Source organism: Microtus oregoni, unplaced genomic scaffold (assembly GCF_018167655.1).
Source record: "Microtus oregoni isolate MIOR12 unplaced genomic scaffold, Mior012 000002F_ref0000024, whole genome shotgun sequence".
Classification (NCBI taxonomy): Eukaryota; Metazoa; Chordata; class Mammalia; order Rodentia; family Cricetidae; genus Microtus; species Microtus oregoni.
The window spans coordinates 86972995-87045083 of record NW_024543061.1 but is presented as its reverse complement, the minus strand read 5'-3'; the positions used below and the strand labels follow the sequence as shown (position 1 = coordinate 87045083).

The 72089-nt window shown below is 44.7% G+C and overlaps 1 protein-coding gene across 2 annotated transcripts; it reads left to right on the top strand.

Moving 5' to 3' along the window:
- The first annotated feature begins 37473 nt into the window (after positions 1-37473).
- On the top strand, positions 37474-47635 carry Pthlh (parathyroid hormone like hormone). 2 transcript variants are annotated; one of them, XM_041642076.1, is made up of 4 exons: positions 37474-37754; positions 38278-38402; positions 44003-44419; positions 47166-47635. In XM_041642076.1, exons 2-4 carry the CDS (start codon positions 38302-38304, stop codon positions 47173-47175), a joined length of 528 nt encoding a protein of 175 aa, XP_041498010.1. In that variant the 5' UTR covers positions 37474-37754; positions 38278-38301; the 3' UTR covers positions 47176-47635. The 2 variants fall into 2 exon arrangements, with proteins under 2 accessions (XP_041498010.1, XP_041498002.1); XM_041642068.1 differs by having other exon boundaries at positions 37481-38088.
- The last annotated feature ends 24454 nt before the right edge of the window (positions 47636-72089 follow it).

Here is a 72089-nt window from a genome sequence, read left to right as displayed (position 1 = left end):
GTTCAGAATTCTAAGTTATTAGTGGCACCCTTATCTTTTCATCACAGCACTCCTGGCATCCTTACCACCAATCATTGTTGGAAATAAGTTTCTCTCTAGACATTGGCCAAGATGGACAATGTAGCAAACAGATGGAGAATATGTTTGGTTCTCTAAGTAGGGTCCAAGTAGCTCAGTGGGCAGATGAACCATGTTTCATGTACACGGTCATTTGGGATCAGTATTTCTTTGTCATGGTCACTAAATGTGAGTTGCTACAGGGCCATCCTTGCTCTGGAAGATTCCACCAAAGGTTATTCCACAGGAAGAATCGGGTCTGTTGTGAGAGAACAAGCTCAAACGTCATCAGGATCAGTTAGAAGTCAGTTCCGGATCCACCCCTTGCCTAAAGTATAATGGTCTAGCCTTCCGGTTAGGCTGAGGAATGCCCAGGAAGAGCCACGGTGAGAATGGCTTTGTGGGAGGCTAGCTCATGAGTAGGGAACTCAGAGCTGAAATGTAAGTCACAATTTACAGGAACACACAACTCTCACAACAGGTAAACTATGCCTAAAGACAGACTAAATTCAAACTCTCTTAACACCAGCCTGCTCAAATCTAGTATGGAGCACACGGCTGTACATGGACTCATGAGCTCCCAGGTAAAGCTCACTGGCTTTCTAGAAATGAGCCTGCTTCGCTGATCTGCACACTCCCTGATAAAACCACCACACAGTTAACCCACTTCATAAAGCCTCCAGGTCTCTTTTCTTGGTTTCCTTTGCGTTCTGAGAGACTGATCTTTTAAATATGTGTGTATGTGTGCTTGTGAGTGTAGGGTCTGCGGTGGCCAGAAGAGCACATTAGATACTCTGGCCCTGGAGTTAAAGGTAACTGAGCTGCCCATTGTGGTCATCCTTCCTTGTCTGTTCATTGGGAACAGCAATGCACACGAGAAAAGAGCAAGAATCACGCTTCTGCACTGAGTCATCTCACTGGCCCCTTCATTTTCTTTCCTGAGGTGTCTCAGTGTTGAGTGAACCTTCCCTGGGGAGAGAAGCGAACATCTACTTACCCGACAGAATGACAGTAGAAACCCAAGAAAAGATTCCACCCAAGTATAGCCTGATGAACCAATAAGTTTAATTGGAGCTACTTAAAGGAACTGGCCAAGGAGTTACTCACAGGAGCATGGGTGCCTCACAGGCAGCTCTACCACTGAGGAAAAACGTGTCTCTATCCCAGAAGACTTTAACTGCCCCATTTCCTTGGGAGAGGGGAAAGGCCCCCTCACAGTTCGAGAGTCCATGGCCAAGTCGTGCATAGAATCATCTGCACATCACACTCCTTCCTTCATGTGCATTTTTCACCCCACAACAAGAAATGGAGCCTAACTCTGTCTGGCTAAGCTGCAGTACTTCAGTCAGTGACCTGGGCACCCATGTGCAACGCGACAGGCATGGGCTAGAGCTCACAGGCTGAACTCGAGGAACAAGCAGCCTCGGTTCGGATCTCCATGTGCTCCTCACTAGCTGGGGACCACCGGCCAGGTTACTTAACGCCTCTCTGCCTCAGCTTCCTGGCCTGTTCACTGGGAACAACAATCCACACTAGAAAAGTTTGCTGCTAAGATCAAATGAGTATTTCCATGACTTACAGACAATGCTGTAATTTAACAAACTGCCATCACCAACAAAAACAAATGACCACTTTGGAAACAGGAATGGGTCCCTTGGAGTAATTGTTCTAGGAAGAGGGGAAAATAATCCTAGAAAAACAAAGATCTGAATGAAACAGAAAGGGTAGACATTACCCCTGGGATGTCACTGTAGCCTGGCAGGGTTCCCATAATGGACCATGTGGCAGATGTTTTTCCTTCCTGCCCAAAGACCACTCTTCTCCTCCTCTCGTCTCCCTTTCACACACACCTCCGACTGAGAGAACTTTCTGTTCATGTCTCAGACTTCCTCAGAGGAGGGTAAAAGATGCCAAGTTCTGGCCAAGAGAAAACAAAACATCGAGAGAGCTCATGGGAGCCTCTTCCCAGATAAAAAGATGAGTCCTTCACTCTTCATGTTGCCTTGAACGTGAATATGATGCCCCGGGCCATGTTGGCTTTATGCAAACATGAAGTTAGAGGTAAAAGGAAGAAAGCAGGCCTCTGAGGATGGAGAAGATAAAGGAGGAGCAAACGCGGTTCCCCATGGCTCTGTGGTTGAACCGATGCCAGCAACACCCAAGACAGGCTTCTTGTTATGCAAGGCAAAAAAGCCCCTATTGTTTAATCTGCCATCCATCAGACTTTTCGTTATTGTTGTTGCTTGCCTCCAAAGCACCTCCATCAGATACGGCGTCTTCTTCACAGGCAGCATGCAGGTGGATGCGGAGTACACACATCCCTGTTCACTGTGTTTCCCAGCTGTCCTGATAATGAGATCTTCACACTCTAGAGCTGCACAGAGTTGGATATTATCAGGAGCTCTCGGGGGCCTCTAAAGCAGGGAAATGACTGAGATGTACGTGCAGAAACGTTGCTTCAGCTGATGGAAAACACAACCTCATGGTTGGAAAGCGATGCCAGCATCTGCGCAAACCATAAAGAAGCTGACATACGTATTGTGGCCAACATTCATCTTCCTAGGCAATGTCCTCCATCCACGGCAACGAATTTCAGCCAGATGGAAAAGCAACATGTATTTTAGAACTATACTTCTTAAGCTGGGGTCTACAGAGCCCTCCCCCAAAATGACTGGAACAAAATTTGAGGTTGGAACACAAGGATGAGTACTTTAAGTAGATACTAAGTAGATACTCTGAGTCCCCGCTCAAGACTTCTTTATTGACTGCCCTTCCTTTCTTCATAATAGTCAGTGATTCTCCACGTCTGCCAGAGACTTTTAGACACTGGGCTGTGAACATGATAAGCCAGGCCAATACTCTCATGTGGTCTCCTTAAAACACACACAAGTTAAGTAGTAAAATGTTAATAATAAACAGGAATTTTAAACAATAAGTTTTTGGAGAAAATAAACCCTGCTGGCACGATGTGATAGAGTCCACATTTGGGGTGGAGTGAAGAGAAGCAGGGATGGCCCGCCTGCGTTTAAGCTCAGTTTTGAAAGAGAGGAAAGAGCCACCTCCCAGAAGACTGTAAGTCAAAGACATGGGCAGGAGTGAGTCAGCATCTGTGAGGAGAGAAGTGTGGAAGGAGATGAGGCTGAAGCGGACACAGGTCTCCTGGGGCAGTGTGAACTCTGAGAGCCAGGTGCTGATCCCAGCACTCCAGGTGTGACGCCACAGGTGTAATCCCAGCAGTCCAGGTGTGACACACAGATGTAATACTAGCACTCCAGGTGTGACGCCACAGGTGTAATCCCAGAACGCTAGGTATTGTGCCACAGGTGTAATCCCAGCATCCCAGGTGTGGTGACACAGGTATAATCCCAGCACCCCAGGTGTGGTGACACAGGTATAATCCCAGCACCCCAGGTGTGGTGACACAGGTATAATTCCAGCACTTCAGGTGTGGTGCCACAGGTACAAATACCGCACTCCAGGTCTGGTGACCCAGCACTCCAGGTATTGTGCCTCAAGTGTAAATCCTGCACTCCAGGTGTGGTGCCACAGGTGTAATCCCAGCACTCCAGGTGTGGTGACACAGGTGTAATCCCAGCACTGCAGGTGGGGTGACACAGGTATAATCCCAGCACTCCAGGTGTGGTGCCACAGGTATAATCCCAGCACTCCAGGTGTGGTGCCACAGGTATAATCCCCATACTCCAGGTGGGGTGCCAAAGGTTTAATCCCAGCACTGCAGGTGGGGTGACACAGGTATAATCCCAGCACTCCAGGTGTGGTGCCACAGGTATAATCCCCATACTTCAGGTGGGGTGCCAAAGATTTAATCCCAGCACTCCAGGTGGGGTGCCACAGGTGTAATCCCCATACTCCAGGTGGGGTGACACAGGTGTAATCCCAGCACTCCAGGTGTGGTGACACAGGTGTAATCCCAGCACTGCAGGTGGGGTGACACAGGTATAATCCCAGCACTCCAGGTGTGGTGCCACAGGTATAATCCCCATACTCCAGGTGGGGTGCCAAAGGTTTAATCCCAGCACTGCAGGTGGGGTGACACAGGTATAATCCCAGCACTCCAGGTGTGGTGCCACAGGTATAATCCCCATACTCCAGGTGGGGTGCCAAAGATTTAATCCCAGCACTCCAGGTGGGGTGCCAAATATTTAATCCCAGCACTCCAGGTGGGGTGCCACAGGTGTAATCCCCATACTCCAGGTGGGGTGCCACAGGTATAATCCCCATACTCTAGGTACATTTTCTTTATCCATTCTTCAGTTTAGGGGCATTTAGGCTGTTTCCAGGTTCTGGCTATTATGAATAACACTACTATGAACATAGTTGAACAAGTGTCCTGGTGGTATAATTGAGCATCTTTTGGATACATGCCCAAGAGTGTTATTACTGGGTCTTGAGATAGGTTGATTCCCAATTTTCTGAGAAACCACCATACTGATTTCCAAAGTGGCTGTATAAGTTTGCACTCCCACCAGCAATGGAGGAGTGTTCCCCTTACTCTGAGGTGGGATTCCCCACTGTATGTTGTGAATATCAATCTGGGGTTGATCTTTGCACATTCTATAGGCTATTGGGTTTTTTTGTTGTTGTTGTTGTTTTGTTTTGTTTGTTTTATCTTGGTGACTGTGTTCTTTGCCTTACAGAAACTTCTCTGTTTCAGGAGGTCCCATTTATTGATTGTTACTCTCAGTGTCTGTGTTATATTTAGGAAGTGGTCTCCTGTGCCAATGCTTTCAAGGCTACTTCCCACTTTCTCTTCTTTCAAGTTCAGTGGAACTAGATATATACTGAAGTCTTCGATCCACTTGAACTTGTTTTATGCAGGGTGATAGATATGGATCTATTTCATTCTTTTACATGCTGATATTCAGTCATGCCAGCACCATTTGTCAAGGATGCTTCTGTTGCCATTGTACAGCATTGGCTTCCTCATCAAAGATCAGGTGCTCATAGGTCTGTGGATTAATGTCATTCAATTCAATTCCATTGGTCCATGTGTCGGTTTTTATGCCAATACCAGGATGTTTTTATTACTATAGCTCTATAGTATAGCTTGAGGTCAGGAATGATGATGCCTCCAGAAGTTCCTTTATTGTACAGGATTGTTTTTGCTATCTTGAGTTTTTTTGTTTTTTTCATATAAAGTTGAGTATTTTTTTTTAGGTCAGTGAAGATTGTGTTAGGTTTTTGATGGTATTGCCTTAATCTGTAGATTAATTTTGGTTAAGACTGCCATTTTATTATGTTGATCCTACCTATCCAGGAGCATGGGAGATCTTTCCATTTTCTAATATCTCCATTAATTACTTTCTTCAAAGACTTAAAGTTCTTTCCATACAGGTTTTACACTTTTTTGGTTAGGCTTAAACAAAGACATATTATTTGTGGCTACTGTAAAGGGTGATATTTCTCTGTTTTCTTTCTTGGTCCACTTATCATTTGGATATAGGAGAGGTACTGATTTTTTTTTTTTTTAGTTAATCTTGTATCCTGACACATTTCTGAAGGTGTTTATCAGCTGTAAGAATTCCCTGGAAGAATTTGGGGGATCACTTACATATACTATCATATCATTTGCAAATAGCAAAAGTTTGACTTCTTCCTTTCCAATTTGCATTCCCTTGATCTCCTTTTGTTGTCTTATTGCTCTAGCTAGAACTTCAAGTACTGTATTGAATAAATATGGAAAGAGTGGACAGCCTTGTCTTGTTCCTGAATCACTTTGAGTTTCTCTACATTTAATTTGGTGTTGCCTGTTGGCTTGCTGTAAATTGCCTTTATTATGTTTAAATATGTCCCTTCGATCTCTGATCTCACTAGAACCTTTATCATGAATGAGGGTTGAATTTTGTAGGTTTTTTTCAGCATCTAATGAGTTGATCATTTTTTCATCAGTTTCTTTATATGGTGGATTATGTTGACAGATTTCTGTATGTTCAACCATCTCTGTATCTCTGGGATGAAGCCAACATGATCATAGTGGATGATTTTTTTAATGTGTTTTTCGATTCAATTTGCTAGTATTTTGCATCAATGTTCATGAGGGAGATTGGTCTGTAATTCTCTTTCTTTGTTATATCTTTGTGTGGTTTGGGTATCAGAGTAACTATAGCCTTATAAAAAGAGTTTGGCAATGTTCCTTCTGTTTCTATTGTGTAGAACAATTTGAGGAATATTGGTATCAGATTTTCCTTGAAATTTTGGTAGAATTCTATGTTGAAATCATCCAGTCATGGGATTTTTGGGGGTGGGAGACTTTTAATAAATGCTTCTATCTCCTTAGGAGGTTATAGGTTTATTTAAATTATTTACCTAGTCTCAATTTAATTTTGGTGTATGGTACCTATCCAGAAAATTGTCCATTTCCTTTAGATTTTCTAATTTTGTGGAGTGCAGGTTTTGAAGTATGACCTGATGATTCTCTGGATTTCCTTTTTTTAATTGGTTAATTTAGATATTCTTCTCTGCCTTTTGGTTAGTTTGGAGAAGGGTTTGTCTATTGTCTTGATTTTCTCGAAGAACCAACTCTTTGTTATATTAATTCTCTGTATTGTTGTCTTTGTTTCTATTTTGTTGATTTCAGCCCTTAATTTGATTATTTCCTGTCATCTATTCCTCCTGGGTGAGTTGACTTCTTTTTGTCCTAGAACTTTCAGATGTGCTGTTAAGTCGCTAGTGTGAGATTTCTCCAAATTCTTTCTGTAGGCATTTAGTGCTGTGAACTTTCCTCTTGGCACTGATTTCAGTGTCCCATAAGTTTGGGTCTGTTGTACACTCATTTTAGTTGAATTATAGGAAATCTTTAATTTCTTTCTTTACTTCTTCCTTGATTCAATGGTGATTCAGTTGAGCATTATCCAATTTCCATGAGTTTGTAGGCTTTCTGTAATTTGTGTTATTGTTGAGTTCTAACTTAAAGTCATGATTATCTGACAACTTATAGGGGTTGATACAATTAGTTTTGCATCTGTTTAGGTTTGTTTTGTGACCAAGGATATAATCGATTTTAGAGAAGGTTCCGTGGGGTGCTGAGAAGAAAGAATATTCTTTGGTGTTTAGGGAGAATGTTCTATAGATGTTTGTTGGGTCCATTTGAGTCATAACATCTGTTAATTCCCTTATTTCTCTGTTAATTTTCTGTCTGACAGACCTGTTTACTGGTGAGAGTGGTGTGTGGGGTTTGATGTGTGATTTAAGCTTCAGTAGTGTTTCTTTTACACATGTGGATGCACTTATATTTAGAGCATAAATGTTCAGAATTGACACTTCATCCTTAAGGATTTTCATGTGATACATATGAAATGTCCTTCTCAATCTCTTTTGATTAATTTTAATTTGAAGTCTGTTTTGTTAGGTATTAGGATATCTACTTAGGTTTATTTGATTGGAAAACCTTTTTCCCAATCTTTTACTCTGAGGCTGTGTCTGTCTTTGAAGTTAGGGGGTGTTTCATGTATGCAACAGAAAGTTGGCTCTGTTTTCATATCCATTATGTTAATCTATCTTTTTATATGCAAATTCAGTCCATTGACGTTAAGGGATATTAATGACCATTGGTTGCTAATTCCTGGTTGGGTTTTTTGTTTTTTTGGTTTTTTTTTTTTTTTTTTGGTTTTGATGGCAGCAGTAGTAGTGTATATGTGTTTCTCTTCTCTAGGGTTTGCTGGTATGAGAATATTTATTGCCTGTATTTTTGTGGGTGTAACTAACTTCCTTGGGTTGGAGTTTTCCTTCTAGGACTTTCTGCAGAGTTGGATTTGTGGATAGGTATTGTTTAAATTTGTTTTGTTATGGAATATCTTGTTTACTTCATCTATGAGGGTTGAAAGTTTTGCTGGGTATAGTAGTCTGGACTGGCATCTGTAGTCTCTTAGTGTCTGCATAATGTCTGTCCAGGACCTTCTGGCTTTCAGTCTCCATTGAGAAGTCAGATGTAATTCTGATGGGTCTGTCTTTATATGTTATTTGGCCTTTTTCCTTTGTCATTCTTAATATTCTCTTTGTTCTGTATGTTTAGTGTTTTGATTATTATGTGGTGAGAGGACTTTTTGGGTCCAGTTTATTTGGTGTTCTGTAAATTTCTTGTATCTTCATGGGCATTTCCATTTTTAGGTTGGGAAAGTTTTCTTCTATGACTTTTTTAAATATATTTTCTGTGCCTTTGAGCTGGTATCCTTCTCCTTCTATTCCTATTATTCTTAGATTTGATCTTTTCATGGCATCCAGAATTCCCTCAGCTTGTGTTTTCTTTACTGTCTCTATTTCAATTTTCAAGTCTTGAACTATTTCCTTTACCGGTTTAATTGTTTTTCCCCCTTGGCTTTCTTTGTTTTCTTTAAGGGATTTATTGATTTCTTCCTATTCTTTTGTTTGTCTTTCTCTCTATTTCTTTAAGGGAATTTTTTAATTTTTTCTTTAAGGGCCTCTATCATTTTTGTATTATTTTAAGGCCATTTTCTTCTGTGTTGGGATGTTCAGGTCTTGCTGTAGGTTCTGGCAGTGCCATGTTGCTATTTACATTGATGAACATGTTCTTGCACTGCTGTCTACCCATCTCTTTCTCCAGCTGGTGCAGGTGAAGCATGTGCCTTTGGGGGCCACTGATGCCTCAATGGATGGTTGGGTTTGTGGGCTGGAGCAGAACTTGTTGATTACAGGGTCCACTATGGGGGCAGCCTGCCAGCAGGAATCTCACCTGCTGACTGACTAGTGGAGAGCTATGATATGTGGGGGAGGGGACAGAATGTGCCCCAGGGCCTAGGGCTTACAACAGATGGGACTGTCAGCTGAAAGACCAGTCACTCACCTCCTTGTCCAGTCAGCAGGCAGTGTCTGTCTAAGTCTTTTATTTAAGGATTAAAACTTCAAAAACAGTTCTGCAAGTCTCAGTCATCCACGTTGACTCTGCATTGGGAGGCCCAATGCCTGGGTATCAAATCCAGAGGTCAGGCTTGTCTTTGAGCAGGGGACCAGGTGCCCATTGAACATTAAACACCATGAGATCACTAGGCACCATAATCCCACCAAGCAATGAGCACCATAGGCTACCAAGCATGGTAAATTGATAAGCATTAAGTGCTATAAGTTCATGAAACACAAAACATATAATGAACAAAATCACCTGGGAACCTGTATAAACATATGTTCTTAAATAACTGCCCTCTCCCCCCCACACACACACCAAGACTCTTGCACTAGAGACTTGTATTTGGTCTCCGGGACTCACATGTTTCCTTTTTAATGAATCATTTTTTAAAAATGTATGTGTACATGTCTCTGTGTGTGCATGAACCACATGTGTGGGTGTCCATAGAGGCCAGAGAGGGTGTTGGATGACCTGGAATTGGAGTTACAGGCAGTTATGAGCCAGTCCTTGTGAGCGCTGAGAACTGAACTCAGACCCTCTAGAAGGACAGCAAATACTCCTGACTGCTGAGCCATCTTTCCAGCCCCAGCAACCCACAGTTTTAATCAACACCTTCAGAATGGCGTGGGCTGACCACAGACCACTGGGTTAAGGAACTGTTGAGGGGAGGAAGGTCTGAAATAAGGATGCCAATTAATTAATTTGGCTGCTGATTGATGGGTATCACTGTTTAGTCTGCCTGCTAACTGCCTCTTTAGAAAGCATAGCAGAGATGCCAATCTCCTGCCAGGAGCTATGCTGGCTGCAAAATGCTACAGGCGTCATGCAACCTGACCAGGGCCAAGGCCATAAGCAAGCCAGCACCCAGAAGATGGCACACACAGGGAAACTTCTTTTCAGGCTACAAAAGGAACCATGCTTAGAAACTACACACACTCTGAGAACTGATAAAGATGGCCCCTATTATTTGGGGAGGACCTACATGGCAACTGCTCCAAGCCACCACAGAATGGCCACATAAAATACAGCCACTTTCTCCTCTGGCTGGCCAACACTTGTGATCCTCCAAGGACACATTTGCCAGGAAGACCCTGTGTAACACACACACACAGAGCAGAGCCTTCCTCATCCTCAAGTGCCAGGCAAGCCCTGAGACCCAGGCTTTGTTTGGCATAGCGCTGTTTCGTTCAGAGGCACGTGGCCTGCCTCCTTTCCCAAGTAGGTTATTCAGCTGCTAAGAGACAGAATGCATCTATCAATGTATTTGTTTCCCACGGTGTCTAGAATACTGATGGACAAACAGAAGCTTAGCAAATAGTTGTTTGATTGAATAATGGCAATAAACACTTTATACTGTCTTCCTGACTGGTTACATCATGCTGACTGATCCTCAGCATGGCAAGGACTTGACCATCCCCAGGAGATTGTGAAATACAATGTACGTTGTCCATCAGGAGAAGACAGAATGAAAAGAGCAACAATAATAGAGTCATTTCATGGCACGGATTAGTTTTCAAAGATTTTATGAGAGTTATGTCATTGGATTCCCATGACAACCTTAAGAGTAAGGTGTGAAAAGAGTGTCTTCTGTCATTTTATTATTATTTTGTTATTATCATTATTGCAAGAATACTTCTCAAGATGTACTGGACTGATAAATTTTCAAGTGCACAAAACAGGGTTAGCTCCAAGCTCTGGACTGCATGGAAGCCCGCTAGAACACACTCATCTTGCACAGCCCAGACTATACCCTCAAGGAACAACTCCCTGCTTCCACTGGCATCCAGCGCCTGCCTCTCCCCACCTGTGAGTCTGGGTGTTTAAGTAAATTGGGAGCATTTGACTTCTTGGATCTGGCATATTTCACTTGCCACAATGCCTTCTGGGTCCCCTCATGTTGTCAAATACAACACTATATTCTTCCCTTTGGGAAAGACTCTTTCATCTGTTCATCAGCAGTGGCCTTCAGTTCGCTTCCTCTCCCTGCTATTGGGAATAAAGCTGCACCTGGGGGCGAATGTCTCCTGGAGACCCTGATATTGAATCCCTCTGCTATACCAGGGATGGGATGGCTGTCTCATACATCCGTCTTTTTTAAATTTTTGTGGAATCTGCATATTCATACTGCTTTTCTAAGTAACTAAACCTTCCCATTTTCCGTCCCAACCTCTCCAAGTTTTCACCAGCATTTATCTTTTACTCTTAGTGACAGACATCATCACAGGTACGGAGTCCGAGATCACTGTGCTTGTATTTTGCTTTTGTTGTTATTTGGTCACACGGAACATCTTGACATACTTCCGCTGGTCATCTATTTGTTTTCTTTGGGTGAGTGCCTATTCGGGTCCTTGGACCACCTCTAAAATTGTGTTTGTTTTGGTGCAATTGGGTTGTAAGAGAGTTCTTAAGTTTGGAAAGCAACCTCTTAGTCTTACAAATATCCTCTCTCTTCGGGTTGCACCCTGCTGCTTCCTCTGTGTGCCTGGCGCTTTTCACACGACACAACCTCACAGCTCTGCTTTCAGTATTACTCTGTGGGCTTTCTAGCTGATAGCCAAGAAATCGTCGCCAAGCAGCGTCATGACATTTTCTCATTCTGCCCCAGGTTTGCCACTTAAGCCTTTAATCCCCTCTGCCCAACAATGGTATATATGATACCAGGCCAATTACTGCTTATGGGCAATATGCAATCTGGCTTCCCAATACCCTCTGTTGAAGACTGTTGAACACCTTGTCAAAGGTCGCATGACAAAATGCATCGTTTGTTTCTGGGTGTTGTTCTTTCCTGCAGATCCATGTGTCTATTTAGTTCCAGCAGCCTGCCATTTTGATTACTACAGCTTTGTAATATATTTTGACATTCGGAAGTATAAGGGCTCCAGCGTGGTTTCTGTTAAAATCAGGCTAGCTGTTCTGAGCCTTTTGCAGTTCCATATAAACTTAGGATTCATTTTTCTGTTTCTGTAAAAAGGAATGCCTTTGGGATCGTTATGGTGACTGATGAATCTCTAGGTTTCTTTGGGGTCATTCATTTATTTTAATAATCTTTACCGGGGGTGAGTTTCTGGCCCACGGCGCCAGCCTGGGACGGGGAGCTCGGGGGTTTCTTGGCCCCCTGTCCTGCTTGGGCTCTCTGCAGGGCCTCTACTCCCCGGGTGCTGCCTCTTTCTTCCTGGCCCACCCAGCTTCCGTCCAGAGCCCTCCCCACTTCGCCCCCACTACCCTCTTTTGGCGCGTGGCATCGCCCAGCGCAGCCTATCTGGGCGCTGGGTCCGAGTACCCGGGGCTCCCGGGCGGGCAGCAGTTCCTTTGTTTCTGTGGCCTGCCTGCACCAAGCGGGGTAGGCGCTTTGTCTGCTAGCTGCCCATCCAGCACGGAGGCCTGATCTTTCGGCGCCAGGAGACCCAGCATTGGGGTGAGTTTCTGGCCCACGGCGCCAGCCTGGGACGGGGAGCTCGGGGGTTTCTTGGCCCCCTGTCCTGCTTGGGCTCTCTGCAGGGCCTCTACTCCCCGGGTGCTGCCTCTTTCTTCCTGGCCCACCCAGCTTCCGTCCAGAGCCCTCCCCACTTCACCCCCACTACCCTCTTTTGGCGCGTGGCATCGCCCAGCGCAGCCTATCTGGGCGCTGGGTCCGAGTACCCGGGGCTCCCGGGCGGGCAGCAGTTCCTTTGTCTCTGTGGCCTGCCTGCACCAAGCGGGGTAGGCGCTTTGTCTGCGAGCTGCCCAACCAGCACGGAGGCCTGATCTTTCGGCGCCAGGAGACCCAGCATTGGGAGAGCCAACATTGGGGAGAGACAGCGTTTGGTAGGCAAGGAGACCTAATCCGGTAAAAGAAGATCCATAGGGAGCATTTGGAAGAAGAGATGGGCCGACGTCAAGGCAAGAATTCGCCCAACAAGCTGAAAAGCAACATGAAGCTACCAGAAACAAGCGACCCCACAACGGGAGGACAAGAACCCCTTAATCAAGAGGAAGGAGAAAAGATTGACTTCATGAAAGTGATTGACACCCTTAAACAGCATGTAAAAAACGCCCTTATAGAAATGGATGAGAAATATAACAGAAAGTTTGAAGAATTGAATAAATCAGTGAATGATACCCTAGAAAACCAAGGAAAAACAATCAAACAGATAATGGAAACAGTTCAAGACCTGAAAACTGAAATGGAGGCAAAGAAGAAAACACAAACAGAGGGCCGTCTGGACATGGAAAATCTAGGTAAACGAATAGAGACTACAGAAACAAGCATAACCAGCAGAATACAAGAGATAGAAGAAAGACTCTCGGATTCTGAAGATACCATAGAGAAAATAAACACACTGATCAAAGAAAACAGCAAGTCCAACAAACTCTCATCACAAAACATTCAGGAAATATGGGACACAATAAAGAGACCAAACCTAAGAATAATAGGAGTAGAAGAAGGAGAAGAAGGGCAGCTCAATGGTCCAGAAAATCTATTTAATAAAATTATAGAAGAAAACTTTCCCAACCTAAGGAAAGATTTTCCTATGAAGGTGCAAGAAGCATACAGAACACCGAATAGGCTGGATCAAAAAAAAACATCCCCTCGCCATATAATTATCAAAACACAAAGCATACAGAATAAGGAAAGAATATTAAGAGCTGCAAAGGAAAAAGGCCAAATTACTTATAAAGGTAAACCTATCAGACTTACACCTGACTTCTCCATGGAAACCATGAAAGCCAGAAGGTCCTGGATAGATGTACTGCAGAAAATGAGAGACCATGGGTGCAAGCCCAGATTACTATACCCAGCCAAGCTTTCATTCACTATAAATGGAGAAAATAAAATTTTCCAGGATAAAAACAAATTTAAACAATACGCAGCCACAAATCCAGCCTTACAGAAAGTAATTGAAGGAAAATCACTAACCAAGGAGTCCAACAATGACCACAATAACTCAGACATCTAGAGACCCTTCACCAACACAAAACAAAGAAGGGTAACACACAAACTCTACGACTAAAAAAAAATGACCGGAGTTAACAACCACTGGTCATTAATATCACTTAATGTCAATGGACTCAACTCACCTATAAAAAGGCACAGTCTAAGAGATTGGATAAGAAAACAGGATCCAACATTCTGCTGTTTACAAGAAACACACCTCAACCACAAAGACAGGCACCTACTCAGAGTAAAGGGCTGGGAAAAGGCCTATCAAGCAAATGGACCTAAGAAACAGGCAGGTGTGGCCATACTAATCTCTAACAAAGTTGACTTTAAACTTAAATCAATCAGAAGAGATGGAGAGGGGCATTTTATACTCATAACAGGAACAGTTCATCAGGATGAAGTCTCAATCCTGAACATCTATGCCCCTAATATAAAAGCACCCACGTACATAAAAGAAACATTGCTAAAATTCAAGGCAGCCATCAAACCGCACACACTAATAGTAGGAGACTTCAACACTCCTCTCTCACCAATGGACAGGTCAATCAGACAGGAACCTAACAGAGAAATAAGAGAATTAGTGGAGGTAATGAATCAAATGGACTTAACAGACATCTATAGAACATTCCATCCAAATAGGAAAGAATATACCTTCTTCTCTGCAGCTCATGGAACCTTCTCGAAAATCGACCACATAGTCGGTAACAAAGCAAACATCCACAGTTACAAAAAAATATTAGTAACCACCTGTGTCTTATCAGATCACCATGGATTAAAGTTAGAATTCAACAATAATGCTACCCCCAGAAAGCATACAAAGTCATGGAAACTGAACAGTCAACTATTGAACCATAGCTGGATTAAGGAAGAAATAAAGAAAGAAATTAAAGTCTTCCTGGAATTCAATGAAAATAAAGAAACAACATACTCAAACTTATGGGACACTATGAAAGCAGTCCTAAGAGGAAAGTTCATAGCACTAAGTGCCCACTTAAAGAAAACAGAGAAAGCTCACATTGGAGACTTAACAGCCCACCTGAAAGCTCTAGAAAAAAAAGAAGCAGACTCACCTAGGAGGAGTAGAAGACTGGAAATAATCAAAATGAGGGCTGAAATCAACAAAATAGAAACACAGAAAATAATACAAAAAATCAATGAAACAAAAAGCTGGTTCCTGGAGAAAATCAACAAGATTGACAAACCACTATCCAAGCTAATCAAACGGCAGAGAGAGAATTTGCAAATTAATATGATCAGAAATGAAAAGGGGGACATAACCACAGACACAGAGGAAATTCAGAGAATCATTAGATCTTACTACAAAAGCCTATATGCCACAAAATTGGAAAATGTAAAGGAAATGGATACTTTTTTAGATAAATATCATATACCAAAGTTAAATCAGGACCTGGTGAACAATCTAAATAGACCTGTTAGTCGCGAAGAATTAGAAGAGGTTATCAAAAACCTCCCTACCAAAAAAAGCCCAGGACCAGATGGTTTCAATGCGGAATTCTACCAGATCTTCCAAGAAGATCTAATACCTATACTCCTTAATGTATTCCACAAGATAGAAACAGAAGGGTCATTACCAAACTCCTTTTATGAAGCCACAATTACTCTGATACCAAAACCACTCAAAGACTCAACCAGGAAAGAGAACTACAGGCCAATCTCACTCATGAATATCGACGCAAAAATCCTCAACAAAATACTGGCAAATCGAATCCAAGAACACATCCGAAAAATTATCCATTATGATCAAGTAGGCTTCATTCCTGAGATGCAGGGCTGGTTCAACATACGAAAATCTATCAATGTAATCCAGCATATAAATAAACTGAAAGAAAAAAACCATATGATCATTTCATTAGATGCTGAAAAAGCATTTGACAAAATTCAACATCCATTTATGTTAAAAGTCTTGGAGAGATTAGGGATACAAGGGTCATACCTAAATATAATAAAAGCTATATACAGCAAGCCGACAGCTAACATCAAATTAAACGGAGAGAAACTCAAAGCCATCCCACATAACTCAGGAACACGACAAGGCTGTCCACTCTCCCCATACCTCTTCAATATAGTGCTTGAAGTTCTAGCAATAGCAATAAGACAACATAATGGAATCAAGGGGATTCGAATTGGAAAGGAAGAAGTTAAACTTTCGTTATTTGCAGATGATATGATAGTGTACATAAGCGACCCCAAAAACTCCACCAAAGAACTCCTACAGCTGATAAACAGCTTTAGTAATGTGGCAGGATACAAGATCAACTCCAAAAAATCAGTCGCCCTCTTATACACAAAGGATATGGAAGCAGAGAGGGAAATCAGAGAAGCTTCACCATTCACAATAGCCAAAAACAGCATAAAATATCTTGGGGTACATCTAACCAAGGAAGTGAAAGATCTATTTGACAAGAACTTTAAGGCATTGAAGAAAGAAATTGAAGAGGATACCAAAAAATGGATGGACCTCCCTTGCTCTTGGATTGGTAGGATCAACATAGTAAAAATGGCAATTCTACCAAAGGCTATTTATAGATTCAATGCAATCCCCATCAAGATCCCATCAAAATTCTTCACAGATCTGGAGAGGACAATAATCAACTTTATATGGAAAAACAAAAAACCCAGGATAGCCAAAACAATCCTATACAATAAAGGATCTTCTGGAGGCATTACCATCCCTGACTTCAAACTCTATTACAGAGCTACAGTAATGAAAACAGTGTGGTACTGGCATATAAACAGAGAAGTCGACCAATGGAATCGTATAGAAGACCCGGATTTTATCCCACAAACCTATGAACACCTGATTTTCGATAAAGGAGCTAAAAGTATAAAATGGAAGAAAGAAAGCATCTTCAACAAATGGTGCTGGCACAACTGGATGTCATCTTGTAGAAGAATGAAAATAGACCCTTATCTATCACCGTGCACAAAACTCAAGTCCAAATGGATTAAAGACCTCAATATCAGCCCGAACACACTGAACCTGATAGAAGAGAAAGTGGGAAGTACCCTACAGGAGCTGGACACAGGAGATCGCTTCCTATGTATAACCCCAGAAGCACAGACATTAAGGGCAACATTGAATAATTGGGACCTACTTAAACTGAGAAGCTTCTGTAAAGCAAAGGACATAGTCAATAAGACACAAAGGCAACCTACTGATTGGGAGAAGATCTTCACCAACCCCACAACAGACAAAGGTCTGATCTCCAAAATATATAAGGAACTCAAGAAACTAGACTTTAAAATGCTAATTAACCCAATTAAAAAATGGGGCACTGAACTGAACAGAGAATTCTCAGCAGAGGAAGTTCAAATGGCCAAAAGACACTTAAAGTCGTGCTCAACTTCCTTAGCAATCAGGGAAATGCAAATCAAAACAACTTTGAGATATCATCTTACACCTGTCAGAATGGCTAAAGTCAAAAACACCAAGGATAACCTTTGCTGGAGAGGCTGTGGAGGAACGGGTACCCTCATCCATTGCTGGTGGGAATGCCATCTTGTGCAACCACTGTGGAAGTCAGTGTTTCGGTTTCTCAGGAAATTCGGGATCAACTTACCCCTGGACCCAGCAATACCACTCCTGGGAATATACCCAAGAGATGCTCTATCATATGACAAAAGCATTTGTTCAACTATGTTCATAGCTGTATTATTTGTAAAAGCCAGAACCTGGAAACAACCTAGATGCCCTTCAATGGAAGAATGGATGAAGAAAGTATGGAATATATACACGCTAGAGTACTACGCTGCGGTAAAAAACAATGACTTCTCGAATTTTGCAGGCAAATGGATGGAAATAGAAAACACTATCCTGAGTGAGGTGTCCCAGACCCAAAAAGATGAACATGGGATGTACTCGCTCATAATTGGTTTCTAGCCATAAATTAGCGCCACGGAGTCTACAATAGGTGAACCTAAAGAAGCTAAGTAAGAAGGTGAACCCAAGGAAAAACATATAGTTATCCTCTTGGCTAAGAACCTTCATCTGGTGATGGATGGAGACAGAGACAGACCCACACTGGAGCACTGGACTGAGCTCCCAAGGTCCCAATGAGGAGCAGAAGGAGGGAGAACATGAGCAAAGAAGTCGGGACCACGAGGCGTGCACCCACCCACTGAGACAGTGGAGCTGATCTACTGGGAGCTCACCAAGGCCAGCTGGACTGTGACCGAAAAAGCATGGGATAAAACTGGACTCTCTGAACATGGCGAACAATGAGGGCTGATGAGACGCCAAGGACAAAGGCACGGGGGTTTGATCCTATGTAATGTGATGGCTTTGTGGGAGCCTAGCCAGTTTGGATGTTCACCTTCCTAGATATGGACGGAGGGGGGAGGACCTAGGACTTAACACAGGGCAGGGAACCTGGACTGCTCTGTGGACTGGAGAGGGAGGGGGAGAGGAGTGGGGGGAGGGGTAGAAGGGTGGGAGGAGGGGGAGAAGGGTGGGAGGAGGGGGAGGGAAATGGGAGGCTGGGAGGAGGTGGAAACTTGTTTTTTTTGTTTATGTTTTTTTTCTTCTTTTCTTAATAAAAAAAATTATTTAAAAAAAAAATAATAATAATCTTTACCTTCTAGCCCAGGAACACGCTTTATCTTTCCATCTGCCCGTCTCTCCATTGGTGTTTTACACTTTCAGTCCTGCCCCCCTCTCACCTTGTTCCTGATTGTTTTACACCTTTTGATCCTATTACAACTTAGTTTCTGTTGGGGTAGCTTCACATTAGTGTATACAGGCTGCCAACCCAGTAAGTCAGTCTCATGTCCTACGATCTTGCTAAACTCGTGTGTTAGCTTTAGCCAGGGTCGGGGAGGGTGGTCTGCGGAGTTTGCTACCTGTAAGGAGAACATCCGGCTTCCTTCCTTCTCACACTGAACTCTTATTTCCTTATCCTGTTTTTCCAGTACGATGTTGATTAGACATGTAAGAGTGGTCTTGTCGCTGATTCTGCGGAAAACCTTACAGGTTTTCTGTGTTGCATACTGTATTAGACACAGGCTTTTCTTAGATAGTCTTTATTATATTGAGATCAGTCCTTCTGTTCTCTGCAGTGTGTCTTTATTCATGAAAAAGTGTTGAATTCTGTGGTTTCCTCCTCAATTTGCAGTTGATGAAGGCGAGACTCGAAGAGCCTTTAAGTGTGATGTGCCTGCCTGGTCTCAAGGCCATAGGTGTGGGTTTTTAAGGTGGTTTTTCTGCTGCAGGTTACTTGATCTGCTGAGATGAGTACCCGGTTCCCCTAAGCCATGTGACTCTGTGCAGGAAGAAATAACTTCAAAAGCTATGCAGCTCTCTAACTGACAAAAGGCCCACTGACTATTGACACATCAAAATAAAAGCAAGTTTCCATCTGCTCCTTTCAGGGCCCATCCTCTGGGTCAAGATGCAGTTGTTTGAGTGTTAAGAGAAAAGTATGGTAGCTTGCTACCAAGCCCAACAAGCTGAGTTCAATTCATGGGCCACAACCCAGTAGAAAGTGAGAACCAATTTCCACAAGTTGCCCTTTGACCTCCACATTCAAACTGTGTGGTTTATGAGCCTACTCATAGACCAAATCAATAAATGCAGCAACACCTAAAAGAATCAGACAGTGTATCAGTCCCTTGTCATGTAACAGAATACCTGAAGACTACATGCTAAGGAAGGAAGGGTTCATTTGGACTCAGTTCGAAGGTGGAGTCCATCACATTGGGGAAGCCACGATTGCAGGATCTGGCGGCAGTTGGTCACAACAAATCTATGGCCAGGAAGCAGAGAGATGAATTCAAGTGTTAAACCTGCCCATCTTGTTATTCTGCTCAAGAATCCACTCCTAGAATTGTTCTAATCACAGTTACAATTGAACCTCCTGTGTCAGCTAATGTAGTCTAGACAATTCCTTAGAGGTGTGCCTGGGGCCATGGTCTTCTGGGCGATTTCAGATACCACGCTGACAGCATTAACTGTCACAGAAGGAAGGCAAAAAATAGCAATCTACAATCCCAGAGAACTGCACATACGCAAGACGAAGAGAAGGAAAACAGTACTCCATAACGTAGGCTGTGCCGTTGGAAAACAATGGAATACAAGTTGCAGAACCCTGACCCATGACCTGCTGTCAATCACTACAGCTCTGTCAATCACTCTGTTCCACTGGTCACTTTACTTTGAGAGAAAAATCACTGAGATTCAGCTTTTCCAGGGTTAGATATACCCCTCACTTAAATCCATTCCCATCAGAGGGGAACTCCACTCGCTTTTATAGCATGGAATAAGAATTAAGGTTTGAGGGCCAAGAGGGGAAAGACACACAGAGAAAGGGAAGAGAGTGTCATGGTAATGCTCACAGGATTGTTGGAAACCAGCAAGCTTTATCACGCTTTACAACCTTTCTCCTAAAAAACTTCCATTTTCTTAAATGGTAGAAGAGAGGAGGTGGGAAGGGCCAAAAAGACAGAGCCTAAACCCACATCAATCCAACTGCTATAAGAGATGGTGTGGAAGATGTCTGTCCATGGTGTCCCAAAGGCTGAGGCAGCTGACGAAGTATGTAGTCCTAAGTCTGGATCCCCAGAACTCACATAGACCTGGGCAAGGTAGTGAACACACATAATCCTCATAGCTGCAGCAGGGTGGGAAGTCAGGACTCAAGGCAGAAATCTGGAGGCAGGATCTGAAGCACAGGCCATGGAAGAACAAGCATTGCTTCCTGACTTACTCCCCATAGCTTGTCCCCACCCCCAGATCCTCCCATCCAGGAATGGCATTGTCCACAGTAGGCACAGACCTTCCACATTAACTGCCAATTAAAAAAAAATGCCTAATAGACATGCCCACGGTCCACTGCTACGGAGGCGACTTCCCAAGTGAGGTTCCTTATCCCGAGTGGCTCTACTTTGTGCCTCGTTGGCAACAGAACAATCAGGGCAAGACATTTATGATTTCAAAGCAGAAGTCCATCATCAGGTTACTCTGTGTGTCCCTTGAGTGACCTTGACTCTGCTTCTGTAAGATACTCGTAGATTTTTCCTCCTCAGTAAGCTTCGTGCGCGGCTGAGCGTGAGGCGGCTACCAGTGAACCTGGAAGCTGTGTGTGATACGGCAGTGTTAGAGCAGCAGTGTCGAGAGAAGAGCAGGTAACCTTCCACCATGCCCCAGTATCCATCACTCAAGACCATTCGTAGAATTAGATGTGATAGGGCAGTGTTAGAGCAGCAGTGTCGAGAGAAGAGCAGGTAACCTTCCACCATGCCCCAGTATCCATCACTCAAGACCATTCGTAGAATTAGATGTGATAGGGCAGTGTTAGAGCAGCAGTGTCGAGAGAAGAGCAGGTAACCTTCCACGATGCCCCAGTATCCATCACTCAAGACCATTCGTAGAATTAGATGTGATAGGGCAGTGTTAGAGCAGCAGTGTCGAGAGAAGAGCAGGTAACCTTCCACGATGCCCCAGCAGCCATCACTCAAGACCATTCGTAGAATTAGATGATATGTCTATGCCCACCTAGTCACTGACAGACTATGGATGGTTGAAACCTGCAAAGAGATGCCACGGGGCTGAGGTCAGGCTTGGAGCCTGCTTGCTCTGAAGAATGCAATTGTTTGCTTGGGTGGATATCTGAACAGACCAGAGTCTTATTAAAAATGAAGAAGGATGTGTGAGAAAAGCTATCAGATGGCCACAGGTACCTCCTAAGTAATCTCCCTGAAACATTAGTTTCTCCTAGTATATTCTAACTGATTGAAAGACAGAATGATGTATTCTTTAAGAATCTCCTATGGTGCTGTCCCTGGGAAATCAGGGGCCAACGCAAGCAGCAGGAGGCTTCTATAAGTGCTTCCTAACTGGAGAAATGGCGGCTCAAGATTGATTTTTTTTTCACTGTACTCTTCTGACTAGCAACGGGAAGTTTGATTATTTTTTTTAATAAGCTTAATGAGTCTCAAACACATAAAGCTGTGAATTCTCTCTCTAAAGTAAAAGAAAATGTCCTTTTTGTGTTTGTGCCTCCTGTGGAACTCAGTTCTAAAAACAGATGATGAGTTATGGACCTCATTAATTCCTTCCAGACCGGATATAAACTTTTATGGCAGCAAGAACTGAAGCTCCGGGCTAGAAACGGTCCATATCCGGGCAGCATCCATTAGCAAATGATACCTGCAAAGTCCCTGGGCTTTCGGATGCCTTCTTTTTTTTTTTTTTTTTTTTTAGATTTTTGAGACAGGGTTTCTCTGTAGCTTTTTTGGTTCCAGTCCTGGAACTAGCTCTTGTAGACCAGGCTGGCCTCGAACTCACAGAGATCCGCCTGCCTCTGCCTCCCGAGTGCTGGGATTAAAGGCGTGCGCCACCACCGCCCGGCTTTCGGATGCCTTCTTCACTGCAGTCAAGATCACAGACAGTGCCCAGTTTCAGGAACCCTCCAGCTGTGATTCTACCATGCTTTAATGTCTTGAGGTGAGCAGGCATGAGAGAAAACCACAGGCCCTGAGCCCAACAAGAATGGTCTAGAGAAAGCCCAGTCTTGACAAGATCTCTGCTTCTAGCTTCTCCCATCTAGATGGAGGGCATTCCTAAGAGTCAGCAGACCTAAGGACCCCATCAAAGAGAGTATCAAGAATTTGAACGTGTTCAGAACACGTGTACACCAGAGTTTATGTAAGGTTTTCGTGGGGTTTAAGAGTCTTCCTTCTTCTTACTGCCCTGTTCCCTCATTTCATCTCCCCTGTAAAAGTCGTGTGGCTCTTTCCCCTTCTGCTGGGGTAAACATTATTTGCGGAATGTCCTGATCCACGCTCTCTTCCACGTCCTTTTCGCTGCCCCTTCCCATCTCTGTGTTTCAACTCCAACCTCGAAGTTGGTTATTGTGCCGAAAAAGTCCTTAGTTACCACGGTTACACAGAGGGTCAGAGTGACACTCCCAAACTTCAATACTGCTGACGATTGGATACCACAGGAATTGTAACAGCCACAGCGGCAGTAGCTGTCCAAACAAAGACGTTCAGAAACTAGCAGCCATTGTGAAAGATAACACCCTGTTACAAATCAATTTGCTACCCCTCATTGAACGACACTCAGCCTGGTGTTCGCACGGGCTATCAGGTAGCTTGGAATTTCCTGGACAGACTTACATGTACTAATATTGACTTGTCACATAAAGTAAGGAAAAATACTGACAGAGTGAAAAGAAAAGCAAAAATTCTCGGACTTAAGATTCTTTCCATTGTCTAATTAGCTAAACGTGTTTCAAAATTCAATAGGAGGGCAGGTACAAGACTCTGCTGCCTGTGTCTATATCAGACAGTCAGTTGTAGTGCGTGACCTGAGTTAAACACTGTGGTGAACCTCACAGGCTGTGGAACATTTCTCTATGTGCTATTTTGTTTGGTCATTATCATAGCTCCAGGAGGTGTGTGCAAATGCATCTTCATTTTATGTGAGTAAATTTAGTTAGAGATGTTTTGTGTCATCTTTAGGTTTGTACAAATAGCTGATAGAAGAAAAAAAACAGCTCTAAACTCAAAATCACAACTCTCTCTGCTGCTTTTCTGTTGCTCTGACAAAATTCCATGCCCAAAAGTAACTGAAGAAAGATTTTGTTTTGACTTATGATTCTGGAGGGCTAGCGCCTGAGGATCAGGACAGGACGGGACAGCACGGTGGCTGGATTGGGAAGCTGCCTGAGTAGACTTTATCCACACACAGGAAACAAAGAAAGAGCAGGAAGTGAGGCCAGACCATAGACCATCAGAGCCTGCTCCCAGGGACCGTGACATGCTTCCTCCACAAGGTTCCACCTCCTAAAGTTTCCAGAGCCTTCTCAGACAACGCCACTACTGGGAACCAAGTATTCACACCCATGAGCAGATGAGGGCCGTTCCTACTTCGAGCCCAGCTCTGCCCAGAGCACCTAAAAAGACAGGCCTTGTCACCTAAAAATGTAGTAAAAAAAAAAAAAATGGATGCTAGTTGGTTGCAATTCATGTGCTGCTTCCTGTATGTGGAGCCTGTGGCTTTGCTTCTTGTCACGTCTCTTTGGCTCAGTATGAGATGACAGGCATGTTTCTTCACAGAAATCTTGGGACATTCTGAGGAACAAGCAAAAAAAATGTGCCTGGTGATACTTGAGAAAGCAGGGTACCCTGCTCGGCTGGCTGTGGGAGAAGAGGGAATGCTCTCTCTCTCTCTCTCTCTCTCTCTCTCTCTCTCTCTCCCCTCCTTCCTCGGGGTCCCCTCTCTGTCACATTTTATCCACCTATGGTGGCCCTCGTATTGAGAGTCAGCCTCTGCATGAAGAGCGTGGCCCCTTTAAACAAAGGCTGCTGTCCCTTTCAAGTGACTCCTAGGGTGCCCTGCTCTGCTGGGTTTGATTTGTAAGATGAAAGTACCCACTACCCTTGGTCCTTGGCCAATCTTTCTCCTTCCAGCGCTCCTGTTAGAGCTTGAGATAGGCCCCATTCAAACATTCTCTCTGCCAAGACCTCTGGGCCAAGATCTTGGATGACCAGGCAGGACGGCAACTCTGATTTTCAAGTCCTATCCAATGACACGTTTCTACCAGTAATAGTGGAGCCTGTGAGGCTAACTGATCGGCTGTGCAGGGAACCTCGTAGGCAGGGTGAAAGGGCCCCGGCAATCAAGTCTTGTGCATCCAGAGATGTCTTGGACCCCAAATGAAAGGTAATATATAGAATTGTAAACTGCAGGCTTTACAGCTCAGGTTTGTTTTTGGTTTCTGATATATGAGTCTTCATTCTTCCAAGGCAGTATAGCTCCATCCAGCAAATGACTCCATGGTGAAGTGAAGGGTGTTGCTTAGAGCTATTGTAAGAAAGACGTCGCCTTGAAACCACAGCTATGATGGGTTCTGCGAAGGGAAGCCGTGGTTTCGAACATGACTGAAACTGCATTGGTGAGCACTGTCATGGCACTGGATGTGGCAGTCGGAGAAAGGAGTGATGTTCTGACTCACGGATGATCCGATTCCACTCTGCGCAGCCCATTCACAAGACAACAGACGCTCCTCACTTACTGCAGGGGAGAAACGCTAACTCAGCGTGTAGACGGCTGCAGTTAATGCTTCCACTATGGCAGTTCTGCCTGAAAGACACTAGGTGGTTTTCCTAATTCCCAAGAATTAGAACGACTGAGGTGTGGAGCGACGACCCTCCACTGCAGCCACAGGGTCTGGTAACCGAACTGAGGCTAGCTGGGCTATGATTCAGGCCTTGCTTTGACGGCAAACACAGTTTATTCCTGAGCAAGTTTATTTCGTTGTCATAGAGAATATTTTTTACGAGCAACATATTTAACCTGCCATTATTGCTATTTTATCAATAATTCTTTAGTTTATTGACAAAAGATAATAATAAGGACACAGTAACCATGAAGGGTAAAAATATGTCTTATCAAAGAAATAGTGCGTGCACACTCACCAAGTGCGTGTTTAGAGGAAAGCCGGCACCACTTCACCTTCATGTGTTCTTGAATTCCGTGGGCTGTTTGCTCACTGGATGCCTGAGCTACAACAGCGTGGATAAAGCTCTTTGCCTTCTTGAGGAGCCTGTGTTTATTTTAGTGGGAAAAGATAGACAACAAAGTAATGTGACTGGAACATTATTATGTGATAGTCAGGATTTATACTTTTAAAATTTATCAGGTACATTAGAAAATGCAAACTTAAGAGCACACAGGTAGAAGGAGGCTGTCATTGGAACCCAACAGCTGACCACAGTGCCCAGACCCAAGACATGCAACAGACTCTTATGCATTTAACTTATTTATCCTTCTAGTGACCGAGTGGACAAGCTCCCAGACTTTTTATGATTTCTAAAGATAGCCTGACACTGTCTCTCAAGCCTGGTCTCCTTACCACACCTTCCTTTCTACATCTGCTTCCTCTGAAAAGGGATCTTATGATGTAGATGCTATAGAGAAGGCAGCCAAGCCACGAAGAAAGGATGCTGCTTTTGCATATGGCCTTTTCTTTCTCTTTAACATAGAATTTCACTGTGTGTCCTTGAATATGGGGGGGGGGGGGGGTGACAGGAAACAGAAATGTATTTTCTGAGAGAGGACTGATGTCAGCTCTCATTCAGTCCACTGAGGGCCCAGGGCCTGTATCAGGAACACCGGTGTTTCTTTAAAGTCCTGATAATGAGTCTTGGCATCAAATAAGTTCTAAGTGACTGCTGATGCAAGACCTTCAAAGTCAAGTTGACTCCGCCGACAGTTTCCACAGCGCGGTGACACGGCTGTGCACTCAGCAGGGACAGGGTCCTTGATGGAGTGTTCGGTGCAACATCTTCCAGCAGAAGAGCTCAACGGCTTCATCGAAGAATGGTGTAGTGGGCCTGGAGGGATGGCTCAGCCATTAAAGGCTAGGCTCACAACCAAAAATATAAGAATGGTGTAGCAGCATTTCATTTGTGGTTTAATAAATAAAACTTGCCTGTGCATCATAAAAGTGAAACAGCCCCACTGGCCAACCTTGCAGACCAGGCGGCATGACACACACCGTTAATCCCAGCAGCCACACTAGCTTGCCATAGAAACCAGGTGGTGCATGCCTTTTCTCCCAGCACTAGAGAGGATTATAAAAACAGTTTCCTTCTGAGATTCCTGGAGGGAGGATCGCCATTTCAGACTAAGGTAGAGCTAAGAGCCAGTGGCTGGCTGCTTTGCTTGTCTGGTCTTCAGGTTGAACCCCAGTATCTGTCTCTGAGTTTTTATTAATTGTGTTTCAGAATGGTTCTTTGTGACCACTTTGAACTAAGGGCTTAGCTTTCAGGAACCCACTGTGATGGAGGAGAGCAAATACCAAGTACTTACCCAACCAAATGAGCCAAAACAATGTCAACAAAACCTGCATTGTCCTCAACAGGCAATGCAAAGCCAGTGGTGGCGGCACACCCCTGTCGCTGCAGCCCTTGGGAGATGGGAACAGGTGGATCATGAGTTCCTAACAACCTGAGCTACAAGAAAAAAAAATGTATCAAACCAAACCGAACTCAGTTTCTCCCTTTAATCACCAGTTGTTTATCTGGAAAGCAAAGGATCGACCAATTCTGAATGAAGAAATACTATTGTCACCTAAGATCAGCAACATATGGAATATTTTAGATACTTGATGACTGGCTTATCAATAGGAAGACTTAGAAAAGCCAAGTATTGGACTAAAAATACAGATATCTGGAGCCTGGGGCATCATCTATAGAGGATATTAACCATTTGTATTATTTGTTTACTTATTCCTTTTTTGGGTTGAGGCAGGATTTCACTGTGTAGTCCAGGCTGGCCTCCAACTCCTGAGCCTCCTGTCCCAGCTTCCTGGTGGCTGAGATTCCAGACACTTGCCATCACATCTGCCTATAGGATCTTTCCCAGTGTGCTGGGAAATGGTTAGAGGCTGCTTACATGGAGAACAACTTTAAATTTCTAGATGGGGTCAGAAGACAGCTGATGGAGGCCTATGAGCTGGAGTCACATCTGTATCCATCCACATCAGCAAGCGCTCAGGTCCTGTGTCGTCATGCCTGGCCATGCCACACGTGAGAAGGAATTCCAGACTGTTTTCAGCCAGCAGCCCATACGACTTAAATCCTTTCCCTGAGTAGTGTGTGTGTGTGCTCACGCGCATGTGTGTGTGTGTATGTCTGTGTGTGTGTTCTTTCCCTGGGTAGGCTGATGTTACTGTGTGTGCATCTGTGTGTGTGCATCTGTGTGTATGTGTGAGTGTATGTGTGTGCATGTGTGCATGCATATGTGTGTGTGTGTTCTTTCCCTGAGTAGTCTGATGTTAGTGTGTGTGTGTGCATCTGTGTGTGTGCATGTGTGTATGTGTGCATGAGTACGTGTGTGTGTGTGCGTGTGTGTGTGTGTATGTGTGCATGAGTACGTGTGTGTGTGTGTGTGTGTGTGTGTGTGTGTGTGTGTGTGTAGGACTTTCCACTGGACAACAGAAACATGATGAAGAGAGCAGATGACTCCCTGTTGGCCAAAAGGTCCTTCCTTTACCTCCCTCCATCCCTTGCCTCTCTTCTTCCATCTCTCCTTCCTCTTCATGTTTCTTGTTTACTTCTTGCCATGTTTTAAAGACGTCTAAATGGGAGTGACTTCTATGCTCTTATCTGCCAGTGGCTTCTGTGAACCAGGTACTAGAGTACCAACACCACCTACGCTGCTTCCAGAATGCCTGGATCCGGTCTCATACAGTTCTTCTCATCTCTTGATGCAGAAAGTTGCAGCATTCCTAAGGAAATAAAAGTCTGTGGATCTGGCTGCAGAGATAGCTCGGCTATTAAAGGACAGGTTCACAACCAAACCATCAAAGCCCATGGGTCATCACAAACTCTCCCCGTCGGAGGACAGGAAACTGGACCTCCAATGGCTGTGAATGAACTGTCTAAGAGCCAAACGTGTCTCTCAGAAATAGGAACCAGATGTAAGCAATTGAAAATCCAGGGCACTATTCTGCCTCCGATTTATTTTTAGCAGAAATGTGACTGAGGCCTTTCAGTGCCGTAATTAACTCTCAAGGATTGCCATCAATCCCGTGGTACAAGACAGGGCAAAAAGAAAATCTGCAATCGCCTATAAGGTCAGAGCAGAAAGTCACGATTTTTTTATGAAGTTGAATAAAGGGTGTGTTCAATAGTTTTTCATTCTCTCAGTTTGCCCTGAGTAACAACTCAGTTCTCAAATGCAATCCGTCTCTAGATAATGGTGGCCGTTTACAGGCTGAGGATGTATCACGCTCCCCACAGTTGGACAGTATTACAGCCTAATATAATATTTGCCTTTCGTGTTTTGGGTGTGTAACAAGAGGACCTACGGTGTTGTTAGCTAAAATCAACCCAAAGTATTAGAGCTTGGACATGAATGTGGCCCGCTCATGCCAGCAGGACACAAGTACCTTCTTTCAGCCTCCAGATGAAATCATAAATTATGTCCGCAGTCCCAACGACAGACCTTGAGACACTTCGCACTACTTAGCAGACAGGCAACCTCTCAACTGTCTTGAAGGCTGGGGAGGATCTTAGAGATCTGCTTGGTCCTCTCCACACAAACCCTCCATCCTCTCCTGGTCCAGAGCCTCTCTGGTTTTTACCACACAGGGGTTGGAATGAGATGAGGGAAAATATGTGGCTCAGATGCCCAGCCCATGTATTAGAGACCAAAAAGCACATCCCGGTGTACTTGACAGTGAAACCCTTTTTGAGACATGGGGTTTTTGGAACCCGGTCAACCACACTGGAGTTCTTACTCTGTGTAAGGCTGTCACAGGCTTTTAAAGGCCAATTTAGCCACTACAGATTCACATCTTTGCCTTTCAAGAAAGCAGCTTTGCAACAAATGTGGCCATCTCTATAGGGCAAATAAAAGTTTCTTAAATCCTTTCAACACAAATAGTTTCTCTTTTAAAACCATAACATGTTCTTGGTGGACCTTTGTTAATTATTAGCACGGCAGCCTAAATGGTAGAAGCAGCGTGTGACAGAATTCTGCTAAGGCTGGTTGAAAATTTTAACATAAATATTCCTACCTAATAACTATTTTTGCTTTGCTTTTCTAAGGATCAAACCCAGAGCCTTGAACGAGCCAAGCAAACACTTTACCACTGAGCTACACCCTCAGCCCCATATTACCAACCCCAATATACGAGGAGACATCAAGAACTGACATAAATACTTCCCAGTTGCCTGTCTCCAGGGAGAGAAATGCCAATGAGATGGGAAGGGCATGGAACCCATGCACTGGCTTGTAGCACATGTGCATGCATGTTTATGTATGCACGCGTGTGAGGCCGACAGCTGCCTTTCTCTCTTCCTAACATATTTACAAAAGTAGAGCCTCTCAGTTGACACCAAAGATCACCAAGCCAGATGATCTAGCCAGCTTTCTCAGGGGATCCTGCCGCCTCCTTTCACACACTAACCTCCAGGTGGCAGGGGGGGGGGGCACTGTACCCAGAGGGCGATTACATAGGTAGTCAAGGTCTGAGCTGGTCTTCATGGTTGCTACTTATATGCCCAATGCTGTAGCCATGGAGACGTCTCCCCAACCCTTTGCCATAGGTTTAAAACAAATGCTTCTGAAAGCCTAACCAAAGTGGCTCAAAGAGCTTTGCCTATGAATTTTGGACAACATCTAAAATAATTTTAAGTGTGATTTTCATCTCTCAACAATGAGCAGGGTGATAACGCAGAACAGTGGGCCAATTCAATCCCACAAATACCCTCCGAGAACGTGAACTGACTAGAGCAGCGGGTATGCGGGAAGGTGAGTGGAACTCTGGAGACTGGGTATTTCCGTTCACACATTTGCTTTAGCCCATGGGAAATACAGTTGAGTGGTTTCTTTCCTCAAAGCAGGAGACACAAACAAGCTGCTGGTAGTGTGGAGTCAAACTGTCTAGTAAGTGAAGTTTTAATTTGATAGATAAAACAATGAGACCTCAAAACTAAATTAACAGCTTGTCAGGGAAACCCTGTTTTAAAAAGAAATGAAAAATCCACAAGCATATTGCAGTGGCAGGCGTGTTCTCAGCATAAACGAGACCGTGGGGTCCTGAGCTGCCAAAAAGACAGAAAGCAAAGGAATCAACAAAAATATAATGGACTTGGCATCATCCTAGGAGGAAGGAGGATGGAAAGTTTCCAATACAGGACGTAAACACAAAAATAGGTTCAGGGCCAGCCTGGTCTACAGGGTGAGTTCCAGGGCAGTTGAGGCAACACAGAGAAACACTGTCTCAAATGAAAGAAAGAAAGAAAGAAAGAAAGAAAGAAAGAAAGGAGAAGGAAGGAAGGAAGGAAGGAAGGAAGGAAGAAGCTGAGAAGATGGCTCAGTCAATAAGGTGTTTGCCATGTGGAATGATGAGGAGTCGTTCAGGTCCCCAGCACAGCACCCGCACAAAAAGCCAGCCACGCAAACCTCCTGTAAAGCCCAGGGAAACAGACAGACTGCTAGGGCTCCCTGACAGCCAGCCAGCATAATCTGCAAGTCACAAGCCTCTGTGAGGGATCCCATCTCCAAAATCAGGATGGATGGCTCCTGAGGAAAGGCACCTAAATGTAGACAGAAGTTTCTGTCCCACCCAGTCCCACAGCTGTTCAGTCCCAATTAAACACACAGAGGCTTATATTAATTATAAACTGTCCTATTAGCTCAGGCTTATTGTTAACTAGCTCTTAATCCTTAATTCTTGTCTATGGCTAGCCATGTGACTTGGTCCCTTTCTCAGTGAGGCATTTTCATTTTACTTCCTGTGCCTTGCTGGTGACTGCATCTCTGCCTTTCCTCTTCCCAGAATTCTGTTAGTCTGGTCATCCTGTCTACTTCCTGCCTGGCTACTAGCCAATCAGGTTTTATTAAACTAATACAAATAGTCTCCAGCTACACCTAAAGGTCACCATTGGTGTCTACATGCAGTGGCCACACATGTCATGTACACACACAGGTGCATGCACACACATTAAATTATATGAACAATAAAGCATAAGATAATGAAAGCCATTTATATCATCCGGTCTTCTGGGGGAAAGTGCCAAAGAATCCACAGAGCAGCAGGTGCTGGAGTCTTGACTCAGTCTGTAAAGTGTGAGCCTTGTAAGCATGGAGGTTTGGGCTCAATCCCCCAATACACACATGAAAAGCCAAGCATGGTGGGTATGTTAAATCATTGCACTGATCTTGCCTCTGTGTGATAATTCCTGTGCACACACCTACATAGAAAATAGAATTCAATCTGGAGAGATGGCTCAGTAAGTAAATCACTTGTGTAAAGATGAGAACCCAAGTCTGAATCTCAGAACCAATGGACATCTGGGCCAGCCAGCACCATTCTGCAATCCCAGGGTTCTGCAAAAGGATTAGGCTGCAGACAGGAAAGTCTCCAGAAGGTCATACATAGGCCAGGTAGTGCAGTGTGCACAGCACAACAGCAACCAACCAGGCCCTGAGTCAAGCAAGGTAGAAGGTGGAGACCAGCAACAAGACTGTGCTCTGACCACGCACATTCCCACACTCCCACAGACAAAAGTGTATTTACACAGTTATACAAATGCTCACAGAGACTTTAAAATTAAAATTCCTAGAATGAAAGTAACCTTCTAAATTGCAAAATAATAAATAATAAAATACCATGCTGTTTTGACTTTGTACTTAGTAGTAGGTCTAGGACATGGAACTGAGGTCCTCGGGTTGGCAGCAGGTGTTCTTAGCCACTGAGCCATCTCCCTGGTCCTGAGATCCTGACTAGGAAGGGGATAAAAGTATTAAAATTTATGCTCTGAGCTCATGTCTTGAATGGAAGGTCTCTCATGGGCTGAATTCTCATTTCTACAGCCCATAGATAAAAGTACAGGATACAAAGATGAGTCACCATTGTCTACAGTAGGGTTTTTTGTAATATATAACTTATTATTCAAATCAAAACAAATCTTAAATAGCAAGGAAAAAGAAGACAAAGAGTGAGATGTGAAGATAATTTAAAAGTCAAAATAGTCTTTGCCTTATTGTATATAAGAACTGAATTCAGGTTTGACTTAAGAGTCTCCTAGTACATGGTACAGAATGGCCCTACAGGCATTCTCCCGTGGTAAACGTGGTCCCTCTCCTGCTAAGAGAGGGAACCAGAGCTTTGGGGACTCTGGTGATTGAGGAAAATGACCCTCCGGTCAGTAATGCCTATACCATCCATCATCCCAGGAAATGACTGGACTGAAATCCCAGAGCTATTTGGCCAGCTCTGTGACTCAGTTTCCACACCGCTAAAAAAGAGCGTTGTGGACAAATCACACCACGCAAATGCAGTGATCGGGTGGTGGATGTCCACATAGGGCAAGATCATTGCAGAGGTTTCATTTCCCATCTAAGGGTGGATTAAAGAAGAAAGAAAGAGAGGGTGCTAAGATAACCAATGACGCCTAGAGATTGTGAAGTACTGCCTGGGAGGCAGGGAGCAGTCGACTTCCGGAAGGAAAGGAGAAGGACAGAGACTCCACAATTTGGGCTGGAGAAGTTTGGCTGTGTGCCCTAGGAATGGTGTCTGATCGAGCAATCGCGCAGAAGTTGTGCATACGCACAACACATGCAGCCAACGCAGGTGCTGGCATTGTCCCAAGCTGTGCTCCAGGGCTCAGGGCTGGCTGAAATCGCCCACATGCACGTCAAGGCGTCCTAACCACCATGGACAGCTCACTGCTGCCCCAGCCAGCTTTGCGCGGCTCACTAACTCGGAGAGATCCACCCGCAGGGTGGACTCCACGCCCCACCGAAAAGATCACCGCCAGACAAGTGGCATGCAAGTGGAGCATGGCAGCGGGCTGAATAACCCTCTCCTTGCCTGCCATATGATCTTTGCAGGAGCTACTGGGTTTCAAGCATCAGCCGGAGACCTCTGGCACAGAGAGCCTCCAAGTGCTCCTTCATTTCCTCTACTCTCCCTCGCAGCCCCTCACCCCGCCTTGGCTGTGCAGTGTGTGTTAAATGACATAAAGCAGGCAGCCCTAGACCTCTGGCAATACTGAACTTTAAGGAACTGGGGAGGGTAGTGGGGGCCCCTGAGCTGGAAGAAGGGGAGCACCCCACCCAGCCTTTTCTCAGCCTCAGCCAAACAGGAATTTATCCTCACCATCTCCCTGGGGTTTATCACACTTCTGACCTGGAGCAAGACAGCCCAGCTCAGAGGATTTGGAGACTATCCTGAGCCCGGTCCCTGGGTGACACTGTCCCCCAAGTCTTCTTTGGCAAGAACAGAGGGCTATTAGGCTAGGGACTCTGGAGGGACTGTGACATCACCAGGCACCCAGCATTCCCCACCCCTTTGCAAGATGGAGTGGAGAGAGAATGCCTCAGCCATTCTGCTCTGCACAAAACTTTGGTCATGGGGAACCTAGAAGCTTAGGAGGGATGACCAAGGAAGCCCAGGAACCTTGGGAAAATGAAGGCAAGGGAACCCAGTCCTGCAGCTTCCACCCAGTCTTCCGTTTAGTCCTTAAGGCCAAGCTGCCTCCTCCCTGGAAATGGAGGTGTAAGCTGTTACATTCTGCTGCTGTAACACCCCCACCCCTTCCCCACACACCTAAGATGCGTTCCCTAGGGCACTTGGCCTCTTCTTCCTATCTGCTCCACAAAGTCAGAGGAAGCCAGGGAGGAGGTCATGCTCTGTCATGGCCTTAGTCTGACGAACAATCCAGGAAAAGCAGACAGGCCCCAGAGCCATACACCCAGAGGCTAGAAGCAAAACAGGCGCAAGACCTCACCTACGTGCCTATATCTGGAAGTGCTCCTGCCTGAGATGGTAGACGCCTAACGCAGGGGCCGCCCCAAGGACAGACTGCAAGTTGGTTGGTTATACTAGGGGACATGAGGCCTTCTAGGCACCCCAGTGGGGCCGCTGGGTTCACATGGAAGCGGGCCATGACTAGAAGTTTCTAAAGGATGGCAACAGATGTTCTGATTGTGGGTTGTCCTTTAAAAAGGGGTGTCTTCGAAGCCTCTTTGTGGTCACAGGCAAGTCCAGAGCTGTCTGCTCAGGGGAACCAAGGACTTGACTCAGAAAAGGGCTTCCAGTGACTACAGCCCAAATGATCTCTCTCTCTCTCTCTCTCTCTCTCTCTCTCTCCCTCCCTCCCTCCCTCCCTCCCTCCCTCTCTCTCTCTCCCTCTCTCTCTCTCCCCCTCCCTCCCTCTCTCCCTCTCTCTCTCTCTCTCTCTTTCTCTCTCTCCATCCCTCCTCTCCTCTCCTCTCCTTCTTCCTCAAATACGTCTTGCTAGCCATGGGTGTGCAGGCACACAAGTGTGGACCTCAGGAGTCCATTTTCCTAAGACCTTTCCATCTCACATCTTCTTGGGCCCTACCTAGGAGTGTCTGGATGGGTCAGTGTCTCCCAGGTGGAGCAAACAGGTCATTGTCCAGGTGGGCCCCACTTTTCTAATAACAGGGGGATTGCAGCAACCTGGCACACAGATCAGCCCCTCCCAGGAGCAGCCTTCCAGGTATTAACGAGCCCCACCCACTACACACTGATCATGGGCCAGTGCCTTCCTCCTCTGTGGACACCCAAACCTCACATTCCTTTTCCTTTTGGCAACCTTGAGGTCAGCTGACCCTGCTTCCTCCTGTCCTCAGAGCAGAGATCCTGTGGGAACAAATGAGGACCCCGCTGAAGTGATAACTTCTCTTTATCATTAGAAAGTGGCCAGAGGAGAGAAAGGATGTGTTTGTTTGGTTTCATGGGTTTTAGAAGACCCTCCTTGGAGCTGCTGGCAGGCAGATGTGAAACCTTGTTGCTAATCCTAAATCCAAGTGCATGATTCAAACAGGTAAATCTAATGTTTATTTCTTTGCTTATTATTTGACCCAAAAAGGAAGACAGAGGAAGACAGAATGTGGCAACTTTTAGTTTTCTGTTTATTTCTTTCTGAAGAAGAAACATGCAGGTAACACCTGTAAACCGGTGGTAGCATGCAGTTAAGGGGTGTGGGACCGGCACTGACGCTGGAGGTGGAAAGGGAAGCGTAAAGACTGCTCTTGAGCTGAGGGTTGCCATACGTGTGGACCAGGAGAGACAGACCTTCAGGGCCTCCTGTTTGTCACACCGCGTTTGTGTGACAGGAAGTAACGTTCTTACCTGGTCAGACCCATGACCTGTTCATGAGCCTGCAGGCTGGGTTCCCACCATGCTTCCTGACTGCCCACGTCCTGAGCATGATTGGGAGTTAGACTATAATATCAGAAAAGACCCTTTGCAGTGTCAGATAAATGCTGAGGGGAGTTTACTCACGAAATTCAAATTCAGTTCAAAAACTTCAGCAAGAAATGAACAAGGGCCACCGGAGGGACAGCCTGCTTTCTAAAAGCTGAAAACACTGCACAGAGGAAGCTTTTAATTCATTAAAGACCTGATTTTACAGAACAAATATTTCTAAGAGGCCGACAGGCTCTCCCTTCTTCCGCTAGAACTTAAAGGAGGTTAAAACTCAAGGGAAAGGCTAGTGTTAGGAGAAGATAAGGTTACTTATTTGTCCTTTGTCTATATTTTCTCTATAGCTTCTTTCTTCGTGTGGAGTAGAGGAAATTCTTTAAAAATGGATGACGTTTTTCCATTAGCATCAGAAACATGAGTGGGCACAGAGTAGCGAAAGGAGGGAGGGAGAAGAGGGTCAATTTTCTCCAGTTAGAAAAAAAAATCACCATCAAGCAAAGCAGTGTACAGATCTCAGCTGCTAGCTCACAGTGTGCGCCTGCATGCAGGATGTATGTACAACCTAAGCCACTTAGTATTTTGAATCTAGATTTTGTTTCAACCTTTTATTGAGGGAGGATAGATTTTTTTTTTAAGTCAGAGTAATTTGAGACTTGGCAAAGTACCTTTGGATCTTTTTTTTCTCTTGGTGTGGAAGCAAATACTATCATTTTAATGTTAAAGAGTCTCAAGAACCTCATTTGTGAGCCCCTTCCTTTCCTCTCAGGGTCTCCCCCACTTCAGCTCTCAGAACTAGGGCTCCAACATCTTTGGGGGAGGGGGGTCTACCACGAAGTGCTCCAAGTTCAAAGGTTGTCTGTTCATGCCATACAAACAGGTCTAACAGTTACAAATTCTTAACCACTTAAAGGAAGTTCTGGAAATTCCCGGTTTTCTTTTTAAGGTGGGAGGAAGCCAATTTTTTTTTTTAACAAGTATGAAGTATAAAGGAACCGAGGGAGGGAGACAAGGGCTTCTGATGAGAGGGGACCCCACCCAAGACAGCTGAAAGTCTTAACTGCTGGCCTGCAGCAGTACCGCAGGGGAGGGGATGGGTGAGGAGTTCATGCCTCGCCCCACCTAGAAGTCTGTAGAGCGTTGGGGGGGGGGGGGGACGGACAGCTCAGGCCTGACAATGGTCAGCCTCCCAATCATCTTAAATGTCGGAATCACAGGAGCCTCCAAGAGGCACAGATGAAACCTACCAGCAGGCCTTTCTAGAAGGCAAAGTTCTTTTGAGTGGCTCCCGCATTCATTTTGCAGGATCTAGGACCTGGGGGAACCGGTATCCACACCCACATCACTGGACACTTTCCTATGTGATAAAACCCAGGAACTCACAGCTTTCTCCCAAGCCCAGCAGAATTGAGAAGCTGGAGCAGCTGGGAGAGGGTGAACCTATAGCTGGGCATACAGTAGGTTATCAGAGGAAGGGTGGGTCAGGACTCAGTGTACGCTCCCAGTCCTCTAAAATCCCAAAGGGGGTCTTCATCCTTGACCATACACTCTTTCTTGAACCCACTCCAGACGTGATGTCCCCAACCCTTCCCAAACAGCGAGGCCAGAAATCGCTTTTGCTCTCCTGGATGCTAGCAGATGGTCCCCTCCCCAGTAGAGGCCAGGCCAGGCAGGAATGCTGGCTTGCAAGAGTGCGAGCTTGCCGGCGAGCTTGGGACTCCTGGGATTCTCAGGCCACCGGTTCTCCCTCTTTGCCCGCTCTTGGCGACCTGGGCTCCTGGACGTACAACTCAGGCGGCAGCAGGCCGGGTCACGAGGCGGAAAGCTTCAGATCGGCCCACGCGGGGCTGGGGTTGGGGTGGGGCTCGGTGGCTCGGGCTCCCCTGTGTTCCCCGCCCCCGCCGGCCAGCTCGCCCTTGCTCCGCCGGCGCGCGTTCCTCGGGCGCCACCTCTTTGCGACTAGCTCATTTCTCAGCAGGTTGGCCCCAGAGCGTGTGAACCTTTTCGGGCTGGGCTCGCAGCTCCTCTCCAACCTGCACCGCCCCAGCTGGGCCGCTCCGCCCCGCCGCCGGAACCCGCCCTCACGGCCACCTGGCCCTCGCATCCACGACACGCGCGCCTGCAACTTGTTCAAGGGCGTTGTGGAATCAACTTTCCGGAAGCAACCAGCCCACCGGAGGAGGTAGACCGACAGCTATGTATATATACGCGCTCTCCCGCAAGTGGCTGTGCACCCAGAGGCCCGGGTCGCAGGGCAGTTGACTCCCGCGGGACACTCGCGTTTGAGGAAGGGGTTTACCCTGCCCCAGGAACCCCAGACTACTGCCGCCAAGACTAATCAGGCATTGCTATGGGAGCGACAGCAACGCGCCACGCATCCCCGACGCCTGTGTAAAACGCTCGGGTTTTCGCTCTCCTTTCAGAGGAAGCTCTCGGGTTGCTTTTTTCCCTCTCTGGTCCCTTTTTGCCTGTGTGGTTTGGGAGAGGCACAGTTGGAGGCGCTGATTCCTACAGAAGTAAGTGTTCAGGGGCTTACAAGAAACTTTTTTCGCTTTCTTTTTCTTGTTTTCTTTTTCCTTGTAACTTGTGAGATGCTCTCGACATTGGAGTGTCTGTTGGGAAGTCACGGGCATCCAGAAGAGGGAGTGGGGCAGTGCGAGGAAGAGATGGAGAGCCGGACTGACCCCCAGGTTCCCCTCTTGCAGGTCCCAGAGCCAGCAAGCGGCACGATGCTGCGGAGGCTGGTCCAGCAGTGGAGCGTCCTGGTATTCCTGCTCAACTACTCCGTGCCCTCCTGCGGGCGCTCGGTGGAGGGACTCAGCCGCCGGCTGTAAGTACCCAGTCTTCCCGGGGCGCAGGGTAGGGCAGGGGAAGGCCAGTACCAGAGGTGGCCAGGCTGGAGCCATGCCGATGCCCAAGGCTCGGAGCCATCCCTGATGCTCCCAGCCTGAGTTAGACACCCCGGGTACCTGCTACCAAGGGGCTGTGCCCAGGAGAGCCATCTGAAGAACTGGTGAGACACTTAAACAGGCAAGAGACAGCTTGATGTATCTTTCCGTAAGAGGGAGCCTCTCCCTGAATCTCTGCCCGCAAGCTCTCTGCCTGCAGGGGTTCCTTTACCAGCCCAAGGTTCAGAAACTCAGCAGAAAGTGGAGGGATTCCAGAGCCGCTTGTGTGCTTGTGTGAGCGCGCGTGGGTACGTCTAAATGTGGGTGGCAGTTTGTCTGTGGAAAGCAAAAACCTTGTGTCTAGTTTTATTATGAATGACATAATTTTAAGCATATAAAACTGGACTGTGTTACATAACGAATCATATTATATAATTTAGTAGTAGCAACTTTTCAGTGGCAAACTGCCAACTTTAGTATCGATATCATTCAGGAAGGCTGGCGTACTTGCCTCCAAAATGGACTTTAGGCGTGGAAACTTTCTTTTTTCTGGAATTAATGCTAGCGGTTCTTTAATCCAGAGTCGAAATATTTGCATTGTGGACTGAAAGCTTGTGTTTGGACATTCTCAGTTGATTTTTTTTTTTTAAAGAAGAGTGATTTTTTTTTTTACTTTGAGATAAGCATACATCTAATTACACCAGCAAAATATCGCTGCAGTGTTTGGGAAGTTGTCAGCGCGCTTGAGTCTGGCTGTCTTCGCAGTATATTGGGCATAGCAGTTCATCGACTTATATATAACACCGTCTTTGGGCTGCTCTCTCAGCAGCAGACTCCGTGTTCGGGATGGGAAAACCATAAAGTTGAAGAACTGAACAGAGGTTGGTTCTGGAGAAGGCATTAAGGAGGATTTTCTCTCCTCACAATAGAAACAGTAATATCTACCTAGTATTTACAGGAGGTTCCTGGTGCTTCATGTAAATTCCCGAGGGTGTACAAAAAGGCAACTGTTCTGTGCCTGCTTTGGGTCTATTCTTATTAGTTCGGCAGAAAATCTTTAAATGAAATTACTTTAGACATGTCTGGATCTTGGCACCAAAATGAAAATCTATTATGAATCTCCTAAGGCGAGTTGTGTAGAACATTGTACTGGAGATAGAGCAGTATTGTGTCCCAAGAGTGAGTGTTCTGCTGCCTGTTTCTGAAAATTGTCTTCAAACTTTTTGCTCATTTTGAGACTTGTGTGAAATCCAATTGCCTAACATCCAAATATAAATATAGATGAACTGGATTTTTTTAAAGGCACACTTACATACTGTATTTATTGGCTAAGAATTTCTGTCTTGGAGCAGAGCCAACTTTTTCTTTAAAGTTGCTCAATACCTATTTTCTCTTTAGAGAAAGAGTAAATGAGCCATGCTTGCGTCTACCATGACAGCGTAAAAATAGACCAGGCTGTCCTGAGAGCTATTTTTAACTCTTTCTTTGTTGCACCTTACAAAACTTCCCGATTGTCAGCCAGGGACTCTGCTCCGGTTCTGTTGGTAGGTGAAATATAATATTGTAGTTAAATGCTCACACTTAGCTACGGTTATTAAAAACTACTAGACACACACACACACCTGATGCCTAATATAGTTCATCACATCACAGCTGAGGTTTGTCAAGGGGGTTGAAATCATTGGCAAATGATTTTTTATTAAATCATCACAGTTAAACAGATTTTTCAAAAAAAAACCTCTTTATTATAAATTATTTATTATTATTATTATTATTATTATGGCTGCCAAGCAACAGTGTACTCTGTGTGCTGGACAAAACATTTCTCTGCTATTCCCAAGATCGGGCTAGCTCCTTGAAAGAAATCTTAACTTACCATCGAGTCATATTAATATCCAGTTTCAGTAACACTGTTTAAGAAGTATTGATTTCTTAAAGCTGGAAATCAGTACCTTTTAGAGATAGAAGGCTATTATCATAGTGTGCCTCTTAAGCTGTAAAGGGATATTAATAATTATTAGCTCGTGACCAAGTTAGCAACTACTAAGTTGGGGTGCATGGATGCAGTGATGAGGATGAACACAGTGACGAGAGGGTCCTCCGTGTCTGGCATAGCAGTGATCAGGATGAACACAGTGGCGAGAGGGTCCTCCATGTCTGGCATAGCACGGAAGCCCTGGGCTGTCTTGCTTAGGCCAGATTGGGTCTAGTCTGACTGAGTCAGAGGGTTGGAAGGGAGCGCTGTGAGTCACACCAGCTCTGACACCCTAACTCTGTGTCCTCAGACTCCTAGTGCGCCCCCAATCCTCACATCAGCACCCTCAAGCTGCTGCGGGCAGAAAATTTTCCATGACTGCTGCTCCCATTCCTTGATAGCTCCTCAGCGCTCCATTGCCCTCCTTGGAAACTCCCTTGAGAGGGTTTTTTTTTTCTTTCTATCAGAACTGCTATTTTGACTAAAGCCCATGTTATCTCTGTTAAACCTTTTGCCCAAGTTTTTATCTTTTTTAAACAATCATCAAAGAAGATAAAGTATAATGTACTCACTTTTCTCAGGTCTGTAATAAGACCCTCGCGAGCCACCATGCTATGAGATGTTTACAGAATCGTGAGTAACAAAGATTGATGTCGTATTCGCAGCTGAGGTGTTTCAGAGTCATCTACACTGAAAACCCCTTCATTTATTCCATACCACCAAGATCTATGCTGCTAGTTCATGTCAATCATCTGCATCATCTTTTATCTTATTTTGGAAATAGATCATTTCCTGGACCTTATTTTCCCTGTTTTTCTACTCCTCTAAAGCAGTTTCTCAGACAGATATGTGTAGCCACAGTACTTCAATGGCAGTTGTATTTAAGATTTTAAGTAGTTTGTATAACTGTGCATAAGATTAGCATCTAAGAAAATGTGTGTTCTCTAGGCTGGGTGAATGGCTCAGATAATAGCGTGCTTGCCTCGTATGGGAGAATCCCCGTGTTCAGTCCCCAGCATCATGTAAAATAGGCATGGTGGTACCTTCTAATCCCAGCACTGGAGAGGTAAGGGCAGGAAGACCAGAAGTTCAGGGTCATTCCCAGGGATACTGCAAAAAATGCACGCCAGAAAAAATTTTAAATGTGTTTTTTACCATGCTAACAATATCTTCTCAAATGAAGATAAAAAACCTTGCACCTCATGGGAAAGATACCAAACATCTTACTACATGAATTTTATAAAACCCAAGAATGGACCATTGTTGCATTTCCCCTGAGAACCACCCTGGGAAAGCACAGCTCTTGAGCTGTGAAGGTGCCATGACTCATGACTGCCAGGCTGGCCAAGGTGACAGACACCCATGCCAGTCACAGAGGAAGGGGCAATGGTGACTTGATTCAAACAGAAAGGCTTGGCTCCAAGTTCAGATAGAATTGAACTCTGCACTCAATAAGCTTGGACATTAAAATAAAACAGCCAGGAATTGGTAAAGAAATAAAAGTCTCTAGAATGATTCATTACCAGCAAATGTTTCTTTTTAATGTAACATTTTGTTAGAAGATACTCACCAACCTGCAGGAGTTTGAGAACCACCATTAGAGTCATCCTGTCTTTTAAAAATGTTATTAGAGGATATAAATACATTGTACCCAAACCTCAAATCTGTAGCCTGTTAAAAGTTTCCAGATTACTAACTGTTACCAGAGTAAGAGAATTTTAATCTGTTCACATGTGGCACCTTCAGAAAGGAAGAGAGCCTCCTTCATGCCTCATTTAAACCAGGCTCCTGTTAAATTCCTTTCCATGAAGTCATGTCTTTTTTTTTTAAATAACCTATATTGCTTAAAGTCAGTCCCCATACCAAAATACTACCAGGAAGCTGACATTCTGATCCCACCCTACCCCCAACAAGAAACTGAGCTCTGAGAATCCTCTCATTTCGGTGATGGAAATGACTTTCGGAGGAGTTGGTCTTCAAGAATGATGATCCTTTTCCATGCCGTCAGCCCACTGTCATGGGATTGCTATGCTGTGCCCCACACTTCTTGTTTCCTCTCTGCGGTGCTTGCTTCTGCATCGCTTGGGCTTGAGAAAGTGTTGGGGGGCTTAAGAAGATAGTCTTGACTTTCAAGAACCAGAACCCTGCTTTATGAAAAGAACATGTCCTCTCCACACCTCATTTCTCCCATCTTTAAAATGGGCCTAATGAAGCTGGTTACTATTCCCCTGCTTCTCTGAGGAGTTGATGAAGTTCTTTTAAAAAGACATGAAGGCCTCAAACACTCTTGTGGGAGCAAAGGAAGGATGCTCATAGAGTGGGCCTGCGAAGTACACCCGGATACTTCTGAAGAGAAGCCTTTTCAGACAGCTGGTCCACAGGTGGAGGCTGGGGTTTGGTCTAAAGCTTAATTTAAAACGTTAGGTGATGGTGCGCACCTGTGAGCCCAGCACTCAAGAGGCTGAAGAGGGATTTAGGCCAACGTAGGATCCATAGAGTCTTCCAGGGCAGCTTGACTACATAGTAAGACCCTGCCTAAAATAAACAAATAAATAGGAAAGGAAAGAAAGAAAAATAAGACTGTGTAAATTGAAGCAACAAGAGCATTGTGTGTCATCCTAAGATATAGATGGCCTCAAATGCAAGGCAATCCCCCTGGCTCAGCCCCCCAAGCACTAGAACTATAGTATTCCCCATTATACTGAGCCCCTGAGATTTAAAAAGAAAACAGTAATGCACCAAAGGAATAGAGGGGTCTCATTGGGGCGGAGGAGTCCGGAGATAGACCTCCTGCTGCTCCTCAAGGGGAAAACTTACCTATTTCTATTTTCCCCCTTTCCCTCCTCCTGCACATACATGTTCCTGGTGACTGATCATACATGTTACACTCTTGCATCTGGGCCCCCTGGTTGCCTAGACAACCATTCTTTTTCAATTCTCCCTCAGCCTTCTTGCCTCTTTCGTTCACACTTGCTGTGTTCAGCTGTTTGTGCTATCAAGGTCGTGTGTGTGTGTGTGTGTGTGTGTGTGTAAGCTTGGAGGATGCTCACTTAGAGCAATTCATTTGCATCTCCTGGGATGGGCTCTATCCCAGAAAAGCAGGCAGCTGGTCACCTGGGTTTGTTTCTCCAACAGAATTCTGAGGAGCATGATCAGATGCTCGTGATTAGGGTCCATCTCCTATTTAGATCTTCTGCAGCAATACGTCAGAACAATTTTTTATTTTATTTTTTTATTATGTATTTCTGGTGCTGAAGACTAAACCCAGGACCTCACACACTCTGAGCAGGGGCTTTGTGACTGAGCCTCATCTCTGTCTAGTCTGCGTATGATTTGCAGCAGGCATGGGAACTGAATTTGAGGACCCCTTTACTTTATACAGATGACCCCCATTTATACAGCATACTCCTGTTCCCACCATGGAGAGACTTGGGGGCTGGCTCCTAGGTCTCTACTTCCTATCTCCCTTCACTGATCCAGAAGTCAGTTACTCCCCCAATTTACCCCTGCAAGGACCCGCTAGCAGTGCCCTGCGGACTCTGCTGACCCTGCCTTCTCTCCTGACAGAAAACGCGCGGTATCAGAACATCAGCTACTGCATGACAAGGGCAAGTCCATCCAAGACTTGCGCCGCCGTTTCTTCCTCCACCACTTGATTGCGGAGATTCACACAGCCGAAATCAGAGCTACCTCGGAGGTGTCCCCCAACTCCAAGCCTGCTCCCAACACCAAAAACCACCCCGTGCGGTTCGGGTCAGATGACGAGGGCAGATACCTAACTCAGGAAACCAACAAGGTGGAGACGTACAAAGAACAGCCGCTCAAAACACCGGGGAAGAAGAAGAAGAGCAAACCCGGGAAGCGCAAGGAGCAGGAGAAGAAGAAGCGAAGGACTCGGTCTGCCTGGCCAAGCATATCTGGGAACGGCCTGCTCGAGGACCCTCTGCCTCACACCTCCAAAACCTCGCTGGAACCCAGCTCAAGGTACCAGCCCCTGTGTTCAGCAGGGCCCCCTGCCTCCCTCTGCCATGGTCCAACATGCCCAGAACTTTCTCCGATTCTGTATCTCGATCCGTGGCTGCATGATTTAAAACCAATATAGGCCACGCTCCCAGCCCTATTCATTATTACTCCACTAAACAATTTAATTTCCCTATTTCCCTCCCTCCAGCCCAACTTTCCTTCCTTCCAGTATTCCCCTTCCTTTACCTTCTTCTTTCCTTCCTCCTCCATCCTCTCCCCTCCCCTCCTCTCCTTCCCCTTCCCTTTTTCCTTCTGGTTTGTTTGTTTGTTTGTTTATCCTGAGGCAGGTTCTTCCTCATAGCCCAGACTGACTGTGAGCTCAAAGTTATCCTCCTGCCCTAACCTCTTAAATGCTGGCACAAGAAGCATTCCCCGCCAACAGAGTTTTAGCAATTCCATTTCTTACCTGCGTTTCTGAACCTAGTGAGCCTCCTCATGGTTGACTGGGAAATTATACATCTTCCCCATGTCAACATCTTGGAAAACCTTCCTAATGGTTTTTTTTATTTTCTTTCCTTCTCTTCAAGGAAGAACTCAGAAGGCCTTGATAGTCTCCACCAACATGGCCAGGCAGGTTATCACATAAGCACTTCTGAGCCATTCACACAATATTTAATGAAATGTATTTCATTACATTTCTGACTTGTTTTGACATAAACAAATTAAGTTATTTTTTCAGAATTTATTGGATTTTTAATTACATCTAATTCTGGTTTCTACCAGCTCAAGGAGAAGGAATGGTTTCTGACGTTTCAGTATTAGACCTAAGTTTTCCTCATCCTTCTGTAACAGCAAGTTGGCATCACTTCCCTTAGTAACACAGTAGGAAGTAAGGAGATATCACATCTCGAAGCTGGCTTACCCTTCACACACAGATGCAGGAGTTCAAGGCACTCCGGGTTGTAAAGCAGGGTAACTCAGGGTTAGGTCTTAGGTCCAACATCAGCATCCACCACCTTGAGCGAATGAAGACTCAGTCTAAGACACTCGTCTTCTGGGAAGAAGCTCCAAGTGCATGGAGTTAAGTGAGAGGTAGATGAGATTACATGGCTGCAAGCACCTGCTATCACAAGGCACATTCACAAGCACACGCACACACACAAACACACACGCACACACACAAACACATGCACACACACAAACACGTGCACACACACAAACATGTGCACACACGCACAAACACGTGCACACACACAAACACATGCACACACACAAACATATGTGCACACACAAATGTGCACACACACAAACACACAAACACACAAACACACACACACAAACACACAAACACACGTACACACACAAACACGTGCACACACACAAACACACAAACACACACAAACACACACACAAACACACACACATGCCTACTTTCATGCTGGCCATGTATATCTTTTACTTGGCTTTTCCAAATATGTACCTTTAATAAAGAAGAATTCAGAAAGATCCAAGTAAGGCCTAGATAGGGCGAAAATTTAGTCCTCGAAATATTGTTTCCTTTTCCTTTATGTTTGGGAAAAATAATTGTTTGAAATACTATTGATTCCCACTTTTGTTACTCTTTAATTCAGTTCAGTCCATGCCATTTAGTGAGATACATTTTAGTCAGCACAATACACAGATGAGTGCATTTTGAAGTATTATTTATTTATTTTGCTTTACTGCTAACATCCATCCAGCTCAAATATCCATCTTAAACTCTCCTTTTCTTCACAGTTAGGGGCTGTTTAACTATTACAACCAACACTACCGGGGACGAGTCATCCCCTCAAGACACCCGACCCGTTGACAGCTTTTCTTCCTCTAAGCTGCCGTGCGACACTCCACCACGGTCCAAAGCGTTTGACTCTCACACCCACACACATCCGCCCGCCAGTGACACAGTCAGTTCCTTCCTAGCCTAAAACCGTTTCCTTAGAAATGAGTGTGTGTTCATCATTGAAATGCTGCACAGAGAGCCAGCCCCAAAGCTCCAGCGCCCCCCCCCCAGCACGCTGTCTCTGCAGTCATCACATTAATTAGGAAATGCATGGACCCCAGCACCAGCTCTGAGTCATCGCAGACAGAGCAATGGCCCCTCGAGTTATTCCCAGGGATCTCATCATTGGAAATAAACTTTTATGTGGAGTGGAGTGGTGCACACCTGTAATCCCAGTACTTGGGAGGCTGAGGCAGGAGGATTGCAAGCTTGAGATTGGCCCAGGATATATAGTGAGAACCTCGCATTGTGTACTAAGATCCAGTAGCAGTCTCATTACAAATGTATCAAGACAGCTCCAAAGTGACAGGTCATTTCATACGAACACAGCATGTTCTGTTTAACTCCACCTCCTGTGTGGGGCCACACCCCACACGCACCTCACTCGAAGTGAGGAGTGTTGATGTCCGGAGCTCCAGCCTAACTCCATCTCCGGGCTCTTCACCCAGCCTCTTTCCCCACATGCCGACTGGCAGACATGGCAGCTCTCCTTTTCTGGCCGACTACGGTTAGATATTCAGGCCCTCCTTTCTGTCTGTGCCACGCTGGCTTTTCAGTTGGATCCAGGACTCTACCCATAGCTGAGGTTCCTGAGACGGGTGTCGCCCATAGGGTACGACTTGAGGTCCCACCTTCTCTTCCCACTGAATCTTGCTCTCATTTTTACTGCAGGTTGTCCCGTCTGTGAAGGAGACTAACCTCTATTCCTCCTCTTCCTTGTCTTCACAGGACGCCTTGAAATTTTCATCGCAGATCTTCCAAGGACACATTACAGGATTTTGTAATAGTAAACATATGGAAAGTATTAGACATATTTATTGCCTGTACATACTGTAAATGCATTGGGATCCAACTGTCTCCCCAGGAAACTGCACATTGGTCATGTGAATATTTTTTCTTTTTTTTTTTTTGCCAAGGCTAATCCAATTATTATTATCACTGTTACCATAATTTATTTTGTCGAGTGATGTATTTATTTTGTAAATGTATCTTGGTGCTGCTGACTCTGTCTATGTTTTGTAACATAGTGCACTTTAGGTTTACATACTGAGGATGTTGGTGAATTTAACATGAAAAAGTGTCTCTATTTTGTGGTTGATTTTAATGAATGCTGAAATATAATGAACTAGATCGGTTTCCCTCTGTGCATGTAAAAATGGCAATATTTTAAATTTGTAAAGAATGTCTAATAAAATATAATCTAAATACACCATGAATCACAATGAGAATTTTATCCTTTAAAGTTTCTCATCTGAAAAACACAATATCATATTTTTTAAAAAAAAAATTCTACTTGAATATAATCCTAAGCTTAGTATGTTGATATGGGCATTTATTCCAACATGCCCACATTAACTTTTAGTTAAAAACCACTTAAAGTGTACTTTGTCCAATATTTCAGTTCAAGTCAATAGAATGTCCGAATAACCTGGACTTCAAGCTGAAGTGAAGACAAGAAAGAGCAGAAAATCAACAGAGAAGTCAGGAGAAAAGGTCGAAGAGGGCTGCCCAGAGTGAAGACTCAGACAGAAGAGGGCCCAAGACTTCAAGATTCTGAATAAATCTTGCCAATGTAAAGTTTAGTTTGCGAGAGTTTGCTCTCACTCATAACAGTAACAAAGATCTGCTCGGGAATTCTGTGGGTAGGGTTTCCCAGCAGAGAAAGAAAAGAGAGTGGTTTGGGAGCTGCAGGATGATCTGAAAGGCTCCGAGGTGAGGGCCTCTGGACTGCAGTTTCGGCCCCTGAAGGCTCTGCGTGTCTGCATGCATGTCAACAGCAGCTCTGTGTGTCTGCATGCAGGTCGAGGCTGCGTGTCTGCGTGCGTGTCAACAGCGGCTCTGCGTGTCTGCGTGCGTGCCAACAGCGGCTCTGCGTGTCTGCGTGCGTGTCAACAGTGGCTCTGCGTGTCTGCGTGCGTGCCAACAGCGGCTCTGCGTGTCTGCGTGCGTGTCAACAGCAGCTCTGTGTGTCTGCATGCAGGTCGAGGCTGCGTGTCTGCGTGCGTGTCAACAGCGGCTCTGCGTGTCTGCATGCGTGTAACAGCGGCTCTGCGTGTCTGCGTGCTTGTCAACAGCACACAGAAAGCCTCCTCCATCTGAACGTCACTCGAGCTCCCTCGCTCTACGTTCAGGTGAAATCATGTTCTGTTTTGTTTTGTTTTGTTGTTTTTAAAGACAGGGTCCCTTTGTGCATCCCTGGCTGTCTTGGAACTCACTCTACAGACTGACTAGACTGGCCTTGAACTCACAGAGACACATCTGCCACTGCCTTTCAAGTGCTGGGGTTGAAGGTGTGCACCACCACCACCTGGCTTGAAACTGTGTTCTTTAACCATGTTCAGCATAAGATACACCAGCAAAATCCAAACCCAAACTCTATTAACCAGACACACACATGCTCGGGAAAGATCTACCCATGCCCAGGCTCCTATTCAGTGTCTATAGAAGTCTGAGGGCACTAAGAACTAAGATGCAGTAACTTCTTCCTTCAGGGCTCTTCCACACCAATGCACTGGTTACACACATCAACACAACACTGTCTACAAAAAATTATGAAAAGTTGCAAAACCCATGTGTATTCTAAAAAGCAAAAAGAAAGGAACATGCAGAGGTTGTAATAGGAGCTGGACTGGCTTTGCCAATACTGTCTCTTTAGTGTCACGGCCTTCAAAACAAGATTCTTCTTATCATTTGTCAGATTCCAAACCTACACCGGCAGGCGAGGAAGAGCTAGCGTGCTTCTTTTCACTTTGGCTTGTGCCGGGGACGGCTCACGTCAATGGGATGTTCGGAGGTTAAGGGATGGCACGTTAGCCCTGCCTAATGTAAGTGCTTGGAACATTTCACCAAACAGCTACAGACCATTCTACAACACTCCGGATGAGAGTCTAAACTTTGGTGTGTGTTTCTGGAATACTTACTTGGCAAATACTCAGGTAATGAGGCACCGTTGACTTTAAAATGAAAGCCATTTTGAAGTTTGTCTTCCTAAGAATCCTGGTGCTGGGAGCAGGAGAGAGGCAACGTGTGGCCTCCTGCCACCCATTCTTAGCAAAGCATCATCAATCCCATCATTATCTTCACACACACACTGGCTTCCCTGGCAGTGGGGCAGCATAGAACTAAGGAATGATATGACAGAAAGACAAAGGGAACAAGGTTACCTTCAGAAAAATACAAATACAAAATGAAAACTAGAAAACAACATAAATAAATGTAGCAGATTACATTCTCCATCACTACTGCTTAGTCTAGACCTAGACAATATTCATAAAGCGGCAACAATTTAGATAAAGGTGAAGTGCGCTAAGTACTCTAAAATTACGACAAGAAAGCTAAACCTGACGATGGAGCACTTAATCTTTATCTATCTGATGTTAATCAAGCACCCACTATACTTACAAATGTGGAGTTAGGTTTAAAAGACGCATATCTAATGGCACTTGCGTGTAATAACTGTATACTAGCCATCCCTGGGAGACATGGCTTCATGACCAGGCTCAGATGTTCTAAGCAAAACTCAGGTCCACAATATCAGCTCTGAAAAGTTAAAGCCAGCACTGGCCTCCCCCTTCCTTGTATTAACTAAACAAGTGTTAGTTTGGCCAACTGACAGCGTCAATCTGAAAATGTGAAGAAAGTGGACATTTTCTTAAGAGAAGGCAAGACTGTATACGGTAATGTTTAGAGTGCCTGTGCCTATTCATGATGCTGAACGCTCAGTGCAGCTTTAAGGCTCATGAAGCATAGTATGTCTGCTTTGCACAAGGACAAGGAAAGTCAATGTTTCCAAATCCAAGTTGCTCTAATACCCAATGTAATGGGCTCAAGAGGAAGATAAGGATCAAGTCTGACTTTATTTTCTATCCTGTACCTGTCTATTAACAAACATTGAACTGTCCATCACAGATAACCAACCACCATTTACATGCCCAAACTCCAGCCTTTATAAGAAATTGCAGAACTCTATTCCATGCATATGTGTTACCTTTGACTACCTACAGGTGAATTCTAGGGCAACTTCCTTCTGCTTCAGTTGCTACTCATCCCTCGGCCCACAAAGTTCATGGTAAGACAGAACTCACTGTGGACACAAGCCAAGCCAGCAGGACCTTTGTCTTCTCTAAGTGCTGGAGACTGTATTGGGAACTTGAACTAGGAAGTGTTCCTAAAGCACTTCCTGAAACTAAGGATGAAAGTTGTCCCAAGTGCCAGCGTTCCCCTTCCTCTCATGACCCAGAAGGTATGACACACAAGGCTACCATGAAAGATTCTATTGTAGAGTTGCCAGGTGCCAGGTCGCTCATGGAGTCTCAGGTGAGCTTTGAAAGGCAGAAGGAAAACTCTGAGAGCCGGGGACTAAAGTGATATCCAAAGAATCCTGCCTCCCCACACTGGGCTTCACTGCTCAAGGCAAACACTACCCCTTGCTGCCTTGCTAATCGTTTTGTAGATTCTTTTGTTCAATATCCAACACCCACCCACCACACAGCAGCCTTATCACACAGGAGGTGTCCAAGTAATTCCCTGCAAGATTTCAAAATATCAAGAAGATTGAACAAAGCCTGTGCTGGAGGCAGGAAATGGTTCGAGTTCGGGGTGTTTCCCACCTCGAGCCCTTCTCTCATTCCAGTCACAGGAAGTTTGGGGAGTAGCTCTCCAAGCTCTGCTCTCCGGTGTGCACCAGAGTGCACTTTGTTCCTCGGCCTCTGGTTTCACGGGGACTTTTCCAACTCCAGAGGCACAAGAAGCAAGGGTTTGTGTGGAGGGTACAGCAACCTCCCACAGGAAGGGAGGGGAATTTAAAATATCAGGTTCTCTTCCCCTGAATACACGGCATAGAAGTTACCCACAGGGCCCGGTTGTGCAGACGAGGCACGCTGCTCTTACGACAGAAGATTGATGTACACAGCTCCCGACCCGACCCACCAACATCAGGATGCGAACAGACGCCACCTCCGTAAGTCCCTAAAGCGCGTGCAATGCGGATGGGTTATGTTTTTAAATTGCATTTTAATTAAACTTCAAAACATCTCCCTAAGAGCTGGAAGACATTTATAGATTAGAATAAACACAAGGTGTGTCACCCTTGAAAAATGGATTGTTTGCTAGAGAGTCCCACTCCCTGCTGAGTCCATGCAACCTTGGAAGTCTGAAAAAGAAAAATGGTCCTTCCATCTTCCATTTGAGCAAGAGAGTTGATGGTCTCAGATCACTGGGTTGTCATTGAAAAACTGCTGGGTAGACGCTTTTTGGGGGTCCATATTGTACAAAATAAATGCAAATTAATAACAAACCGAGCCACACTTCACTTAGCAAGCCCATGTTCCCATCAGTCTTCCTTTCAGCCATCCCAAGGGCTCCTGAATCCAGGTGTCAGCACAAAATGCAAAATCCCATGCCAAAGAGGTAGCCTGACCAGCACAATCAGGACTTCGGCTGCCTGAGAAGATCTTTTAGATGTCTCAAGGAGGGACCCATAATTGGTACCTTCCTCTAGAACTAAAGACATATTTTCTAACATTTTACAACATTAAAAACACTACTGTGTCAGAGAGAATAAATTATCACAGTTGCGGAGTGGATGTTCACTGTTTTCTGGGAGCCTGCTATGTGTATGCAATCTGCAGCATGCAGCATCCGGGAAATGGGATTCTCAGTCTGCTGTGCAGGTTGTGCAAGTCTGCCATAGACTAGAGCTTGCCCAGTCAGTGGAGACAGAAACAAGTCCACGGCGAGCTCCACCTGACACCGGAGAATCCTGTGCTCAATGCTGACCCATTTCACAGGAAAACCACATTCCAGTCGCTTGTCAGTGAGTTCAGGGAAATCACGGGTCTGAGAAATACATTTCCAGTCACTTGCTTCCTTCTCCACAAAAGCCCTGATCATTTAGCGTCTGCCTGAGGGGACTCTTCTAAAGCTTGCTCTCTCTCTCTCTCTCTCTCTCTCTCTCTCTCTCTCTCTCTCTCTGTGTGTGTGTGTGTGTGTGTGTGTGTGTGTGTGTGTGTCTGTATGTATGTATGTATGTCTGTGTGTGTATCTGTCTGTCTCTGTGTGTGTCTGTCTGTCTGTCTGTCTGTCTGTCTCTTCTGTCTCTTTTTCTGTTGTTTCTGTGTGTGTGTGTGTCTATCTGGCTGGCTGTCTCTTTCTCTGTTGTTTCTCTCTCTGTGTGTGTGTGTGTGTGTGTGTCTGGCTGGCTGGCTGTCTCTTTTTCTCTCTCTTCTGTGAGTGTATCTTTATTTCTACCTCACCATTTTCTTTGATTTCCTTCCTATCTTTATTTTCCTTTTTCTTTCTCTTTCTGTCCCTAAAGGTCTTTTTGTTTATTTATCTCTCCCTGTGTCTATCTCTGTCTCTGTTTTTATCTCTAGCCCACACTCTTTCTCCTTGTCGCTCTATATCTGTGTGTGTGCATTTCTGTGTCTTTCTCTCATTTTCTCTTTTCTGATGACTTTCTGGTTTTGTGCCCACACACACACACACACACACACACACACACAGAGAGAGAGAGAGAGAGAGAGAGAGAGAGAGAGAGAGAGAACGCCAGGAAGCCCAGGTGTTACAGAACCCAGAAGTGAGCAACTATTGCCCTAAGGGAGGTGGCAAGGGTGGGCGGGAGCGCTGGCTGGCAGGCAGTGTGCAAGCATGCACAGAGAACCACTTTTTGTAAGAAGGTTAAAACATATTTAAAATGGGACCACCTTGGAGAGGAGACCGTTCCCCTCCTGTTACCTCTCAACCTGCTCCAAAACTTCAGTATTCAGTTTTTCCAAGGCCTGCTCTCCCTGCCCCCCCCCCCCTACTCTGGCAGGCTGGTTTTCTGCTGAACACTGGGCTCCTTGCAGAGCCCTCTCGCTCCTCCGCAGACGCTCAGAAATCTGCTGGCCGTCACCCATTCCACCAGCTAACTGGCATGTGTGCCCACTGCCACAGCGGGACAAACAATGGCCATACATTAAACATTCTTTTCTCCAGGTTTCTGCTTCTCGGTTGACTTTGGGAGACTTGTTTTCTTCTAAGGACACAGAGAAAAGAGGGAGAAGAGCATGTTCTGTCTGCTTCCATAGTAGCTATGGTCTTGTCTGCCTACCTCTGGAGACAACACCTTTCCCCTGGTGTTTCCAGGATCAGACAATTAAGGTGAAAGGCTTCCATTCAGATCTGCTTGATTTAGGAAAAGGGGTGTGGGGTGTGGATGTTTTTCTTTTTGGAAATCAGCCAGAGACGGATAACAGACAATTGGGTCAGTAGAATCGTCCCAAACTTTCCTGGGAAAACCTGGCACTCTCCAGTTATAAAGTTGGTGACACACTCTTCCTTTTTTTTATGTCTCTTGGTATCCTGGGGAGGTTTCTTGAGCTGTTCAAAGCTGGCTGCCTTCCCACTTCGCACTAAGAAGTCGCTTAAAGAAATGGTCCAAAGAGATGTTACTGCCTCCCAAAGAAAAACACAAATTTGGGGAAATGGAGAGTTGGACTTTTATTGACTCGCTAAAGGAGGGGGTAGGTGGGATGCATATACCTCTCACTTCATTGAGAGACAGAATCCATCAAACGGGCTCATCTTTCCCACAGTCCTTTACTGTCGTGTGTTCCAAGAGTCACATCTACCTGCCCAGGTCATGAAGCCTTTGAGTCTAAAGGTCAAGCAGGGTTCCTGAGGCTCCTGTGGGTTGGTCCACTTGGCCTTCCCACTCTGTCATGTCACATCTTCCTAAAGTGTCACAGATAAGAGCGCAGGAGGGTAGAAAGCAATTGTCAATGTGGATTAAATTGAATTCAGGCAGTCCTGCCCTTGTTTGATCCTGGTGTATAATTCACATACTACACAAAATAAACAGATATTTATCTGTTCTTGCTGTTGGTACCTTCCAGCCATCACTTCCTATTGGGTTGATGGTTTGCTTAAAGAGGCACTCAGGCAGTAGCTTGCTGTGTAGTGAACACTCGGTGACTGTCTTGCCCATCAGAAAGGGGAGTTGGCTGTATCTATCCAAGGCTGCTGCATAAAGTGTTACAAATCTGCCACCACCATGCTTTACTTTTTGTTGCTTTTACCATAGGAACAATGTAATATGATGTCATTATGTAACAGCCACAAGAAGTTGTAACTATATTTATGTTCAGTGTAACTGTAAACAACCACCACAGAAACATGTCTATATAGAACCAAAGTTAGCCCTAAGAAATCAGTAATAAAAATCCAAACACCCAACATTTCACATGCTTACATAGGCAATGCATTTTTTTAAAAAAGGTTAATAATGTGTTTAGAGTCTGTGGGGTGGGGGAAGCATCCATGGCCACAGGGACAGCTTGTGGCAGTAGATGGCTCTTTCCTTCTGCAATGTGGGTTCTTGTCATTGGAGGCTGCTTTTTCATATCCCAGCTGCCCAGACCTGAATAATCACACAGAAACTATATTAATTACAACAGTGTTTGGCCAACAGCTTAGGTGTATTCTTAACTAGCTCTAACCTCTCAAATTAACCCATTTCTATTAATCTGTGTATCACCATGAGGCTGTGGCCTACTGGTAAGGTTTTGGTGTCCTCCTTCGGTAGCTACATGGTGTCTCCTTGCCTCTGACTACTCTCTCTATGTATCTCTGTTCGAATTTCCTGCCTGGCTTTGCTCTGCTAAACCATTGGCCAAAACAGCATTATTCATTATCCAATAAAAGCAACACATATACAGAAGGACATCCCACACTAGGTTCTGGGGATAAACTTGAATCATTGGGTATGGTTTGGGCAAGCCCTATTACCCACTCAGCCATCGTCATCTCTCTGACCATTGATAGTATTTTGCTTAGCAGGGAGAGCCTGGCTTTGTGGGCTACAGAGATGACCCATCAGTTAACTGCAGAAGACCCAGGTGTAGTGTTCAGCACCCACATTGGGTGACTCAGAGCTGACCAGTTTAGTTCAGTTCAGTTCCAGGAGATCCAGCACCCTCTTTTGGCCACTGTGGGTACTGCATGTAGGTGGCACGTGTACACTCAAGCACAGGCATATGAGAGAGAGAGAGAGAGAGAGAGAGAGAGAGAGAGAGAGAGAGAGAGGGAGGGAGGGAGGGAGGGAGGGAGGGAGGGAGGGAGAGAGAGAGAGAGAGAGAGAGACTGCCCATTGCTCTTCCAGAGGAGGCACACACAGCAGGGTCTGGCGTGACAGGCACCTTGCACATTTAACAAGCATTTCTCATGTGTTAGGCCCAGAGGGCTCGATAAAGACCCAGAGGCACAGACCTGACTCAAGGATCAGTATATCCCCCCACATACACACACAAAACACCCGAATTTAGGTGAGCAGTCTACTGGTGCCTCCTAGAGTTAGGAGGAATTATTTCTCCTCCAAAAGCTGAGTCTCTGGTTTGGTGACTGTGTGGTGTGTGTTTGCCTTGTGACCTGGGCTCTGCAGGCAAACCATCAGCGTTACCAGAGTGGGCCATACACGCTTTCCCACAGCTCTGCAGGCAAACCATCAGCGTTACCAGAGTGGGCCATACACGCTTTCCCACAGCTCTGCAGGCAAACCATCAGGGTTACCAGAGTGGGCCATACACGCTTTCCCACAGCTCTGCAGGCAAACCATCAGCGTTACCAGAGTGGGCCATACACGCTTTCCCACAGCTCTGCAGCTGTAGGTGACTATGCCACATTTTTTCCTGTCTGGTAGAGGTTCGATAGACCGTATTTCTCCCACTGTGGAAAAAACACTGATGCTTCCAATTAAACATTCATCTCAACATCCCGTATCAGTTTCTCGTTTGTGAGCGACTGCCTCCTCCACTAGTTATTGAGTAAAATAAATCTTTAACACTGTCCCTTTGTGTATCAGTATAGAATACGATGTTACTTTTAAAGTTATTTTACCCCTTGAGGGAATCTACCTTTTGCCATTCTGTGTACTTTTCAAAGTCAGGTAGAACAAGCCTTAGTCACACAAGAGCGTGCCTTAAGCCCAACCACAGTGATTGGCTTACGGATGAGCATGTGATCAAAAGTACCCAATCCCAGTGCTGTTGTCAGCTTGGTCAGAAGCACCCCGTGTGGGTGGCTGTTACAGAGACTCTTTCCTGACTAAAGTGCTGAGAGTCAGGACTGGTGAGTGTTCAGCCATGTAGGACCTGCAAGTCGTCCTCTTCCAAGGCTCAGGGATCATTGCACATGAAAAGGTGAGAAGAACGCAAGAGCTGAGCTGGGCAGTAGTGATGAACGCCTCTGATCCCAGCACTCTGGAGCTTAAGGGCAGCCTGGTCTACAAAGCGAGTTTCAGGACAGCCAGGACTGTTGCACAAAGAAACCCTGTCTCAAGAAAAATAATGCTAGTAATTAGTTAATTACTTTAAAAAAGAAGAAGGAGGTAACGCTGGAGGCATGCTACTGAAGTCTATTCTGTGTGTGGCGTGTTCGAAGCAGTCACAAAGGAGGAGGGGCTGACAGGATCCCACCCTTCTCTGTGAGACTCCTTTGCAGTTAATGATTGCTGGGGGATGAGGAGGGCTTTCTTAAGAAGTGTGACAACCGGTGAGGCTCTTGTGCTCCCTGCAAGCAACTCTAATTAAACTCCTTGAGTCACCACCGAACAGAAAGACGTGAAAGGAGAGGAACTCATAGGGAAGAGAAACGGAACCAGTGGGAGCTAGGAAGGGCAGAGAGAGGGCCATGAGGATGAATATGATCAAAATACACTGTAGATGTACGAAAATGTTATAAGGAAACTCGTTATTATATATAATTAACAAGTGATAATAAAAACACAGTCCTGTCAGGCGTGGTGGCACACTCCTCTAATCTCAACTCTCCGGGACAGGTAGATTTCAGTGACAGTGAGTTCCAGGACAGCCAGAGCCACACAGAGGGACCCTGTCTCAGAAAACAATCCTTTTCCAAGGGCCCTTCTGATCATCTTGGGAATGGATTCTTGCTTCCTTTGCTACCTTGGGCCCTAAAGGAAGACTGCCAGTATTTCCCCATCACCCCTTCCTTATGAAGGAAGACTTCCTTGACAGGGAAGGCAGCCATGGTTTAGAAGCCGTTAGTTCACAGTCTCTCAAGGTCTCCATGTCACCAGTTTCTGAGAATCTTCACCTTTCCTTCACGTTCCTTACTACCTGTTCTTCGAGCTCCGCACACCTGACCCCCAACCCAACACACGCATTGTCTCCTAGGCTCTCAGAGCATATAGAATGGGATGGTTGGGAGCGTATAAATGCACTATCTCTCTAAGTGAGGATCTTACCTACACTCCTTCGTTACTGAGGTTTCCTCGCAGAAGTGGCTGGCATCGTAGAGACCGAGTCACACACGTGTGTTTGTAATTATTCGTATTCCCCTTGGGTCTCCCCCAGGAAGTGTCTGACAAACCTCTGCCTTGATTATGGCCTCCTAACTGATTCTGTAATTCTCCCTTAGCATAGCTGCTTGTGCAGCCACCATTTCTATGCACAAAGTCCACAAACACCACTTACTCGACTTCAAATCTCACAAAAATGTTTTCTTACACACTATGCTTGCGGGACTTTAGATTTCCACTGTCGTTATTTTTCTCTTTCTCTCTCTGTTCCCTTTATCTTTTTGACCTTATCCTTTGTTGGCCTTACAGCCACTGCACCTCCAGCCAAACACAAATGTTCTGAGTTTGCTTTCGGAGCCCTTTCTGCCTGGCTCCGTATCCCGCCCTGTCCTGGCCTTCACCTTCTAGCCAGCTAATTTATTATTGCGTGGCTCCTTTTGCCCTGGGCTCTTCCTCTCCTGGCTCGGAGCCCTTGTTCAATTTCTTCCATATCTCTGGAACAGCCACCCAACCACAGCCTCCTTCTCTGAATCCCAGCTCAAGGTCCAGCTGCTTCTAAACATTTTGCCACCCATCTTCCAATTCATCACATCACCACCAACCCAGACTTCTACCACAGAACAGCCTTGAAATGACTGGACTTATAAGTACGGGGTGGCCGTAGTTCAATTCCTGGCTTACGTCAATAGTAAAGGCCTAATCTCAGAATTAATCAATGTTAGCATTGAGAAAGAACCAACAAATGGTCAGGAGTGATTGAGTCAGCACTGCAGGCAGTTAAGAGCAGCTCATTTGAGATTAATGAATCTATCCCCTGGCCTTGTTCCCTCAAAGAATCTGGGAGGAAGCACAATAGCACAGCGCACAATACAATTGAAAAGAGTCCCGAACAGAAAAACCATGGACCAGCTAAAATGGGGATGTTATGGAGAAAACTAGTTATACATAATCTATTCACACAGGGCTGTGATTTCTGGTGTTGAAATACCCTTTGGCTCCAACTATCTTGCCACTGAGATTATTAATCTCTTTTTTAAAACCTAGTATTTGAAGGCAACCCGTCCCCTTTACTGGTGTTTTTATGGAGCTCAGGCAGAAGGAAGACTTAGATCGGTGTTCCCAAAACTGTCTTAACTGAAATATATTACCAAAAGGCATGTTGCAGGGTTCCTGTGCTCAGCTGGGGAAATTTCTGAGGAATTCTGCAGAAAATGACCTTGCTTTACTTTTTAAATCCCAGTACTTTCCAAACTAATTTAAGCCAAATCCCCCAAGTTTTTCTCCATTATATTCCCTGTTGCTATACCGAGAACCCCTGGGAGAGTCAAAGCTGTCGAAGATGTTTCAACTCCATTTGGAATCTTTTATTTCTTATGAAGGAGACTCTGGGGGACAGGCATTCATTTTTACATTTGTCTGTGCTTTCTCGGTGTGACTTATATGTTGCCTAGTTACAAAAACAAACCCCAGCAGCTCAGAGTCCTCCATGTGCTAGGCAAGTGCACCTCTGTGATACATGAAGACCTCCCCTTTTACATTTAATTTTGAGATAGATTCTCACAAAGTTGCCCTGGCTTCCCTTGCCCTCTCTACTGCCCAGGCAAAGCATTGAACTTACAATCATCCCACCTCAGCATCTGGACTTACAGGCAGAGGCCACCGGGTCCATTTTTGGAGAGATACATCTTAAGGTTACTGAAAATAACCTCAGTCATATTCGTGCATTGTAGTTATTTGTCATGAAATTAAGTGTTTGGGACAAGCTTAACTCCATGACGATCTGGGAGTGACCAGTAGGTGGCAGCACCGACGCCAGCCAGCCTGGAATGAACCAAACTTGGTAGATTTCTGTGTGTTCTTGCTAGCCACACTTTAGGCAGCTTAGAGAAGACAAAAGTAGGAGAATATTTAATGAAGATTAAAAATTGCTCATATGTTTTCCCTTCATATTTTACTGAGTTATAACACACATACAATTTGTTTCTGAGCCTTCCAACATTGCTTTCAGCCTGACCTTTAAAACCTTAGAAAAGTTCTATCTTCCCCCCTCGCTAAACCATCTAAGGCTTCTCTGTGCAATGCATGCGCACACACACACACACACACACACACACACACACTGGAAATTGATGAACCCATCTGCAATATTGAGTTGGAAGTGTCACCCCAGACTGCCAAGCACTTGGACTCCAATTCCTAGCCTGCCAAGCACTTGGACTCCAACTCTTAGCCTGGCAAGCATTGACTCCTCCCCGGGAAGGGTCAGGACCACTCCCACGGGGTATTTAGGCTTGCTCCAGAAAAAGGAACACATGGTTTTGGGTTTGCGTGTGTTCTCTCTAGCTTACCCCTGCCATGCTCCCAGTCACCAGAGAGTGTGCCATTTATTAAACGCAGCCAATTAATTTGGTCTAATGTGGTTTAATTGAAGTTCTTTGTGTTGGTGGAGTGGCTTGTATTAAGATTTTTCTTAACACCTTCCAGCCTTCAGTTAGTTTTCCATCACCATCTTCTCACCTAGCATCAGACAGAGAGCTGACCTCCAAATATACAAAGAACTCAAGAAACTTGACATCAAAAGAACAAATAATCCAATAAAATGATGGGGTATAGACCTAAACAGAGAACTCTCAACAGAGGAATCTAAAATGGATGAAAGACAGTTAAGGAAATGTTCAACATCCTTAGCCATCAGAGAAATGCAAATCAAAACAACTCTGAGATTCCATCTTACAACTGTAAGAATGGCCAAGACCAACAACACTGATGACAACTTATGCTGGAGAGGATGTGGAGTAAAGGGAAATTTACTGGTGGGAGTGAAAACTGGTACAGCCACTTCGGAAATCAGTATGGAGATTTCTCAGAAAATTAGGAAACAGCCTACCTCAAGACCCAGCAATACTGCTGTTGGGTATATACCCAAAGGATGCTCAATCATACCACAAGGACATGTGCTTAACTATATTCATAGCAGCATTATTTGTCATAGTTAGAACCTGGAAGCAACCTAAATGCCCCTTGACTGAAGAATGGATAAAGAAATGTGGTACATTTACACAATGGAGTACTACTCGGTGGGAAAAAAAGTAATAACATCTTAAAATTTCAGGTAAATGGATGGATCTAGAAAATATCATATTGAGAGAGGTAGCCTAGACCAAGAAAGGCAAATTTCATATGTACTCACTCATAAGTGGCTTTTAGACATAAAGCAAAAAAAAAAAATCAGCCTACAATCCATAACCCCAGAGAACCTAGACAACAAAGAGGACCCTAAGGTCTAATCTACATAGGAAGCAGAAAAAGACAAGATCTCCTGAGTAGATTGGGAGCATGAGGACCATGGGAGAGGGTAGGAGGAGAGGGGGAAAGAGAGGAGGGAGCAGAGAAAAATATATAGCTCAATAAAAAACGAAAAGCACTCGATTCCTATTGGTCTGATCATAACACACATTGACCATCTCACCCATTCCCAAGTGTGCAGCCGATTCTGTAACTCACATAGCTGTGTCAAAATCCCAGAACACATAAATCTTACAGCCCCTAAACTCATCCAACCCATGAAACAATATCTCACTTGCCCCCAAGCCTGCCTGCTCTCCCTCCCTTCCTCCCTCTCTCTCATTCTGGTGACTCTGCAGAGTCATGCAGCTTCTGTCTCTCTTGACTGGCTCACATGACTTAAATGCTCAGCTCCTCCAGGCTGTAACTATGTTTCCTTTCGGGATAAACTCTGCTGTCAACTGCCGCATTTTGCTTACTTGCTCATCATCCATCAGTGAACAAACGTCTTTGTGGATTCTCCCAGCTGTCCGTGGTGAGAAGCGCAGATGTGACCGTGGGTTTGGTGGTATCCTTTTATCGTTCCTTCCTTCAGCTCCTCGGGATATATAGACTCTCATGTTTGTTTTCTTTCCGTTGCTGTGATGAAAACGCCTCAGCCAAAACCAACTCAGGGTAGAAAGGGTTTATTTGACTTACAATTCCAGGTTACAGTTCATCACTGGGGTGGGGGGTGGGGGAGACAGACCAAGGACCAAGACAGAAACTTGAAAAAGCTAGTCACATCACATCCATAGTCAAGAGTAGAGAGAAACAAGTGCACATAAGTTTGTTTGCTTATGCTCAACTGTTCTTCCATTCTTACAGTTCGGGTCCCCTGTCTAGAGAATGACACCACCCACAGTGGGCTGAGTCTTCTCATCACAACTAACATAATCAAGACCCGCACACAGGCTCACTCAATATAGACAACCCCCCACAGACACACTCGCAGGCCCACTCAACATAGACAATCCCTCACTGAGACTCTTCCAAGGGATTCTAGGTTGTGTCAAGTTAATAATTACAGTTAGCCATCATGGCCTCATAGTACTACAGTCAGATTTCATTGTTAGTAACCTCCATACTCTCTTCCTTCGCAAACGTGCTGTTGTGAAGTATTAGTTTAAGATGCATTCCATTCATTTATACTATGGACTAGTTGTCTGATGATGCAAACATGTGTTCCATTCTTCTATGTTGCTTTTGTTTAGCTCTGTGCAGCTGTGTTACTTTGCCTGCTTAAAATACCTGAGTGATCTAAGAAAGAGCTCAGCAGTCAACAGCTAGACAGGAGAGAGAAATTGGTGGAGTTTGTAGACAGAGAGAATAAATAGGAGGAGAAATCTTGGGGGGGGGGGAAAGAGGGCAAGGATCAAGAAAAGGAAAAGGAGAGGAGGGGCCAGTCACACAGCCATACAGCTGGCCCTGGAGTAAGTAGAAAAAAGTTAGAAGCCCAGAGGCAAAACATAGAAGAAGAGAAACAGCATAATTTAATTTAAGTTCTAAAAGCTGGCTAGAAACAAGCCAAGCTAAGGCTGGGTGTTCACAAGAATAAGTCTCTATGTATTTATTTGGGAGTTGGGTGGTGGGCACCCAAGAGCTTAAAAAAAAAACAATTATATTGTGCCATTTTTTTCCCACAAATATGGTGCAAGGATTCTAGTTTCCCCAAATCTTCACCAATCTTATTGTCTACTTCTTGATAGCTAAAACAATGAATTGCTATGATTTTTTCATTTGTATTTCTAAGACGATAGAAAAGATATTAATATCTTTTTACACATTTGTTGCCCCTTTGTATATCATCTAGGGAAATGTCCACCTTTCATCCATGTTTAGGTCTGGTAATTTGTCTTTCTGTTCCTGGATTGTAGGTTTCTTTGTTTTCTTGTTATTAAGCCCCATCGGATGTGTGATTTACAAATATCATCTCCCATCTGCAACATGCCTGCTCTCTCTGTTAGTTTCCTGACACACAGCATTGAAATAACACAGCCTTTAAAAGACAGGATCTCACGAAGTATCCCAGCTGGAACTCACTACATAGTAAACCAGGCTGCCTTCAAACCCACAGAGATCTGCCTGCCTCTGCCCTAAGTGCTGGGATTAAAGGTGCATGCCCACCTGACCTGAAACCCATTCTAAAAGGAAACTGCTTTGTGAAACTGATGTCACCGTTCTGCCCAGGCAGTGTAGCGCCGTACTTTCCTTAGCCCTCCCTCTTAGACACACAAGATTTTTATGCATAAAAGTCATTTCTTCCTGTGTCGTGTGTGTGAATGTGTTGGGGAAGGGCATGTATGCACACATGTATATGTGAAGCCTAGAAGTCAACAATGGGAACAAATAATGTGAACGCTTTTATGATTTTGATTCATCTCTTAAAATTTATTTTCTTTGCTGTGATCAACTTTATTATAACAGTTGTGGTCAGCTGAATGTATACTGAACTCCACAGCTCTGTTTTCTCACGTTATCATTAGCTCTTATACTAAGGTGGTAAGGTAGGAATCACCACTGTGTATGGCTAATTATATTGATTATACATATAGACTGAAAGAGGTCATATCAACTACAAAACCACACAGATTTTGATTGGTGGAATTAGCATTGAATGCTGTCTTCCTGAATCCATGAAAGTTTGGAGACAGGGTTTTCAAGGTCTTCCTATGCAGCGCTGGCTGGTCAGGAGGAACCCACTATGTATCCCAGACTGGCTTTGAACTTGTCATGGTCCTTCTGGTTCTGTTCTTAGTGCTGGGATCACAGGTATACACGGTGACACCTGGGTGTGTGGCTAGCTTCCAAAGGGACTTTTAAAATACACACCAAAACAGTAGAACAATTTTACATTCCCACCAGGAATAGGAAAAGGTGCAGGGTTTTCCACATCATCACCCACGCTTTTCTTTTTTCTCAACCACACAAATGAGTGTGCACTTGACACGCCTTGGGGTTTTGCACATCTCTGATGGCTACAGTGTTTAGCATCTCTTAAGGCTCACTGGCCATTTCTCCTGTCCTCTGGGGACAAGGTTTTCAGTTTGGTTATGCAATGCCGAGTTTCAAAGGTTACGCACACATTCTGAGTCTCTTACCAGACATGATTTGTCTGGTCTGCTTTCTATTCTCACTTTCTTGAAGAAGTCCATTGAAGAACAAATATAGTCATTTTGTCTGACCCCTCCCTTCTGACAACTTAGTTGATCAATTAATCTACGGAAATCCTAGCACAGAAATTTCACCCTTTTCTGCTTGGGGATCTGCCTATTTGGCATAGTTTGCCTTGTGATAAAAGGAACTTGTCCCCGGGAAGGGGAATACTCCCATGAGGACCCACCTGTACCAGAACTGAGTCTGCTAAATTAGGGAGCCAAGTATCAGCTACAAAGCAGAAGCTGTGATCTTCAAAGAGTTGTATGATAAATAATGCTACCATTCTTGCCCAAGCACGTTGGCTCCTTCTTGTAACCCAGCATTCAGGAACTGAGGCAGGAAGACTGCAGACTTAAATAAATACATACATAAAACAAATAAATAAAAATAGCTAGATAATGCATAAAATGTATAAAGCAAAAGCTTCCCTTAAAATCTCAAAATACTGTCTAGTCTTTTGAGTTCAAATATAATATACTTTATATAGATTCATATCACATTAGGGTCACACAATCCAATAAAATTGTAACTGGATAAATTCAAGTCATAGACTAAATTACACCTCACTATACTCTGTTTGTGTACAGTACAGTGAGACTGTTCACAGGCGTGTGCAGATCCACCACATTTTCACAGATGGGAAGTTGTAAAGGGAAAAGGTCCTTGTGCATGCAGATAAGCTCTGGAAAAGTCAGGAAAGTTAAACACGCAACTTATCTTTCCAAGGGGAGAAAATATTTAGCTGTTTCTTACAAAATGCTGGGGAAAATATAGTTTGCAACCTGGTAATCTTTTGCTACCTGTTGAGACAGGCTCTGCCCATATCCCCCAGAATGTTTATTTATCTCAGACTTTTCCCCTAAAACCTTGAGCTTCACTTCTAGGCCATAAAACTCATCCTTGAGAGAGATGTCACTTGTACTTTACAATAGCCTAAGTGACTTCTATGTTATCTGAGGGCCAGGCCAATCCTGACATTAACTCCCATAGGCATTATGTTTAACCTCAGTCATTCTCCCTAGAGCTCTCACCTAGAATGCTGTTTCTGAGCCAACAGAATTCATGTTTACAGAAGAAATCCAACGTACTTTGTAAAGAGCTTCAAGGAAACCACATCTGCAACTTTACAGAACTCACAGTACTGCATTGTTAGTAGAAAACCTTATTTTCCAAAATTGTGCTGTGCTTAAATACAGTTGTAATGATATTTCATTTGTATTTTAATAAATAAAGCTTGCCTGAAGTTCAGAGAGCAAAACAGGTGCACTGATCAGCCTTACAGACCAGGCAGTGATGACACACAGCTTTAATCCCAGTAGCCACACTAGTTTGCCATATAATCAGGCAGTAGTGGGTGCATATAAGAGAGGAATATAAGACAGGAGGAGACAGCTCACACACACAGTCTCAGAGGATTCCTGTATGTAGGATCACCATTTCAGACTGAGGTAGAAGAAAGAGCCAGTGGCTGCTTCTAACCATCAGGTTGAACCCCAGTTTCTCTCTCTGAGTTTTTATTAATTGTGTTACACATGGCTAACATAAATGAGCTAGCATCAGACTTTTGAAGTTTGTTCCAATGACAGTACCTAAGTCAGACTGAACCAAGTTTCACTCTTCTGTCTTCATCGACCATTTTGTTGACATCCAGAAAGCCTGCAGGTACCGTCCACAGCTAATCCTTCACTGCCTGTGTGCACAAGAACTCTCTGCCCTCTACAGAAAGTGTCTTCTCTTTTGTGCTAAGTTTTGGCTGTGAAAACAGGGCCCCTGTGTTCAAAGTCTCTAGTTAAAGCATAAAAAGGTAGTGGGGCTTACAGACGTATGAGCTCTGACCCAAACAGGCCTCCCTTTGCACAGTCCACCCATGGGTGCATGGAAGACCAGAGCACTGTCCAGCGCTCACTACTTTCCTCCTCATAGAGGAGCCTCTGCCTTTAAAGGGGAAGAATTTCTAATAGCAGAAAAGAGTGGGCCTGTTTCTGCTGCTGAAAATTTTTGTTTTATAAATATCTGATTAGGGAACCTGGGGTGGTTTCAATCACAAGGCCCCGGTTGATTGCAGCCAGGAGTGAGTTGCCTCAGCTAGACAGGCCCTGCATGAGCACAACCACTGAGCCCCAGTGTCTATAGAGTATCCCTTCTACAGGGTACCCAGTGCTGAGAGAAGGGTCTACGGTAAGGTGGGTCTACACTAGATCTTCTCTAGGTCTGCCTAAAGTCTTCTATATGAGCTCCCAAACACATCTGACCAAGAGGACTTGTTTTCAGTAGCCTTTATGTATTCAGAGAAATCTTAAGTCCACCACAAAATTGAGAGATCCAAGGATTCCCATATTCCCACTGTGCAGCACATGAGTAGCCTTCCCCTTTATTAATACCACACTATGGTACTTGTTGCAGTAAAGAGACTAGGGTGGCATAGCCTCACCCGCTGTCTGCAGTGGGCATAATCAGTCACCCGAGGGGTTACATGGTCTGTGAGTCCCAACTGATGAAGAAATCGAGGGAGGAAAGGGGTAGATTGTTGAATTTACATTTATTCACAAAACAAATGTTAGTACCAAAATATTGTACCTTGGTCTGGATTTTAGTTTATTGATATAAATTTAAGGTCAATTTTATTATACTGTTTGTATATTTCTACTCTTGTTTAAAATATTATGTTTATGCAGCTCATCTAAAATGTAACATAAAATTAAAAAATACAGATTAATAGTTAGTCATCTATAATACACAAATTTATAGCCATATTACTTAGGTTTTATTTTAGGTATGCAAAGATATATTTCAAATAGACAGGTAATCTTCAAACACCTCAAAGACCTACAAAATATGGCATTTAAAATGTTTTAAGAACTTAGACTTTTCTCCACAGTGAGACACATCTGCTCCTGACAGCACCAATTACTTCAAAGAGGATGATGGGCATCGAAGAAATTTGTTATGGAATTTGAGTTTATGGTTTTATGGTCCTAAGGGCTCTCTGTATTTTGCCTATTCGCCTTCATCTCCCCATCAACTTTCCCGCAGGTGGGTCTTTTCTGGAATTAACTTATCACTGAATCCATCTAAAAGGTAGCCTCTGGATTAGCTTTGAAGTGTGCACCTATGTTTTCTCTGCGACATTTCATCTTTCCATACTGTGTTTTAGTTACTGTTTTGGTTTCTTTTCCTGTTGCTTGTTGGGGGCAGACCCTGACAACAGCAACTAAACTGCACCCCCATCTGTAGAAGGAGCTGTGGGCCGTGTTCCTGCCGCCCGGCTCCCAGCCGCCTGGCTAGCTTATGCCCCAAAATAACAACACACTAATTGTATTCATTTAAACACTGCTTGGCCCATTAGCTCTAGTCTCTCACTGGCTAACTCTCGTATCTTGCTTTTAACCCATTTCTAATAATCTGTGTCTTACCGGGAAAGATTCAGCATGTAAGACCTGGCAGCTGGCTCTATTACATTTGTCCTGGAGAGGAGAAGCATAGCGTCTGTCTGAGGCATCTTACCTCACTGCCTTCTTCCTCCCAGCATTCTGTTCTGTTTACTCCACGCACCTATGTTCTAACCTATCAGGTCAAGCAGTTTCTTTATTAATTAACCAATGAAATCGACAGATTGATATATGACACTCCCACATCACCCATCTGTGCTGTAGTTTCTTTCTCTTGATCTGCAGCCAAAGATAGTTCTTCTCTCCCTCCCCAATCTGTGTGCTCTTATCTCATTTTATGTTTGCTCCTGCTGTTTTTTTTGCCAGGATTTTCTGTATAAAAATTCGTATAAAAATCAGCTTTTTTTGGTATGAAAAAGCAGGCATGAAATAGAATTTATTTCCCATTTTTATGAAGAGCAATTTAGCTATTTTTCTGTCGTTTATGTCATGTCAAGAAACTACTGCCTAATGAAACAACACCTCTTTTTTCTGAAGTTTTCAGTCCTTTTAGCTCTTGCAATTATTTTATGGCCCCCTTTGAGCTGATGTAGTATATGGTGTGAAATAAGGGTCCAGGCTAACTGTTTCTGCATGATGAGAGCTGGCTATCCCGGCACCATTTGTTTTGTTTGTCTGTTTGCTTGCTTTTAAAAACCTTTCCCTGAGAGATTGTCTTTGGTTGATTTCTGGGCTGGGAACTTGATCCAGTAACCTTGTATTCTGAAAGGCCCCTAATGCTTTTCTGACGTTTGTTTTATATTTTTCTTTTAGGGGCTGTAGAGATGGTTCTACTGTTAAGAATAAACCTGATGCTCTTGCTAAGGACCTGAGTCCAGTTCCCAGCACCCACATGGTGGCTCAGAAACTACCTATTACTCCAGCCCCCGGGTATCAGACTTTCCTGGCTTCCCAGAACACCTGCACTATGCAGCATGCCTACCTGCAGACACATACATCTAAGGAATTCCTAAGTCCAGTCTTGGAAACAGACAGGGTTAACTCCACTGTGAGACACACAGAAAACAACGACCAAAATTTATTTACGTATCATTTATACTCATTCCTTAATATAGTTTGCATTGTGAAATGAAGCCAGGGTCTTGTATAAGGGTACAACCTACCGCTGAGGGGCATCAAAGCACATAGTGACCTCTTTAAATGGATTCAGGCAGCAACACTAAACCCTAAACAGTTGCCCCAAGGTGGAGACCGATGCAAGAATCCAAACCAGAGGTTGGCAAGGAAAGACGCAGGAGGAAGAAGCCAACACCTGAGGTGAGGCCTGGAGGACTCAGTGCAGGGGCCTCTACCCAAGCCCAAGCGAAAAGAGCTGCTAGAAGTTTAAAGAGCAGGGCTCGGCTCTTGTTGGTGAATGGTACTTTTCAAGTATATTCCCGGGAAAGATGGCTAAATATTAGCATTTTAGATAGGCATTATATGTTCACAGGAAACCCCTAGCAACAGTCCCAACACATTTGACAGGCTTGTACTTGAAATGCCCCACACCGAAGAGTCTCAGTGAACTGCACGGGCCAGAATTTTCCACCCTAATTTGCTGCAGGCCTGGCATCAGGGAAAGGTCTGTAGGTGGGATTAGCGCGTTGTAAACTTGTGTTGCTTTTGCTGGGTCCCTCAACCAGAGCCACGCTCTTCACTCTCCCATGTAGCTTTGAAACTTGGAGTCCCTTCCCTTTCTCAGACCACCCTGACCCAGGAGAGCCCACTGAGGCACTGTGGTTCCACAGAAGCAGTCCTGGACAGATCGCGGAAGACACGGTGCCCGCCACACAGGACACTTAGCCCCTTCCTTTCAGGGCTAGCACATCTGCTGCGTCTCCTTGCACAAATGCCCCCCGCGTGCATTCCTCTGCTTCTCCTCTATTGAACGTTCTTGATGGCGGACATCTCTGGACACTTGCTCTCTGTCATTGGGGGAGGGGTAGCAGTGAAAAGCCCTACCACCGCAGCTGCCGGGAGACCACCGATGGTGCTGCTGTTGGCAAGCATCAAGCCATTAGGAAACAGCTCTCTAATAAAATGCAAGCTCTCTGCCTGGAATCTTTGAGGATGTCCAAGAAATATTGTCACCATTTAAACCTGGAGGAGGCCTTGTGCAAAATGCCTAAGGGAGATTGCTGGCTCGGCTCTCAAGCCGCCATAAAACTGACACGTCCGTTTCCAAACACATGAGAGTGAAAAAAGGAACATTAATGCTGTCAGTATTCTTAGCTTTTACCTCTTTAGCTGGTCGATTTTAATGAAATGTTACCATTTGGTTTCTATAATTATCTGATGGAGAGGAAGAGTGGAGCAGAAGGAAAGAAAAGCTGTTCTGACGTCAGGACAGGGAGAAAAATCTGAAGCTTAATGGGAGAACGGCTAAGAGGACGTATTGGGTCAGTACATTAAAGCTTGTACCATTACTCACCGGGCCGATGGCTTGGACAAGTGGCTCAACCCTTCAGACTCACTTCACCTGTTGTAAACAGGAATGAAGCTCACCTACACCGAGTGGTTGGCGAGATAAAGTAACCAGTTCATTAGCTTACCAGCACAGTGGAGATAATGTGGAAGGGCTACGGAGGATGAAGTAGGTCACTGTGCTCATTCATCTCCTACAGTTTTATGAATCTAGTCTCTCTCTTTGGTGTCCAAGGATATGTGTGGTAGTAGATTTTGGTGAGCTAGAAAAAGGCTGGCTGAAGATACCACATGCCCTGGATATAGGATTTGGAGCAATTGATCTGGAAGCTTCTGCCCTGAGGACTAGCTTTCTGTAGCATCTGAGGTCAAGAGATGAAACAGTCAACAGACACACATACATGCAAACTCTAAATGAACCCAACAGTCTGTTATTTATAGATTATATATATGCATATTTGTGCCAACAAAGAATAAGAGGCCACGAATTTGAGGAGTTGGGAGGGGGAATTTTATGGAATATTATATTTACTAGACAAAGATCGGTTACATTTGTTTATGCTACAGAATATTACTTTAACTGTGTAAAGGTGTACTATTTTTCCTCATGCTGCATTTGTTTAATGATATAAAGATGAGTATTTAATTATTAAAGTTATGTTGTATTTGTTTCACCTTGCCTGCCTAAGGCACCTGATTGGTCTAATAAAGAGCTAAATGGTCAATAGCTAGGTAAGACTGGTGGGCAGAGAGAATAAATAAGAGGAGAAATCTGGGCTCAAGAAGAAAGAGGAGGAATGAGAGAAAAAGGAAGATGCCTGGGGCCAGAGGCCAGGCAGCCATCAGCCAACAGACACACAGACAGCAAGAAAGTAAGAAAAGGTAAAAAGCCCCGGGGCAAAAGGTAGATAAACAGGTTAATGTAAGTTAAAAGAGCTAGGCAGAAACATGCCTAAACTAGTCCAAACATTCAAAACTAATAACAAGTCTCTGTGTCATGATTTGAGAGCTGGTTTGTGGCCCGAAAGAAAGAACCCAGTACAAGAAATAGTGTGGTAATTTGAAGGAGAATTTCCCCCAAAGACTCACGTATTTAAGCACTTGGTCCCCAGTAGGTGAAATTGTTTGGGGAGGATTGAGAGGTGTGGCCTTGTTAGAGGAGGTGTGGCCTTGTTGGAGGAGGTGTGGCCTTGTTGGAGGAGGTGTGTCCTTGTTGGAGGAGGGGTGTTACTGGGTCACATGATGAGGTTCTGAAAGACTGGCCCATTCCCAGTGTGCCTCTCTCTACCTCCTGGTTGTGAATCGAAACATCAGCTCTCAGTTGCTGCTTCCCTCTGTCATCATGGACTCTGGCCCTCTGAAACTGTAAGTCAAATTAAACGCTTTCTTTTGTAAGTTGCTTTGGTCATGGTGTCTTATCACAGCAGTAGAAAAGTAACCAAGACAGATAGAAATAATACAAATATAATATTCATGCATAAAATTCTCAAAAAAATAAAGGTTTTAAGAAGACTACAGACTGAATGCTCATGCTTTTCCTAAATCTCCAATGCAGTCCTAACAGCCTTGCTTTATGCCAGGAGTGATGGAGTGCACCTTTAATCCCAGCACTCAGGAGGCAGAGGCAGGCAGATCTCTGTTGTTACACAGAGAAACCTTGTCAAAAACAAAAAAATAAACAAAAAAAAAAACAAGAGGAGGAGGAGGAAAAGGAAAACAAGGAGGAGAGGAAGAAGAGGAGGACAAGGCAAAGAAGAAGGAGGAAGAAGAGAAGGAGAAGCATGAGAAAGTGGAGCCTTGTTCACATGGGTTGGGCTCTCATAAATGGCATTAGTGCTAAAAATAAAAGATCCAGGAGAGCTCCTTCATCGATCCCACCATGAGGGACACTGTGAGAGGACAGCCATCAGTGACCTAGGAAGCATGTTCTCACCAGATAGCAAAGCACCCAGACCTTGAACTGCCTAGCCTCCCAAACTGGAAGAAACTGGTCTAAGTTATGTGGTTCTTTGTTATAGC

What these genes read in the sequence shown, in the direction of transcription:
- Pthlh (XM_041642076.1), top strand. Translation starts at nt 38,302, where the DNA reads ATGCTGCGGAGGCTGGTCCAGCAGTGGAGCGTCCTGGTATTCCTGCTC. An exon ending in GAGGGACTCAGCCGCCGGCT is followed by an intron (nt 38,403 to 44,002) that starts GTAAGTACCCAG and finishes CTCTCCTGACAG; the next exon opens with AAAACGCGCGGTATCAGAAC.